At 56.4% G+C, this 69370-nt stretch overlaps 5 protein-coding genes across 5 annotated transcripts in view; 3 read left to right on the forward strand and 2 right to left on the reverse strand.

The window, feature by feature from the left end:
* LOC119098328 (F-box/LRR-repeat protein 20-like) overlaps window positions 1-97 on the reverse strand; it is a 5517-nt gene extending 5420 nt beyond the window's left edge. Inside the window, exon 1 of the mRNA XM_037221250.1 lies at window positions 20-97. The gene's annotated coding sequence lies outside the window, so the exon portion shown is untranslated. The remainder of the gene's footprint in view (window positions 1-19) is intronic.
* A 10714-nt stretch (window positions 98-10811) lies between these two features.
* On the forward strand, window positions 10812-15119 carry LOC119099461 (integrator complex subunit 5). Its single transcript, XM_037222614.1, has 5 exons — window positions 10812-10915; window positions 11587-11751; window positions 12220-12354; window positions 12770-12955; window positions 15043-15119. The coding sequence occupies exons 1-5, from the start codon at window positions 10874-10876 to the stop codon at window positions 15073-15075; spliced, it is 561 nt and encodes a 186-aa protein (XP_037078509.1). The 5' UTR covers window positions 10812-10873; the 3' UTR covers window positions 15076-15119.
* Window positions 15120-34904: 19785 nt separating this feature from the next.
* Window positions 34905-38532, reverse strand: LOC119098329 (protein rhomboid-like). The gene is made up of 2 exons (XM_037221251.1): window positions 38494-38532; window positions 34905-36739 (listed from the first exon to the last, which is right to left on the reverse strand). The coding sequence occupies exons 1-2, from the start codon at window positions 38530-38532 to the stop codon at window positions 35996-35998; spliced, it is 783 nt and encodes a 260-aa protein (XP_037077146.1). The 3' UTR covers window positions 34905-35995.
* Window positions 38533-41012: 2480 nt separating this feature from the next.
* Window positions 41013-44728, forward strand: LOC119098330 (protein aurora borealis). The gene is made up of 7 exons (XM_037221252.1): window positions 41013-41133; window positions 41417-41550; window positions 41921-42131; window positions 42924-43085; window positions 43435-43609; window positions 43876-44140; window positions 44716-44728. The coding sequence occupies exons 1-7, from the start codon at window positions 41059-41061 to the stop codon at window positions 44726-44728; spliced, it is 1035 nt and encodes a 344-aa protein (XP_037077147.1). The 5' UTR covers window positions 41013-41058.
* A 1333-nt stretch (window positions 44729-46061) lies between these two features.
* LOC119099345 (SWI/SNF-related matrix-associated actin-dependent regulator of chromatin subfamily B member 1) lies at window positions 46062-52706 on the forward strand. Its single transcript, XM_037222474.1, has 9 exons — window positions 46062-46301; window positions 47580-47685; window positions 47877-48018; window positions 48394-48531; window positions 48822-48949; window positions 49340-49506; window positions 50691-50836; window positions 51434-51607; window positions 51995-52706. The coding sequence occupies exons 1-9, from the start codon at window positions 46221-46223 to the stop codon at window positions 52032-52034; spliced, it is 1122 nt and encodes a 373-aa protein (XP_037078369.1). The 5' UTR covers window positions 46062-46220; the 3' UTR covers window positions 52035-52706.
* The last annotated feature ends 16664 nt before the right edge of the window (window positions 52707-69370 follow it).

Here is a 69370-nt window from a genome sequence, read left to right on the forward strand (position 1 = left end):
GCAGCCGCCCGTCCCGTACCGGCGCGCACGCGGATCCTGTCGCGCACGTTCAGGTGCGCCAGCAGGTAGAGCAGCACCTCCTCGGGCAGGCCGTTGATGTGCGGTGCCGCCGGCGGCCGGGGCTCGGCGGCCGGCGGCGCGCGCCGCCGCTCGCTGCGCCGCCGGCCGCCGCTGGCCGGCCGGCGGCGCTTGGCCGGCGCCGCGGTGGCCCATCCGGCCGCCGACGGCGGCGTCGCATGCTGCGTGCGCTTCCGCAGCCGCTGCGACCCGCTGTCGGCGTCCATGGAGGCGACGCGGCCGGCACTGCGGGCGGCGGGTTACGGACGGGCAGCGTGAAGGTGCGGTGGTCCGCTGGTCAGGGCCGTGGACCGTGACCACGGACGGCACGACGGCACGGCACTGCTGAAGACGGCACGGCACGGAGAGCGCGGGCTGAAGACGGCACGGCACGGAGAGCGCGCCATTACTCGACCACCGACCACGCGAGATGATTAACTATCTAGCTTCCAAGACTGTGAATACATATGAGTGCTGAATTGCTTGCTAGGCAGTGCAAACTGCCATTGGTCTGATATGTGTGTTAAAAGTTGTCCTGGCTTGAGTAACTATTTGAGCAAATAACATTTATGTTGACTACAAGCAAGGCCAACAGTCAAGTGTGTTATCCCATAACTGGCACTTTTTAAGCTTTAACAGCCTTCATAGTTGTCACTTGTCATATCAGTAAGCACTGTTCAGTAAAAGGAGTTTAAGTATTGAACTGCAATAATGCCATATTTGCATGCATGCTATGGCAGCAGTAGGCATTTTCCTGCAACACTGCAGGATGCCAGAACTTCCCTCCCCCATCCTATCCAGATGGGAACAGGTCTAGGCATAAGCAAACCTGTAGGCCAGGCTGTGCAGCTGGTCATGTCCACCTTGGTGCCACCCTGGGATCCACACCTTTCAATGCAGTTAGGGATTCACAATCTTTGAACATTTAAATGATTGCTGTCTGACAAGCAAATGCAAATGGGTTTGATAAAGATCTGTCACTAACTGCCTGATGAGGTGGAATATAATGCCTCAAAATCAATGGGCAATCTTATCACTGGGCAACTCAAAGGTGTGTCAGTGGCTGCCCAGGAAGTGATCACTGCTGCTTTTCAATCAGCTCTTGAATGCCCACATGGGATGTGGCTTAACTCAGGGCTGGGCAATGGAAATGGCACAGGCATGATATCCAGCTCCATGCTGTCAATATTCACCCAAAATATAAATGTTATGTTGTGACTTCTTTGACTATGCTAAAAGAAAATGTGCATTAATCAAACCCATCAAAGCCTTATCCAGAACATGTTTGAACTTGTCTGCTGCCAGGTCATCACCAAGTCATGTTTGTTGTGAATAGGTGCCCAACTGTACCTTGGCAAACATTTCTTTCTTCTAAAAGAAATGAAAAAAGAAATGCCCCAGTACAATGATCAGAGCCATTACCATGAGTTCCCACAGCTTATTTTCCTCTCAAAACAAATATCATAGGCTAAAACACGTTTTGCCCCAAACTACCATTGGTTTGGTTCATGCCTGCATAACTGCTTTTTTAAATACCAGCCATGTCCCTTCCAGTGCACTCCAGTCACCTGATCTCAAAATTATTCATGCAAATGGCATCTAACTATTGGAGAATTCATGCTGATCCTGATTTTCTCATTGAGTTCAGACATGTCCCAGCATTGACATAAATATTTGAATTAGTCCTGCATTTGTTCCATCATGAAAACTGCTATTGATCCAAATGTTGCTGGTTTGTACAATGCCATATGCATAAAATACTTTAAGCATATGAAATATGAAGTTTTTAATATAAATCTATAAGTAGGCATGGTAATATAACTATCTAAAGCATCTACCATATCTATAAGAGACAATACACATGGAAAAACTATGATATGCTTCATATGCATCTTTCATACATAAACTAGGTAGCTACCCTTAAGCTGTCTTTCAAAACCAGTTGTGAATTATAAGACATGTTGTTCAGTGGTATTTTGAAAGTATTTATAACTGAACATCAATTTTTGTTCACATGTGAACAACTCTTAAAATCACTGCTATCTTTAAGCATAGCTGTTCAAGTTTCAGTGTGCCTAGATTGTCAGGTTTCCTCTTGTTACATATTATCATACATTTGAAGATATTGGCCCAGAAATAGCATAATATATATGCAAAATATAAAGGAGATTATAAATGCAAAACTTAGTTTCTTCATACACATCTAAATTTTCTTTTGACTGTTTTATAACCAAGCCAGTTTTCACCATGTCTTACACCAGCCTAGTGACCGATCACTACCACCTGGTACTGGTTTTTCATGGTGATGATTTGTTCCATAGCATAAAAAACAGCTTGCACAAGTGGCAATGCCCTAGGTCTCCATGGTTTGAAGGGATTACAATACCATCTCCTGGACTGGAGCTGTTTCTTGTTCTAAGGCAACTCAAATTGTAGGATATGAGCAAGCCTCATCTCTTTAACACAAGGCTCAAGTCACTGATAGGCTCAAGTCCCTCACAGAAGAAAAAGCAAGTCATTATCATAAAGAATATTCAGCAGGCTGCATAGTAAACTTCTGCCTCACCATCTCCTCCAGCTGAGTGGAGTTGAACACAAAAGAGCTAATCTTCAACACCCTTACATGGCATTCATACCTGAGATGACAAAGCAAGACACCATTTGGCGATCGTCATACGACCACGGCATAATATATATTTTCCTGATTTGTTGAGAGAAATACTGGCGCATTCGTCACGTGCTACGGACGCTTCATCCGGTTCTCCACTCATAGAGCCACCAAAGTAATGCTGGAGCTGCTCGATATAGACCAGCAGCCATCAGGGAGAACTGTTGAATCTGAAAAGGCCTTGTTACCGATACATAGGCATATTCTGGCAGCCACAATGGGGACTTACGAACGGCAGTAGGCAATGATCCCCACTCACTCCTTTGCTCTAGGACGTAAACACAATTTAATGCAAGGTAAGCTCAGAGTGCATTGCGAACTGTTCGCTAAAACGCTGCAAAGAGAAATACTGTTGTATATTCACGGTTGTTATTTATTACCTTGGTTGGTAACTTCTCAATGACCACGGATGGAATAAATACTTGAGCTATCATATTAGTTTCGTGTATAAGTGGACACACAGTATTTCAGCAAGTTAACTCTCCGGTCGTCGTCAGGTGTTATTGAGCGCTGAGAGGGGTTGGATAATGGGCTATTAGCCATCAGGCGTCAAAACCCGAATTCTCTCCTTGGAATTGCCGGGATCTTTTAATTGCAGGTCTTCAGTGTTTTGCAAATTGGTGCTCTACCAAATGAACTACCGGGACAGGACCTGGACGAGCACGGCAGCCCGAACAGCATTTTCATCCGTGATTATTTTACTTCGTCTCAATCCCCCCTAAAACTGTGGCCGCAAGGAAATTTGACAACATCGACGAGGCTTTATGTTGAAGTTCAGCATATTGCATGGGCGTTCATCGAATTATTCATGATTAACATGTCATATGATGTGATTTTATGGTTCGTCATATGTCATAAGGTGTGCAAACTGGGAAACATTCATTTCCATCCAACTGGTCTTGGTGCTCAAACTCGTGAAATATTGTTGCTCCGGCGAATTAGCAGCCAGATTTTTAGTATATTTATATATAGAACAGCATGTCAATGCAAATTTAGAGCTCAAAATAGCTGCGGTGGCTAAATTCGATGTTTTGTGATAGCTAATCTAAAGCATTTATTTCTTTAGAAATTGTAAATGCTAACAAGCTAACACAAAAAATAATAAATATTACGCAAATAATTGCCAGTTACATTCTGGTACATTTATGGCGCATCTACTCCATTTATGATTTCTCCACCCGCCAAGATTTACTGACGTTTTAGGTTTGGGGGATTGGTTGAGTCGGGGGCAGGCGTTGTATTTGCTGTGCGGTTTAGTAGTGTAATGCAAACTGGTATTTGCGTGCAAGAGCTGGTGATGGATGATTAGGGGTTGTTCGACGCGTTGAGTGTGAAACAGAGTGAGTTAATACACGTGGCACGCACCATTTTGTGACTTTGGTGTTCAGTGCATGCTCATTACGGGATGTGTGACATACTTGTTGGTTTCTTATTATAATGGGATTGAGTCTCACCTTTATCTAGCTTTAAAGCAACACCCAAGTCACATTCTGACCATTCTGAAACCATGGTGTCTGCTCCTCCAGCCACTATCAGGATGAGAGGTGATGTCAGATAGTCTTGGCATCTGAATGTGGGATTAAACCTCAATGACACAGTCTGGACATTTTACGGCATCTGGATTCATTATTTGGGATGTTTTTCACCGTTCAATCCCAGTTTCAACATACAGGAACATTTATTTTATTGTGAAAGAGGATAAATGGTTATTTGTGTGCAACTGTGCCGAATTCATCTTTCTATACACACATTCAAATATATACCTGCCAAAATATTTTGAATAATCAAATGAAAAGATATTTCTAACAATAAATGGTGAATAGGAAACAATTCATGAAAAGCCCTGTAGCATAACAGCAATACTTTTGGTACAAAAGGAACTATGTCTGATCAATAGAGCATACCTATGGTAACAGGCACTGAGGTGAAGGGTGTGGGATGGGTTTGCAAAAGTCTAACAGCAAAGAATAAATGCTGTCAGTGCTGCTCATGATATCCTAGCCCACAGATTACACTACTTTTGATTTGTGCAGTACCTCAGTGATAAGATGCAGACTGGATCAAAGTGAGCCAGAAATGATGCAAAAGGTTTACTTATAAAGTGACCAGTTTTCATGCCAAGGAGCAATGGTGGGTGAGGTAAATGTGTCCTTTATGTTTCAAACAGAGTAATTTTCAGTTTCTATCATTGGGGTAGACATCATATGTGTGGACATAAATCCTGGTGTCTCACATGCAGTTATCATGAGAGTTACTTATGAACAGAAGGTATGCTGTTCTGCTAACACATCCAGCTAGGATTCTTTGTGACATCACATACATTGGTTATGATCATGGCACTTGCATTCAGATTGTTTGAGACAGCTGTGATTGCATGTTTAAAATGACATGAACAATTTTCACTTAAATTATATCTATGGATAAAGCAAGTTGAGAATACATATGGCATGACAAGTTGTTGACAATTTCACTAGCGCTATGTGAGGCACGGAGCAGTATCAGTGCACACTGAGCATCATGGGTGTGTTTGCAAATGCACATTAATGTCTATGATTTTGCAGTGTTCTGTTTAAGTTGTATGAAAGGAAAGCTTTTCTTGCAAATGTAGGGATCTTCCATGTCTCTCACTGATGGCTGTGTTCATACCCCTTGACCTTTCCATTATCAAAATTCCCCTTCTGTTATAAAAAAAATCAATAAAGACATGTTGTGGGTTGGTCCAGAAAGCTCCAAAATCAAGAATAAAGAGCAGCAACTCATACTTGGTTGTAACAGGTATCAACATGCGATGTTATGTGTGTTATATCAACACACAATGTATGTTTTGACCACATTGCCACCCTCAGATCAGCGCGCGCCACACTGCCGTACCTGTGACGTCGTGGGATCGCGCGACGCCGCCTGCCGCCGAGCGGAAGACGATGGCGGCCGCGGCCACGGCGGCCGAGCGGCCGGATGGCCTGCGCGACGAGCTGCGCCGCTTCCTGAAGGCAGCCACCAACGAGACGCGCCTTAGCCAGCCGGAGCTGACGCACATCGCGCTCCGGCTGCTGAAGAGCCTGCCGGCCTGCGCGCGACGCCGGCCTTGAGTACCTCAGCTCGGTGCTGGACGGCTGCACGGCTCAGTTCGTCGCCAAACTGGAGGTAGGTGCTGGCCAGCGGACGTGGTGGTATTCCGCGTCTGATGATGGGAACAAGCGTGGCGCGCGTCTGGCTGTGTCCGTTGGGGTCCGTTTTGACACCGACTAGGCCTCTGACTATGGACATTGAGCTTCCTTTGTTTCGTAAGCCATGCGTTAGTAACGAACTCGTAACACCGGATTTGCTCCTAGCTTGCATCCGCATGGCTCAAGCTTGAACACGTGCCTAGTCATTGGATAAGAAGTTGCTGTGTTCGGCGTCTCCATCAGCGACGATTACGTCGCTGCCGTCGCTGCCGCCACTGCCGACTGTGTCGCCATCACGAGAGTCGGGCGCGTGCTTTGCGGCAGGAGGGTGACGTGCCGGAGAGCGCGGCGGCGGCCGGCGAGGACGAGTTGGTGGGCGAGATCAGTCAGGCGCTGTCCGGCCTGCTGGAGGCCAACCCGCACACCTGGGCGCCTGTCATCTCGGCCTGGTCGCTCGAACTGCTCGGTACGGCACGTGTGCGGACGCCGCCCCTCCGCCCGCGAAGCGCACCGACGACAGCGGCTGGCCGGCGCTAGGCGGGCCAGTAGACCGCGCTGGCCGCTGGGCCGCTCGGGTAGCAGCAGCTGGTGAATATGCCTGGAGGTAGCAGGTAACCTGGCCGGTGGGCGCAGCTCGAAGGTGGCGTGTTGAATATGCCTGGAGGTAGCAGGTAACCTGGCCGGTGGGCTCAGCTCGAACGTGGCGAACTGGATCGCTGGCGTGATTCTGGGGCCTCTTGGACACATCGCCGTCCAGAAGCCCGGTACTGCGTATCCGAGCCCGGAGTCCCTGTCTGTTGGTATAATCCTGCCACGCCGACGGACGTCTGTTGTTGACGTGCGCCGGTGGCCTGCCGCTCCGGTCCCGACGTGGCGTGGGCCGTCTCGGCTGCTTCCACGTGTGAGCGGCGCCGTCGAGCCCGCACTGACGCCCGACTCGCGGCCAGGTCGCCTGTCGTCCCGGTACTCGGCGCGCGCGCACGTGCCGCACTCGGCCGGCCTGAACGACCTGGTGCAGCTGTGGCTGTGCTGCCCGGCCACGCGCGCGCTCATCCACGTGACCGTGCTGTGCGTGCGTCACGACACGGACGTCTGCATCAAGCCGCTGCTCGGTCAGTCCCGGCCAGCGCCGCGCCGTCGGCGGGGATGTGCCCCCCCCCCCCCCCACACACACACTCCACACAGACCCCCCCCCCTCCCCCCACTCTACACATGTCCTCCTCCCCAGGGGACACGTGTGCGGCTGGTGGCTAGAAACGTACTCTGGAGAAGTTACGTGGCCGCCTGAGGGCGCCTGTGTGTTTAATAAAGTGTTGTTAAATATATATTATGGGTTAAGTTGAGGGTTGACTAAGTTACCTTGCCGGCGGTCGTGGTTTGTTCAGCAGTGATGTTCGTCAGCCATTTGATGCCTCTCCGTCATGGTGTTTACAATATCACAGCCAGATTTCATGGGTCATACCCAAAGCAAAACCTGGGCCGCGTGTTCAGTGTAATGAGCGCGGCTGGTGTGTTCGACTGAGTCTGGTCATGTGTGCGTACTTACACTCGATGCCGCCTCCACCCCCCCCCCCTCCCCCCCCCTTCCCCGCGGCCTGAACAGGCGACTGACCGCGCCGCGTCCGCCGCAGACACGTCGGCAGCGTACACGCCGCACTTCGACTGGGTGGTGGCGCACATCGGCTCTTGCTTCCCCAGCACCATCATCGAGCGCGTGCTGAGCGTGGGACTGCGCGAGTTCTGCGCCCAGCAGGCGGCGGCGCCCGGTGAGCAGACGCCGCCCGCGCTGGGCGGCCCCGGCGCCGGCCAGTCTCGCCAGGCTCTGCCGGGGCCTCGGCAGCGGCCGGCGGCGGCGCTGTCGCGGTCAGCGGCCGTGTTGTGCAGCGGGAGACGGCGCCGCGTGAGCAGCCTCGCTCCCGCTGCGCTTCAGCGTAGCGGCGAAGACGTATTGTATTTAGCTTGTGGGTGCTGGGCGTAGCAAAAGCCAGTGTGAAGGCTACAGGACGTGCAGCAGGCGCTGCTTCCATCAGCAGCTGGTGGCAGGGCGACGTCACGGGGATCAGCGTGATGTCACTGCGATCTGCGTGACTGTCCTGGTCGTGACCTCGCTGTCCGGGCAGCGGGCCTGGGATGTGAGACACTCTGGCTCACGCCAGCTCTAGCTGAGCTGACCTGCTGCACGCTGCCTCAGGGGGCACTCCGGGAAAGCGGAGCTCGGTCGTGCAGATCCTGGGGCATCTCGCCGCCAGAAACTCGGCTGAAATCTGCGACGCCCTCAAGGCCTTGATCCAGGTAGAAATGCCGGGGACCGCGCGTGTGTAGCACCGCACTCCGCGTTCGCCCGATTGTCGCACCATACCGCGTTCAGAGGCACCGTTAAGTTATCGACTGCCGATGCACACCCTGTGTATGTTGTCAGGCTGCAGTGTTTGCGAATGTAGTTGTTAGCGTCGGCCGCAAAATGCTTCAACAGATCTTTTAACTGTTAGTTGATAAGAATGACGGTAGTAAGATCGCGGCAGCGTTGTGAAAGCCCGTTCCTGTTCGCGCTGGCCATCACTTTGCGTTAGTCCGTGTCGCAGTGTGATGAGCTCTGTGAAGCCGTGTGGGCCCGTGTCGCGATGAGTCTGCCCCGTGGCGCGGCGTCAGCAGTGGCCCAGTGTGGTGTGCCGTCGCCGCCGCCACCGCCGTCGCCGCTGCTGCGCCGTCCGCCGCTGACGCCGCGTCCCCCGCGTCCGGCAGCAGAGCTTGGGCCCGTCGCCGTCGGCCGCGCCGGCTGGCCCGCCGGACGAGGTGCGGCTGGCCACGGTGCCGTTCCTCCTGCAGCTGGCCGGGCTGTCGCCGCTGCTGCTGGACACGCTCTCCACGGAGATCCTCCGCACGGGTGAGGCCCGCCGCCGTGTCGGTGAACGGCACCCTCGCGGCTGTCGCCTTGGTTACGGGATGTCCTTCGGCTCACTAACTTCGGTCGGCTCTCTGTGGGAGCATTGCCTCCTTCCTGGGGGTGCTCATGTTATATGTCGTATCATCCCATCTTATATGTCCATTATGTTATAGCTTTCTTGGCGTAGATCTGATCAAACATCCAGCGACGAGCGTCTTGATCGTTTCCCGCCCGCGACGTCACCGTCGGCGGCCGGTGACGCGGCCTCGTGACGGGTGACGTAACGGTGACGTGACGGCCTGCCTGCCGCAGTGACGGTGGCGCAGCTGGCCGCGGTCGCCGCCCAGGTGCCCGGCTGGATCCCGCGCTACTTCGCCACCGCCGAGGCACTGCTCTCGCTCACCGTCCACCTGGTGCTGCGCTGCGAGCGAGGCGCGCTCGCCGCGCTCCAGCTGCTGCTGCGCGCCGCCGATCCGGACTCGACGCACGGCGACGACGTGCGCCGCGCCGCCGAACACCTGCTTGGTGAGTCTGACCGACGCGACCCTGCCTCAGAGCAGGCATCCACCAAACTGGAGGGATCGCATACCTGCGATGTGTGAGGTTGCAGTGACATTGAGGTGCCGTGGAGGCAGAGATGTGACTCATGATGACTTGGGGCACCCATTTCTTGTTTGTAGATCGTTGTTGCAACTTGTAACCAACCTGCGCCGTGGAAGCCCTGCCCGTCCACCTTAGTATGCTTTAGGCAAGTCTGTGGTCGGGGCTTTGTTAGTCTGCGTGTTTGCTCTCACCCGTACCATGTTTAAAACTTGTGCTGTCGTGCGTGTCTGCTGTCTCGCACGGCGGTGCGTAACGGCGGTAGTGACGATGTCCGTGCTGTGGTGTGGGGCCGACAGTGCGTGACAGCGTTGCTGACAGTGTCCATGCAGTGGTGTGGGGCCGACAGTGCGTGACAGCGGTACTGACGGTGTCCATACAGTGGTGTAGGGCCGACAGTGCGCCGCCTCCTACACTCACTGTCTGCCCCCGCTGTGTGCGTGCGTGCCGACAGAGCGGGTGCTCTCGGAGCTGCAGCGGCTGGTGCTCGGCTGTCAGCCGGGCTCGGCGCCGGACGTGCCGCTGCTGGTCGCCCTGCCGGACGCGCTGCCCCAGCTGGCCGCCCATCTGGGCGCCGACGACCAGCGCGCGCGCCGCTGCGTCCAGTTGCTGGCCACGGCGGCCACGAGTCGCGGCGCGTCGGCGGCGGCGCACACACTGGGCCGCCTGCTGGAGCGGCCCCAGCTGCGGCTGGCCACCCTGCTGCGCCTGCTGCGCGCGCTCGAGAGCAACTTCGCGTCGGTGCTGGAGGAGGCGATCCGGCACGCGTCCGCCGAGAGCGCGGCGCCCGAGCAGGTGCTGCGCTCGGTGGTGCGGCTGCTGCGCTGGGAGCGACGCCGGCCGCCGGCCGCCGCCGCCGGCCTGCAGACGCCGCTGTCGCAAGCCGTCGCCGCCTGCGCGCCGCTGCTGGCCGAGCGGATGACCGAGCTGCGCACCGCCGACGCCGCCGTCGAGGCGCTGGCGCTGCTGGAGCTGCCCGATTCGCTGGCCGGCAGCCGGCAGCTGGCGCTGGCCGACAGCGTGGTCGGCTATCTCTTTTACTGCATGCGTCGCGGCGACCGGCCGGCGGTGATGCTGCGACGCGCGCGGCTGGCGCAGCAGCTGCTGGCGCGGCTGGCGGCGCAGCCCGTCTGCCTGCCGGCCGTGCTGCGTGCGTTGCTGCACGCGGCGCTGCAGCCGCACCAGGCGTCGTACTTGGGGGCGGCGGGCGGCCGGCCGGCGCCTGGGCCAGCCGCCCGCCCCCTGCTGCAGGAGAACCGGCGTCTCTCGCGGCTGGTGACCGTGCCGCAGGCGCACACCACGGTCTTCCACGCGGGTGTGATCGGCGCCGGGCGCCGGCCCGGGCCGGCTGCCGCCCTGCTGCCGCCGGCCGCCGCCCGGCTCAACTGCGAGCTGCTGGTGGAGACGGTGGCGCGCTGTGTGGCGGCGGCGCGCGCGCCCGAGGACGGCGCGCGCACGCTCGCGCTGCTGCTTGTGGAGTTCATCTCCCCTGACGTCATGTTCAACGGCCTTCCCTGGCCAGATGAGGAGTTTATGAAGGTGGGCGAGCCGCGGTCCCTGTGTGTGTCATTGGGGCTTTACGACGCACTCAGCTGCTGAGGCTATCTGGCGTTGCCTACCTCTCACTCTGGCAGGAAGGGCGGGAACCGCGGGGTGCCAAACCCCATACCTCTGGTTTCCCAGACGCGCAGTGGTTAACGCAGACGAGTGAACCACTACACCACCGGCGCCCCGAGCCGCGGGCCCGGGCCACATATCAGCATCACTGGCGTGGCAGTCGGTAGCAGGGCTGCCAGCAGCAGCACGTTACCGCCGGTCATCCCATACTCTCCTCGGCGCGCCATTGCTGGCTTGGGTTGTGGGTGGTGAAACCGTGTTTGAAGTCGATGGAGGCAGCCGCTGGGCATCTGCCTTGAGTTATATGTCCGAGCATGAATTGCATTGTCTTAACGATGGCTTACCGCCCCGTGTCGTCTCCATCCCTGTTCGTCACCATGCCCCTACCTTCCTCTGAGCGGTGAACGCGAAACCCACTCGTTCCCCACATACTGCGGCGCGTAGTGTAGCCTGGCCTTTTGCATGTGGCTCCGACTGGCGGCGCGGGAGTCGAGTTCATCCCCCTTGATTATGAGCCGCGTCCCGCACGTGTTCCAACGGCCGGCCGTCCGCCGCGGGCGGCGCCTCTGACGAGTGGCCGGGTCGCGCGCCAGGTGACCATGGAGCGGGACCTGGAGATGCGCCGCTTCTTCGATCACCACCCGGTCAGCTGGTGCCTGCTGGAGCTGGTGGCGCGCCGGCCGCCCGCCATCTGCTACTGCTCCGTGCTGCTGCGCGCGCTTGCCGCCACGCTCATCCAACATTGGTCCTCCACTACGGTTAGTCACGTAAACGGGGGTCTCCTGCAAAGTAAGCCTGCATTTCTGGCGATATGGTCAAGCTGCAAGCTATCACCAGCATGCTCACATTGTCGTCCTAGCGGGCAGATTAATTTGTCGTTGGATGACTTCTGCTCGCCCTGTCAGCCACTTCGTTCATAGTTACTGAAACCGCTACAAGTAATGCAAAATGTTCGTACAACACGTTTGCGCCATTCGTCCGCACCAGTCCCAGTCCGACACGGACATCTTCACTTGTAAACGCGTGCTGCGACGTCACTAACGTGTGCAGTGACGTCACGACGGTGTGCGCGTGACGTCACGAACGTGTGCGTGTGGCGTTACGAACGTGTGCGTATGACGTCACGACTGTGTGCATGTGACGTCACGACTGTGTATGTACGTGACCTGATTCTGCGGCGAGAGGAGCAGCGCGGTGCTGAGACGGCCGGTGTGGGCCGGTTGCAGGAGACGCAGGCCTGCAACAGCGCCGGCCCGCTGGACGTGACCGAGCGGCTGCTGCACGTGATGGCGCTGGGCCAGCTGCTGCCTCCGCCGCTCACGCTCATCCCCGAGATGCTGGCCACGCTGACCTCGCACGAGGTGGGTCTGACGTCACACGGGGCCGGCGTAACCCACGGCGAGGGGTGTGACGTCATGGCAGGTGGATATGACGTCCGCGATCGCTCGCCAGTCTTCCCGCACTCGGGACTCATTGGCATTTTAATCGTGTATGGGTGAAGCCTTTTCTGGTTAGGTCCACAGTCTGGTTTATCAGCCTCCGACGGGTTGACCTGATGATAGAAGCCATAAGCCTCGTGGTAGATATTGAGATGGGACCCGGTCTGATGTGTCCTCCACCGGCCTCTTCTGACGTGCCCTCCACCAGTCTCCTCTGACGCGCCTCCACCGGCCTCCTCTGACGCGTACCTCCACCAGTCTCCTCTGACGCGTCCTCCACCAGTCCCTCTGACGCGTACTGCCACCTCTGACGCGTGCCTCCCTGGGCCGCCGCCAGGTGTACCTGCTGCTGACAGACGTCTGGGCGTACATGCGCGAGACGGTGCCGTCGCCGGCGGCCTTCACGCACGACGCGGCCGGCGTGGCGAGCCGCTCGTTCCCGCCGCTGGAGGCGCGCTTCACGGCCCGCCTGCTGCTCGTGCTGCAGAACAACATGGCCACGCTCGGCCACCTGTTCCCGCAGGTACGGGCCGCCATCGCGCCGGCCGACTGACGGACGCGCGCCCGCTCGCCGACCGGACGCTAGCCACCTGTTCCCGCAGGTACGGGCCGCCATCGCGCCGGCCGACTGACGGGCGCCCGCGCGCCCGCCGACCGGACGCCAGCCGCCGCGCCCGCCCGACTTCGCGGCGTTCTGAGGTGGTGTGCGTGCAGACCCCGGATGGGCAGCGCGGTGTTGGGCGCCCGGTGGCGGCGCCGCACGCCGCTCGCAAACAGCCGATACAAACGGGATTTATTCGCGGACATTCGGAACAAAGCAAGGATTAATTAATAATTTGCGGCGGCGCGGATGTGCTACACATGTTCCGCCGCAGGTAAAACAGACTTCGTCTGAAGGACGCTTGCGTCCACTGTTCATGTCACTGGCCGTATCACTAAAACCAAGCCGATAGGGGAGGTCGCGCATTTTATGCTAATAAATAAAGCTATACACCAGCACGCAACCATCAGCCTGTTGCTGCGCCTCGCCGACCAATCAACGGCGAAGGCGGGCGTCGGAAATAGCTTCCCACAGCGGTCGGGGCGGCGCCCTCATAACGGCACGGACCCCTCGGTAAACTGACTGGCCTTTGGGTAAACGGAGCGGACAGACGCTGATCACTGGACATTCCTTCGACGGCTCCGGGCACTGTCCGGGTACGGTCGACAAACGAAGCCGGCACGGGGCCCGAGACCGGCTCTACAGCAATGACAAGTTTTGTACTGGTTATCCCTACCGAAGACAGACGTTCGTTTCTCGCGCGCCAGCGGCGGGCCCCAGGCGGGGGCCTGCGTGAAGTCTTGCGCTACTGGACCGGACGGCGCGGCCGCCTCCGCTGACTGCACAGCGGGCGTGACGACCGACCGCAGCTGCGGAGACGGACGGAGACAGCGGTTAGATGGCTGTCGGAGAGATGGCGCCACCGCCGCTCGGTCTGGCGGAGGCCGGCGGCTTAGGCGCCATGCTTGGCTGCACCACGTGTGCAGACGCGACTCCAGCTTCCACGCCGGTTCGAGGCGGGTGGCCACGCCGCGGACGGCGGCGGTGCCGCCCGGCCCAGCCGCGCGGGCTGCGGAGGGACCGGCGCTGGCGGCCCCAGCTCTGTCAGGCGGGCCAACGGCAGGACCGCAGCCAGCAGCTCACTGCTCGGTAGTGGGTGCCAAGGCCCGACGGGCGGCATATGCAGCCAATGACAGCACCGCATTCGAGATAACATTCAGGGAAGACGTCATCTGACCCACAAAGGGATTTCAAAGCTCCCCTCCACCGCCTCTCCAGTGCATTGCCCTTCCCCGCACGGAGGTCCATAGCCAGAGCGGAACGTGAACACGCACCTAGGCTTGCATTGGCTCACAGTTGGCCTGTGCGTGCATGCCACCGATGCCGAGGAACTCCAGCGTGTTGAAGGTCATATGGGCGGCGCCGACCGCCCCACTGGCCGCTTCGCTGTTGATGACCTCCAGCCCGTCTGCGGCAGGTCGGCGGCTCAGGTCAACTCCAGCCCGTCTGGCAGAGGTCACGTGACGCGACAGACCGCGTGCCCTCAGCCACAGCTGTCAGTCTTCACGACGACCTGGGTTTGAGGGCCGCGCGCCCGCTGCGTGGCTATGCGGTGCTCAGCGTCCGTCGTTTGCAGGGGAACAAGCCACGTACCCTGGCACCGTCTAAAACCGGCCTACCTGATGAGGCAGGTCCACCGAAACAGACGTACCGACCGCAAAGTACCATCCACATCCACATCACCCGCAGCCAGAGACGCCACAAACAACACCGGCACGACTCGGCAGCTACTCTAAACACACGCGGCGCCACACGACGGCGGACATACCGGAGTCGCACGACTCGCCGGATGACTCATCAGGGTGGTGCAGCTCGTCCGCTGACTCACCGGAGTCGGGCGACTCGGCCGACTCGGAGAGCTCGGAGGCTGAGTAGCCGGAAGACGAGATGCTGGGTTGGCGCGGCGGCTCGACCGGCCGCCGCCGGTCCAGCAGCTGGCTGGCCAGCCGCCGCTGCTGCCGGCGCAGCTGCCGCTTGCAGCGGTGGTTCATCCGGTCCTTGTCCTCCAGGGACTGCCGGATGCATACACGGCCGTCAGCTGAAGCTCAGCACCGCGGACCGGTGGCCAACCCACACACACCGCGAGACTGCGACGGCGACGGACCGACTGCCAACCGGTGTCAATCGCACAGCGCGGTCACCGCGCCGCCGAGCGAGTTAGCTCCGGCCGCTGAGTGAGGTCGGCGCTCCGATGCGTGGGACCCGGCTCGCCACAGAGTGGGGCCAGCCGGGGGCGACGCCAGCCCAATCCCAGTGTCGTGTTTGTCGCCCACTGTTTGCCCTCCAGATCAACGCCAGCTGGCCGGTACGGTCGGTCGACGGCGCCGGTAGACTACGCTAGAATCCGAATACACATGGTTCTGGTGCAGAGATAGGGGCCCGTACAGAGACAAGGTCCTGGTACAGAAACAAGGGCCTGATACAGAGACAGGGGCCTAGTACAGAGACAGGGGCCTGGCACAGAGACAAGGTCCTGGTACAGTGACAGGGGCCTGGTACAGAGGCCGGGATTCGCGGACATTGGCCAGGCACAGGGAGGGGCCCGTGAAGAGCCAGGGGTCTGGTACAGAGACAGGTGTCCGGTACGGAGACGGGGGTATGGTACAGGGACAAGAGCCTGGTACGGAGACGAGGGACTGGTACAGAGACAGGGACCTGGTACAGAGGCAGGGGCCTGGTACAGAAACAGAAGTCTGGTGCAGAGACGGGTTTGCAAGGAGAAAGAGGTCCGGTACAGCAACAGGGGGTATGTAATGAGACATAAGTCTGGTACAGAGAGGAGGTCCGTAAAGCGCCAGACGGCCGGTACAGAGACAATGGTCCAGTACAGAGTAAAGAGACATGGGTCTGGGACAAAGCAGTGATCTGAAAAAAGAGGTCCAGTTCAGAGACACAGCTACAGCTGTGGGTCCGTCAGCGGCAGTGGACCGGCCCAGAGGCGGCCATCCCAGCCACTGCCCTGCGGCGGCGGGCCCCTCGCCGAGCCCGGCGTCGGGCGAGGCTGAGCGGGCGGCGGCGCCGACGTACCCGGATGTAGTCCCTGGCGCGCGTGAGCAGGCCAAGCGTGGTGTGGCGGCTGGCGTCGGGGCCGGGCGGTACCTGGTCCCGCAGCCGCTCCAGGCACCGCCGCAGGTGCGCTCGCCTGCCGGAGAGCACAGAGACCGGCCGACCTCAGGAGCCGGTGCCGGTGCGCGGGAACGCGCCGCGCGCGACCGCCCGGGGCCACGACGGCCCGCCGGGGCTCGCCGACGTGTGCCAGCTGTGTACGGTTTGACACGGCGTGGTGGGACTGCGCGGCAAAGTCACGCTGCCGATTCGATTAAGTCTTAACGTGACTGGGATCACATTACGCGCATACGACGCAAACATTCCACGCAAAACGCAAACGGGACCAACCATGAGCACGCACAAAAACACCGGTCATCCCACGCATACGGCTTCCCTGGTAAAGCAGGTACTTTCGCTCGTGCACGGTACTGAGTCGGAAGACCGCACAGACCACACAAACCAGTTTGGAGCAGCTGATTGATTAACTCGCCTTTAAACCCTACGTTAAACCAACGGTTGAAAGCTGTCACTGGCGCGGCAAAGCAATCAGCTCCTTATTCAAATCTCACAACACGCCACCATAGCCGCGACCACATGAATGACACAAAAACCGCCTCCACGCCAAATCGCCGCGCACAAATTCCAGCTCTCGCCGACGCCGTTCGCGCACCAGAGCCCCGAGCCCGACGAAATCCGCGAGATGCCTCTCGGGTGGGGAAGGGGGGGGGGGGGTCAGCCGCGCGGCGCTGGTGTCGGCCCAGGCTGCCGGGGTCGGACCGCCCCCGTGCAGAGCGCCCGCTCCGCGAGCAGCAACTCATCGCAGCCCGCAGAGTGGCCGCCGCAATCCTATTATTACGATCAGCCAATGGAAAGCGCCGCCCGCCCGTGATGGATCGCGCGTCCAGTAACTAATAGCGCTTGAGCGGTGATGGATGGGCAGAGGCGGCGGCCGGGTGGGGCGCCGGGCCGGCGCTGGGGAGGCCGCCGCAGGGCTGCTGCGGGCGCCGCCACTGCTGCCGCCGCCGGACCGGGGTCGGCGCGGCGCGGCGGCCTCTGCAATCCGCTCGCGTTGGACACTGGGCGGCCCGACGCTCCGCGGGCCTGTCTGGCTAAAAACGCCGCACGCGTCACTACACGCCCCGGCAGAACCGCGCTGCCTCGGCGGTGGGTCCAAGGTACACGTAACCAGCTCTACTTACCACGAACCCCGCCCCCAGAGGTCATGCATGCAACCCGTTCGATCAGCAAGGGCACGCGGATCAAATAAGCACTGGCCAGACGCAGCGATGCAACGGACACGGCGTGGTATGGCCATGGCACCGCTGCCGGGCCGGCACCATGCCGGCGCAGGCCCGGTCGGAGTCGGCACGTCCCGGCCGAGCCGGCCGTCGGTGCTGTCCCCGGGGTCAGGACATGACCGGGTCACAGCGAGCCTCGCCGTCCGCTCATGACCAACGCGAAGCTCGTGCTGACTGCTTCCCCCCTTCTCCGCGGCTCGGCGCGGCATCCGTCGACGAACGACCGAACACGTCGGCGCCGCCGGCAACCGACGCCAACTCCCGCCGACGACCTCGTTTTTTGCTGCAGACCGTGTGCGTCACACTATATGGGCAGGTGGTTATTTTCGCTGGACCGTGGCGGGAACGAACCGTTTTTAGTGCTGCTTCGAGCTCTGGGTCGGCAGAGGGCAAAACAAAGCCATGAAAAACGAAAACGGTTGGCACTAGATTCGTCCTCTGCCCGGCGGCTTTCCATCACTCCACCGCACCTGGCAACGCCGAACACGAAATAGACCGGGCGCTAATTAGCAACACTATGTCCCAGCATAGCAACTCGCAGCGAACGCGTCACCGATCAGTGCGCGTCCGCGCCGGCGCGGTCGAAGGGCGGTGCGCTCTTCGCCGCTTCGACACCACCCTCGTCAGGTGATTCATGTCCCGCCCGGCCGCCTTTGTCTACGGCCAGCCGCCGTTTGATGATCCTCGACCGGGTTGTCGCGGTCCGGCCGCGTCAGTCGCGGTATCAGCGCTCAGTGACGCGGCCCGGCGGCGGTAAGGGCACCCGGCCCGGCCCGGCCCCGGCGGCGGCTGAGGGCACCCGGCCCGGCCCGGCCCCGGCGGCGGCTGAGGGCACCCGGCCGGCCCCGGCCCCGGCGGCGGCTGAGGGCACCCACCCGGCCCGGCCCCGGCGGCGGCTGAGGGCCGGCCGGCCCGGCCCCGGCCCCGGCGGCGGCTGAGGGCACCCGGACCGGCCCCGGCCCCGGCGGGGCTGAGGGCACCCGGCCCGGCCCCGGCCCCGGCCCCGGCGGCGGCTGAGGGCACGGCCCGGCCCCGGCCCCGGCCCCGGCGGCGGCTGAGGGCACCCGGCCCGGCCCCGGCCCGGGACAGCACACCAGACCACGCCGTGTCGCGAGGCCGCCCGCGGCCGATGCGGAAGGCCGAACTCTCCGGGTGCGGAAGGCCGAACTCTCCGGGTGCGCTCACTGTATTTGGGATGAGGTGCACCTCTCCCAACGGAGTTCGCTACAGCGGCGTCCTGGTATACGTACACTGCACGCCAAGACACGCTACTCTGTGTCTGGGTCACACAGCAGAAACTGTCACGGATACTGCTCTGTGTCTCAGCCCTCGTGGTCTGCACCCCGCAACAGGCGGTGTGGCCACGAGAAGCGACATGGCCCGCCCTGCAGGCATCGCTGGTGCGTGGGGCGCGTGCGGCGTGACACGGCCGGCGGTGGCGTGCTGATCGGATGGCAGTGGCGTACTGACCTGACCGCGGTGCAGTGCGGTGCGGTGTGGTGTGCCCGGGAACGGCCGTCTCCGCTCACGCCCGACTGGCACCAGTCAGCTGTTGACACCGCTGGGCTGAGGCGAGGCCACCCCCGGTCGGTACACGACGTGCAGCCCCGGGGGCCCCTCGCCATAACTGAGACGCAAACCCGCGACAGCTGAGCATTTCCACAGGGGTAAGCCTGTTCTCGTGAACTGTAGGTGCCACCGCATGCCCTGACGATGCAATTAGGGCTTTTCAGAAAGTGAGACCATCGCTTCCGGAATTTCCCAACCATGCATCCCGAAAAGTCATTATGGGTTATATGCCCATACAAGTGGTCATTTGGGCAACACCAGACTTGGGAAGTTTGCTGCATGCCGGTTACGGCGTCAAAAATCATCTCAACAACAACCCACTGCAGTTATTTTTCGTCATTACGCTCCGTCACTGCTTTTACGACGGCCTCTCCACACGGTCTGCGTTGGAGCGTCAGTTCAGTCCGCCCGGCGGTTCGTTCCTTCACCCGTACACGGCCGCGTGAGGCTGGCCAGCGAGAGGAGCGGCGGAACCCGGGTGTTTCCTCTCTCGCCCGGTACACGGCCGGCCAGCGAGAAGAGCGGCGTGACCAGGGTGTTTCCTCTCTCCCCCGGTACACGGCCGGCCAGCGAGAAGAGCGGCGTGACCAGGGTGTTTCCTCTCTCGCCCGGTACACGGCCGGCCAGCGAGAGGAGCGGCGTGACCCGGTGGTCCGAGCGGCGGCCGACGCCCAGTTTTTGTGGCGCCATCCAACTGCGGTTGTTCAGAGTTTATCGCCGATAAATCACCTGACAGACCCGCCCTAATGGCCTCGCGCACAAAACACGCCGCCCGGCGGCGAGCGAGCAACAGTCCTGCTGACGTCACACGTCTATGACGTCACGGATCTGTCCATGTCCTCCGCACGCCCAGCTGGGCCACAGGCCCGCCGGTCACTGGCCTGTGACGTCCCTCACACGATCAGCCGGCCAGGCCTGCTCGGGTCGCGGCCGTGTCAGCTGATATCGCCGCTCGTTAGCCGACCCTGCCGGGCTCCACAATGCTCCCGTCAGCATACCTCTGGATGTTGGCTGACTGTACAGAATGCGAGCTTCCCCTGGTCAGCACTACACACAACGCCGGGCATCCTGTTATTCGCTGCAGGTAGAGGCTAACGTGTTCACCACAAGCCAATCAACAAAGCCGACTTTACAAACGCTAATTACAGAGTACACCAGCACAAAAGACTATTGGCCCGCTAGGTCCAACCATATACGGTGTGGCTGACGCCAGGTCGCTTCCTGGACGCTCACAACCGCGTTGCTTCCCTGTTTTTGCACTCGTTTGCCCATGAACTTTTCTCCCATGTATGCACATGTACACATTACACATCTCAGCACCAGTCCGCGTTGTGACGCACTAACGCAGTGGGGAACGGCACGCCATCAGCTCCGTAGCCGCGTATTTCGTCTCAAATGCACACTTCTGGGGTATTATTATCACTATTTGTGAAGGGGACATGACGCTATTAGCAACTCTTGCCAGCCTCCTTTACGATACAAATCCCATAACAAACACCACGTGATCAGTCATGCCTGCGGCTTGTCACATCGGCCGCCGCATGACGATTCAGCTCATAATCCGGGAACAAACAGGACGGCGCGGGCGCCAACAAAGCCGCCACGGGCCCGCATGATTACTGACGCACGCCTCGTATCAAGCAGCCGCGATAGCTGGGGATCGCGGCGCGGCGAGTCACGAGCTGGCGGTCAACAGTTCGGTTTACGACCGCTCCGACGCGATCGGTCCCGTCGGCTGACGCATCGTCCATCGCACGACAAGGAAAACGGACCGTCATTGCAACCGCACTCGGCCGGATCGTCTCCCGCTCGGAGACAATGGGCGCCCGGCTCGGCCGCTCTCCCTCCTGCCGCGTCCATCAGACCGGATTGTGGGAAATTACGACTGACGCAGCCCGGCTGAGAGTGGTGCGTGCAGCAGCCGGCAGCGGGCCGCCGCCGCCGAGAGCGAGGTCGGTCACCTCCGACCGCCGCCGCTGCACAACACGCCGGCCGGCCCCACGGCCGCCCGTAATGGCCACTTGGCATGATCCAATCCAAACGGGGGCCGCTCCGGGGTCGGAACTGGCCAGCGTCTGGATACGCGTCCGTTCAGGCAGCTTCTATTGGGGCAATTCACAATTCAGCACCATAATGTTGCAAAAGCAGGGTAATTCTGTCGTGCGATTTGCAACACGCGATCCAGAGCCTGTTGCGGCCGTTCGCGGAGGCACCTCCCAGCCAGGTTCCGTTGAGGAGAATGTCCGACGCATGGGGTGACCCATTCCACGCTAGAAGAGATCTCGCCAACACCACACCAATCGAAGGCAAGCAAGGCGGGGGCAGTCTGATCGCGAATGACGGCGACCCGATACGACGGCGACGACCGCGACCTGACAACAGATTTACAGCGTTGCCATCTGCGTCAGCGCCGGTCGTCGCCCGCCGGTGGCTGTCACGAGCGCGGTGGAGGGACGGCGGCCGCGACCGTGACCTTCGCCGTGCAGGCTCGGCGCGACTGCCAGCTGGCCGCCCCGCTCACCGCGCCCTGCACCGCCGCCAATTGACACCGACCGACCGGCCGAGCGCGACGCGCCGCGCCGCGGCCGACCCGCCCCAGGCGGCGGAGACGGCCCTGGTCCAGCCGGGCCTCTGCCGAGCCGAGCTGGCCCGTCCCCAAGGGGCAGAGACGGCCCTGGTCCAGCCGGGCCTCTGCCGAGCCGAGCCGGCCCGTCCCCAAGGGGCAGAGACGGCCCTGGTCCAGGGCCTGCCGAGCCGAGCTGGCCCGTCCCCAAGGGGCAGAGACGGCCCTGGTCCAGCCGGGCCTCTGCCGAGCCGAGCCGGCCCGTCCCCAAGGGGCAGAGACGGCCCTGGTCCATCCGGGCCTCTGCCGAGCCGAGCTGGTCCGTCCCCAAGGGGCAGAGACGGCCCTGGTCCAGCCAGGCCTGTGCCGAGCCGAGCTGGCCCGTCCCCAGGGGGCGGAAACGGCCCTGGTCCAGCCGGGCCTCTGACGAGCAGAGCCGTCCCGTCCCCAGACGCTACGGACGGCACTGGTCCTGCCGGGCCTCTGCCGAGCCGAGCCGTCCCGCTCCCCAGACGCTACGGACGGCCACTGGTCCTGCCGGGCCTCTGCCGAGCCGAGCCGTCCCGTCCCCAGACGCTACGGACGGCACTGGTCCTGCCGGGCCTCTGCCGAGCCGAGCCCGTCCCGCCGGACGACGGCTGGCCGCGGCCGCCCAGTCCGGCTCAGCCCGTCCCGCACCGGCCGACTTCGCCGCCACGACCGTGTGTGTACAGACTCCTGCACCAGCTGTCCCTGCACCGACACCTGCGCCGGCAGGCGGTGTTTATGCGACAGGCGGCGCGTTTCGTGCCGCCGCCTGCAGCGCCGCCGCCCGGCAATTACCCCGCGGATGAGCCGCTTTCGCAATCGGCCGACAAACACCAGGTTGGCACACGGCCCGCGATCGCGTCGCGCGACGGCGATCGACGCGCGGGTCAGGTCGGCGTGACGTGGCGCGTCGCGGGGCCGGCCGGCACGCCAGCGTCGCTGCGCAGTACGCGGGAGCAACGGCCTGCAGCTGGCGCCGGCCCCGACCGGACTTCACCGCAACGGGTCGCTCTGGGCGGCTACGGCAATGGCGCGCGCACGCCGTCACCCGGGCCACGCGAGCCGCTAACGGGACAATGTGTGCCGGCCGAGCACGCGCTAGCGACGGGAGACGCAACCGGTTTGGCGCCAACGCGCCCACGCGGCGACGCAGCGGGCGTGCTCGGCCATTGTCGCCGGCGTCGCCGCGTCACCATCAGCGTGCAGTCCATTACAACGTGATGGCGTCGGTGGCTCAGCCCAGGTGTGCCTGAGCCGGTCGGGGCGGGCGAGGTGGGCCTCACACGACACACACCGCCGGCCGGTCGGCGCCGGCCCCTGACCCGACGACCCGCCGCGTGAAGGGCCCGCCGTCCATCAGCGACTGCGACAGCGTCAGCTCACGACGGCTGTACGCCGTCGCCCCGCCACCCTCGTCCTCGATCTACATCCACGCTCTCGCAGAACCTGAGGCTAGGACTGGACTGGACTGGACTGGACTGGAGCTGGCGTTGGACCCGCGCGTTGGTGTGGGCCGTGCACCCGGCTCCTCTCGGTGCGCCATCTACCGTGAAGCGTCAACCTCCGGTCCGGCAGGGCGCCGACAGCCCGGCCTCGGGCGGCCGGCAGCCAGCCCAGCTGCCGCCGGGCGGCCAGCGCTGTCGCCGCCGCGCCGCTCCGACCGCGGCCGGCTGGCAGCGGGCCCTCGGCGGCACGGCCCGCCGCATGCGGCGGGCCACGGGGTCAGCACGCGCGCCACCGCTGACACGGGCCGCCGCGATAAGCCGGCTGGCAGCGGTGCGCGCCCGAATGTGGGCCGCGGGCGCGGGCGCCGCCGCTGCAGCAGCGGCGGCAGCGGCGCGGCTCCGCGGGCGGATGGAGCCGAGCCGGCGGGCATGCCGCGATGAGCCCGGCCGGTCCCAGCCGCCCGCCGGCCGTGTCACTGAACTGGGGGCCAGCCTGTCATTAGCCGGTCAGGCAGCGTCTGCCGCTCACGGCCGCAAACCGCACGGCCGGTGGGCGCGAGGCCGCATGGGCACACATGACCTCGCGAACCGGTGCATGACCTCACACACCGACGCCCAGAGAGGAGATGTACGGGGCACGCGCGTGTCTGGTGCCGGGCAGCGTGATTTCCGATCGTGGAGTCGTGCGCCGCCTGCTACTCTGTGTCCATGACCGCGCAGGGACAGCAGACACTGGCCTCCGAGACGGACCGAGAGACCGGACGGCTACTGAGTCCGGACATGCGTCAGCCCGTTTGAGCTTTCCAGTGTGCCGAGCGACATCGACAGCCAGTCACGAAACACAGCTGGCGGCCCGGAGATGACGTCACTCAGTTACACCCGCCCAACGCTCTGCCAATCTCAAGCGAAACACAGGGCTCTGACCTACGTGCCTGTTTGAAGCCTCTCCACGCGCGATGATTTTGGGAGGCCGTCCGCCCTGACCTCAGTCACGTCAGGGCGCATGGGCTCGCGGGCAGCACAATTATCAGACATTCATAGCCACCAATTATCTGCCAGTTTGTTCACCCGAGAGTCGGGTGAGAGCCGCCGCCGTGTCACTCCCACGTGGGCGGGAGTGGGTGTAAACCACTCTGTTGTTGTGAGCGCCTTCTATACGGCTTGGTTGAAGCTGTGGGAATTCCGGATGCTCTAGCGTTGGTACTATTGAGTAAAGGTTCAAAAATTAGCCAATGAAATCCTTCAAGCCTGGTCATAACCTCCTCTCACTAATGCCAGTGCCGTGCCCGTGACCAAGCATGGCTCCGGTAGCGCTACTGAGCTGTATTGGCTGGTGTTGTGGTGGCAGTCATACCGGCTGCGGTAGACGTCCGTAGTTTCCGACATTGTTTCAAAAATAGAAAACACCTGTCTCACAGATATGTGGGTCATTCTGCGCTAAAGATATGACGAAAGTCATTGGCGACCTCCGAAATACAGCACAAACTAGATTTTTGCGATCCGGATGCCTTCAAACTAGCGTTAGTAGTGATACTGAAAGTGAGGGAGCCCGGGCAGTGGGGTAAATAGAAGTCGGAACGCTGACATGTGTTTCTGAAGATGAATGTTTTCAGCCTCGGTCAGCTGAGCGTCTCTTGTGACTCCGCGTCTCCTGACGCGGGAGCGGAACTTCCTAAGAAGCGCTCTGGGGAGGGTAATGGGGACGAAACTCGTATTACATGGGCAGAAAGCTCTAGGATTTCTGCTATCGATTTTCCAACGCTTTTGGCATCGGGGTTTAGGTACGTGTCACGGGGGAGGCTCAATATTGAGACGGCACAGCCCTCCGACACGTGAGGTTCCATTCATGTCCGCCTGCGTGTGCTAAAGGAAGGAAGGACCGAAGAACGCGGCCAGCTGGCGATACGTTTGTTAATGCTGAACCGGGCACAGAACAGCGCCCCTGGAGTCCGCACACGCGGCGGACAGCACTACGCTCGTGAAAACTGGCACCCGGGCAGCGGCCTCTGTCGCTGGTGTCTGCAGGGTCAAAGTGTGGTCCAGTCTCCTAAGATCCGTAGCCCATCGTTGTCATACTCTCAAAATGTGTCAAGGCCTTACTGCACAGGATTGCAGCAAGGCCTAAGGCCTGAATGTGACATTCGGTGTGGGACAAAAACACGATACCGGACGCAGGGCTCGTGGAAGGTTCATTCCCGACGTCAACGGCGGCATATGTTTAGCAACACACCGATCCGCCCATTGTGAGACGCACAAGCAGCCAGACAGTAATGCGGAGCAGACGTGAACCTAGGCACAATGGAGAAATGGTACTCTTTCGTTTGGCAATCGCCAAGGTCAGCTGTTTGTTTTTCACGTGGTTCTAGGAAAACGTCTCACGCTGCAGGCGTTGCCACAAACATTCGTCAGCTAGTGTGGTATCCATTATGGGCTAGGGTCTGGTGGTCGAAAGGGAAGCAATGCAAAGGGCATCCCTCGAAGCAACTATCAACTGGCAAAAAATTGCAGATACGTAGTTTTTCCGGCCCGCCGTCAAGGTTATTCAGCGCCCACAACAGCAACGCTCCACTTCTCGTTGCAAGAACAACAGCCCGCCGTTATCAGACCCATCCCGCCGTGCCGCCGAGCCTTCGCGACTCGCCAGCGGGAGCACGTGCGTGCCGAGGCGGCGGAGGGCGGGGCGCATGCGTTGCCGGTCGGGCCCGGCCGAAAACAAAGAGGCGGGCCCGGTCGGCCGGCCGACCGCCTCCAGTCAGCTGACTGGCCATGTGGTGCCGATCAATAGCGGCGGCGGAGGCGGCCGCTCCGTCAACAAAGGAGCGCGGCGTCAGGCCGACGGAGCCGTCGCCGCGGTCCGCCGTCACCTGGACGGGGGGGGGGGGGGGGAGGCGCAGACGAGATCGACCAGGCGCACCGCCGGCCCCCGCAGCAGCCGTCACAGCCGCCGGACACTCACACCACCGACTCGTCAACAGCAGCCGTCACAGCCGCCGGACACTCACACCACCGACTCGTCAACAGCAGCCGTCACAACCGCCGGACGCTGTTACACCACTGACCCGTCAACAGGAGCCGTCACAACCGCCGGACGCTGTCACACCATCGACCTGTCAACAGCAGCCGTCACAACTGCCGGACACTGTCACACCACCTGCCCGTCAACAACGGCCGTCACAACCGCCCGACAGTGTCACACCACCGACCCGTCAACAGTAGCTGTCACAACCGCCAGATGCTGTCACACCACTGACCCATCAACAGTAGCTGTCACAACTGCCAGACACTATCATACCATTGGGCTGTTCACAGCAGTCTGGTTTTGTTACTATCTGTACTGTTGTCAGTGTCACAAACATCTGGGGTCTGGTCTCAAAGCATGATGCATGCCACTCACCTATTTTTCTCCAGCTCATTGTGGGTTGACCTGAAAAGAAGAACAAGTTAGACACTGACCCAGTTCATGCATTTGTAGGCTGCATTCAGACTGCAGAACATTTCAAACATGGTTCCCAAAGCAATCACCTGTCAAAATTTGTGTATTTGCCATTGCTGATAGCCTCTGGTCATGTTGATGCAACATGTGTGCCATTTACATCCCTGACATGCTAAGGACATTTCATGTGAATGACTGTGGTGACATTAGGCATAAGGTACTCTTTAATCAGGTTGTGACATAAATGTTGGCTCATCAGCACGATAAAGCACCACTTTTTAATGTTACTTCTCTTTGTCATGAAAAACCACACAAAGGAAACTTTGGAACATGTCTTACTACAAGAAGTTTCATTTTAACAGCGCAATGTGGGCAATAACCACCCATGATTGAGTCACATCAGTTTGGTGCTAACTGGGACATGGGACCCAGGCTGACCTTAAGAGAGATCAGGACACCAACTCTGACATATCAATATGAAGTCCTGCCTAAGTTTCTTTTCATTTTTTCTTGGAAACAAACTAGCCATAATAAAATTGGGAGCCCAAATTGTGAAAGTTAGTCTCCTTGTGACATGGAGATGTTCCCTGCCATGATCTGGTGTTTGAAAAAAAAAACACCAGAGCTTCATATGACTTGTTGGTTGCCTAAGTGATGCCATTTTGAACCCATCTATGGTAAATGTCAATACAAAGTGTCCTGGTCATATTTTGAGCTGTTACTAGCAAATTATAATTAAAAGATAGAAAATGTCTGTATACTCTGAAGCTGTGATTAAAAAGTTAGAACGGCAACCTAATCTAAATCCTCCTCAAGAAAAAGCTGGCTAAACAAAAAATACTTGCAATGCTATCTTAGGAGTTATACTTCACCTGCTGCCTAGACCCCTCCGAGTTTTGAGATGTCTCTTGTTCAACAGCCTAGATGTGTCGATTTGAAGAGGCACAGTAGATGCATATCCATGTTCCGCTTCTGGAAGAATAAAGCAATCTTAAAGACAGGCCATGACAGGCATTCTGGCACTCAACTAAAATGGCAACACAATGGTATAAGGGGGAGGGGAACAAGGAATTTGTCCTGGTGTACATATTTTTTGTTGAGGCTTCAACCTGATAATGCATTGACCAGAGGAAACACATTTCACTTCATTGGTTTCACATTCTCATTAACTTCCTCCAGTGATTCATAGGACCTTATTCAAATTTAATCTTGCTATAACTTAATAACTTAACATTCCTATTAGGAACAGTAGTAAATGTGTTTCTTGAATTATGGGCCTATAAAACAAATTATTATATGTGTCATCATGTCTTGTTTTAGGGAAAAAAGGCCAGAAAATTACATGTATCTTAAACTAGTGCTAAACAAAGCAACCTGCAAAAAATGAATAGGCAGCATATAGCCCTGACATGTCAGGTTTTGGTAATGCTGATTTAGTGTTTAGACATGAAAAGTTAGACTACAAGTCAATATCTCCAAATCTTTGAGGTTACTTCAATGTCTGTAAAATAGCATGCCAATACTGACATGCCTCATAAAAGATGCAGCTATCATAAAAATTGTCGCTTATACCACACATCACACATCACAAAACTTATACCAGCCATCAGCACCAGTAAGCATTATTACTGGGCTTGCTGTATCATATAGGGTGATTTTGACCAAAGGAGTGATGAGGATTTCTTCTGGAATTATAAATTTAAGTTATCAGACCTTTTCAACAGTAAGGAGCTAGGCAAAGGCAGTGTTTGCCTGTCATCAATGACCTCATGAAAAAATGCTGTACCGTGCACTGCATGACAAAACCCAGGAAACAACTTAAGATCAACCTTCCATAATAGGACCATAAAATAATATAACACAGGATGAAGCATACTCCACCACAGTCCAGCAATGCACTGTGTTGGCCTTCCTACAAAGGCTATGACAAATATGCACTGAATAGGAAGCATTGTTATTGGGCATGTATCAGGGCCAGGATACATCCCATAACCACCACAGAACTTCCATGCATGCACCATATGAATTTCCAACTGATTTGATTGGCCATGCAGCATAAGGTCTGGGGTTGGTACATACATAAGTCAATCGTTGACACTTTGAGACAAAAATGACTTCAGACAAAGGACGAAATACCAACCTCTTTCTCTTCGCTCAAGGTACTCCGCTGCTTCAATGAGAGCCTCAATTGACATATTTGTTATTCTTCTACCAATAACAACAAGTTTCGCCTACTACAACGGACGAAATAACAAACGGCGGACCAGATTCACGCCCCCTCCACCCAGCTGCAAACCAAGCCAGAGATCAACAATGCACAGAAGGCGTTCAAGGTCTCACAGCCAAATGTACGGAGGAGGGCTACCAGATCCATTTGGGGAAAATCACCAAATACATTCTAGACAACCACCAAATACTTTTCCTAATTCTTAGACGGTTAGCTGTCAGCTGCACTTTAAAAAAGAAGACCAAAGTGTTTGGCCTTTAATGGGTCCATAGTCCAGCTGTAATCTATATTCCCCATATATTCTTAACAGAACTTTGAGTATTTTTCTTAGTTATTTATAATGGCTCAACACCACAATCAGCAAATTGCATCCAGTTCTATGGAACTCTCGTCAGGCTGGTTGGATCGAGAATCCCGCAGGGATCAATACTTATGGGATCCTGTGATCGGATAATGAGATCAGATCCTGGGATCGAATCCTGGGATCGGTTTCTGGGGTTGCTTCGAGCTCCAGGCTCACGTCCGATCGTGGTGCGCCGAAAATATTGTGAAAAACTTGTGCTCGATAGAGCATTGAACACCGTAACAGGCAATGACAAGTTAAATATCAAAGCATTAGGACAACAGAAACGGATCCGGATTTCGAACTCATTTATTGCATTGTTTCGCATGGATCTATCATTCAACACGTGGAATTCAAGAACACGTCTGATATTGTGGTGGTGGGAGTAGGTGGTCATGTCCGGAATCTTGCATCTTGGAGTTAATCGTCTAGATTAAATTTATTATGGTCAGAAATGAGCCTGAATCCAAGGGGTGGATTCAGGATTTCATGTTTATGGGATCCTAGTGCGGGATTCTGCCATGTTCAGGGGTTCCGGGCACATGTCTGATCATGGTGTGTCGAGAAATAAATATGCAAAACCTGTATTCGATAAAACATGGAATGCCATGTGGTATCATTATATATCCTGCAGTGTTGAAAATATATATTATATTGAAAGTCTCAGTTTACCTACGATTCATAGCTATAACCTTTGTCTATCAAAGTCAAAAATATGTGAGCATATGATACGGCAGGCATATGCACATTATTCCAATGATCCTGAATCGGTCGCGGCCCATAATTTTGAGGCATGGACTCAAGCGAAGTACGGCGACTGTAATTCGATACCCCAGGCAAACAATGCCCGGCAAGTTTCAGCCAGACCTTGATATATATATATATATATATATATATATATATATATATATATATATCGGTGATGCCGTTGTCAGACTACGTTCCAGACTTCGACTGTGGATGTTTGAATGATGGGGGCGACCGATCTGCCCGCAGCAATGATTCCATTGCTTGCCATTAGGTTAGGTTGCCATTGTCATTTTACTGACATTTGGTTACCATAATAGTATTGTTCGTTGAACCATAGCCAGCTTCGGTGGTTTTACTGCCTTAGACAGCGGTCGAGCTCACAGTCGATAGACGCTTTGGGTGTTGACGTCTCCAGAGGCAGATGCAAAACTTCGCCAAGGCGGGATCATCTTGAATTCGGTGTCCCTACGAGACAGGGCTCACTACAAGTAATGATATGTTATAGTTTGCTTGATTTACGATACAGAACCATAAGTGTTAGAGAATAAAAGTTTTCTACCGTTCGGTGTATTGTAACGGAGGCATGCATCCGCCGTTATCTTGACATATTTGTTTCTCATTGAATACGAGCGACATTTGAAGAGGTTCGCACGGCATTTGACGAATCCAACTTATGGTGCCGTATACCAAAATGGGGAAACGGACATGTTCATGAGAAACGTCTTTGGTAGATCCAAATACATCAATAGAATAGAGACAGATAAGGAATGACGGAGGTTTCAGCAGGATGCAGTGATATCAAACCGACTTTATCACAAACGGACACAATTTCTGGTCCCTACCGGCGTGGGGTAAGCCCGGGAAGTATGTCGCCGGAGCTCCACCGTTGTGCGTATGATATTCAGAGTGCTCTTCCTTTTTCAAATGTTTGTTAGGACTTTTGATGATTTCATTTCGTGGTTTTTGTACACGGTTGGTACAATAGCTGTTCGTCGCGCGTGCATGGTAATTTCGGGTCTTAAACGGTACTTTAACAACGAAAAGGGCGCGTTTATCATCGAATTAATGACGCTGTTTCGGCGGCTTGGTACGTTGTCTGGCTGTTTATGATGATTGATAATAATGGAAGGCGTTGTCTGGCAGCACCTCTGGTGTCTGGTAATGCTCGCTATACTTAATCACTTCTTGCACTGCTTGCAATGTACCGTTATCAATCGCAGCTCACTGGTGCCAAGTAAGACGCAACGAGCTAGATGCGCTATATCATACACAAAAGATGTCAAGCATCAACGGAGAAAATCCTGATTGGGTGTAATGGGCTGAAGATTGCTGAATTATTCAATAATTCAGGAGCAATCAAGAGGAGAATGATCATGAGTTGGATCGAGCAATTCGAACACGAAACGCGGTCGTGAAAACGATCTCAAAAGATTCAAAATGGATCGTACAGTGCACAAAAACAGATCGATTGTCTGCATGTACAACATACGTGGCATGCAGACCGGGAGGCATTAAATCAGATATTAAATAGATGCGGTCCGTTAGTTGCAAAACATTGGAAAGTGGTTCACGCAAATGTAAAAAATATGATTCAGTCACAAATCGCATTTAGATATGGAATGTGGTTATAGTGCAATCGAATCACGGAGCCTCTCAAGCCAGTGGTATTGCACAACAGTAATGCTGTTCATCTGCTATCGCTGCATGCCGTGCACTTCGTTCAGGGTTCGACAGTTGAATCATTAAAAGTGATGGGTGTTGCGCGCTAGAACTGCTGTTGTCATTTGTTCGGTTGCAAAAAGATGATGTAATAAGCATTCCGTTGCCATACTTCGTAAGGTGTGGAGAGTTTTAAGGTCTCATTGCGAATCTCTTCTTTTTTGCAAGACCTAAACATGCGATGCCAAAGGTCATGCCGATGCCAAATCAACACCAAACACCCGAGCCAATGCAATGAACGACACCAGAGGCCTAAGGTGTGCCTTGTCGCTCGTAACCGGTCCTCCCCGGGGAGATGTCCGAAGGGCCGCTGTTTTTACCGAGTCTGAGCTCATTTTCAACTCAAATCAGTAAAATCAAATCAGCCGCACGATAATAACAGCACCCACTCTGAGCACCATCAGGAGCGTAATCACATGAATCCTCCGCCATCAGATCCATTGGTGATAATGCTCCACCGGCAGGCATTCTCTCAATCTTGGTTTAGTTTATTTACCACGCAATTCCACACATTCTGTGTAGGACTGTATATAAAGTCCTGGGCGCATTCTGAGTCACGGCCTTTTTTGAGTGGTAGAAACTTTAACAAGGTCCGACTTTGTTGTCTAGGCCACCCTATTATGGCGCCGACATGAAGAACAGCAGACAAAATGCGGCGAAATGGCTGCGATATGTGACGGGGCTGCAGCGGGGCTGGGCCAAAGTGCAACAGCTGTGGGTGCGGAATGTTGGTTCCGTGAGCGGGGCCTTTGTATCAGTGCGAGGACATTCTGTATTACTAAGTGCGTTAAAATAGCGTGTTATAATGAAATAAAACTTATAACGCAACAACAACAAAAGTTACTGGCGCTTGGGGAACGGACGGACGGTACATGTACTGTCGCCACCGCTGCCGCTGTCAGATGTGCAAGGATTTCTTGTCCATAACATGGTTCCTTATTGGTCCGAAAGCTTCCCAGCGGACTTACAACCACTGTGTCTTACGATCTCTGTCGACGCACGTGTCTTCCCCTGGCTTCCCGAAAAAGCTTTCACGGAGATTCGGGGATCAATGGAAACGGTGCTGCCCTCATCTTTACTGACACTTTGCATGCCATTCAGTGGCTGGCCCCGTTCCCAGCCGGTGGTTTGGTCTCACTTGACTGCAACATGACACGGCCGTTTTAGTCAAGATATGCTGAGCAGCACCGTGACTCGCTGCGGCGTGTCGGCGCCGCTCCTAATCATGTATGTACGTATCATGCTGTCACAGTTCCTCTTCCGCTCCTCTCCTTTATAATCGGTTTCAAACCGGCGGATGTAGTCGTCACCAGCAAGGCCTCAAGTTCCCTCATCAAACAAGCCGACCAGCAGTTCCAGCGGTGACGAGATTGCCGGGGATGCTGGGGTGGAGCACTTCCGTCATGCACTGGATGCTATCATGCTGCTCCCTGTCCTGCCGATCCAAGGGAAGCTGGCACCGGATTCCCTCTGTCACGTGACAGCTGTCCCTGAGCCTCGGCCGCTTCACGTTGGACCGCGTGTTAGGAACGTCGTGTGGCCAACAGAGTATGTCGAGCTGGTGCTGAGAATGCCTGGCCCGGGTTCCGGCACGGGGTTCTTCCCTCCCTGCCCGCATACATCCGCCACTATTTACGATTGCTGCAATGTGAAGCTGTGCGATAAATCATCATACGCTATGCTTTGAAATTGGCAGAAGTAAATGCATGTAGTTTATGATAGTTTTGGCCACAACTATTTCATTGGAATAAGGTGACGATAATTACTTATCCGTGTACACATCGCCTGAGCTGTGCAACGATTGTTAACAAAACAGAGGGAATTTTGGTCCCGATTGAGCAGAGGGTTTCGCAAGTACGGGGTTTCCAGCACGGCGGGAGGCAAAAAATTATTGCAATTCCCACACAAGTCAAAGCATTAGTCTCGCGGCCCATCATCGGCTCGTGTAATTAGTAGGCGCTTTCGTCCGGCAGAAATTTGGAAGCTCTCTAGCGAGATCCTGGCAATTTAAAGAGCTTCTGGTTACATCTCTCCAGAACCTGCCTTGTGCTGGAGAAATATAAACACTGTGAGGAATATCATCCTGTTTCGAGGTTCTTCTGTAGACATGGCCTTCTCCCCGTCCTTGTGCTCTCCTTGAGATTGCGTGCATGCCATTGGTAATGAAGCCGTCATGCATGAATGCGTTTTACTCTGGCTTGAGCCAACTGGTGGTTGGAGCTCCTACGTACGTTAGGGACGTCAAACCCGGTGTTTTTATCAACACCGGGATTACAATAAAATCGTTTTGCCATACATTTTAATGACTTGTCTGCATCAAAGCCACACTTGTTTCAAATAAGACGAGCTAGCCATTAAGTCAGTCCAAACCGTCTAAAGTCATACCGGAAACCCTAAGTCCTCGTATAGCTACCGCGTGATGTACGGTGTCATGCCATCAGGAACGCTAAACAATCCGGTAATTTTAAGAACAACATTTGAAATAGGAGGTCCTTGAAGTTGTTTGTACGTGCCGTTTTGCCCATGAGTGCACTTTTGGATAACTAACATCTCACAATCCCATCTGACCAGCAGTTATATTTTGGCGTCCTGTCCAGCTCTGCCAGCCCGTGTTGGCACTGCCAAGCGCCTACTTCCGGCGTTCGAGTTCGGACTCATGAACACCTATCCAACGCGTACCACCACTTATGCACGTTACACGCAGAGCAACTTAAATTTGTGTCGTGCATATCGCCTTGGTATGTGCTATGAGCTTAGCAAAGGTAGTGCCTTGTTCGCCAGAAGTTCAGGGCTCACTAAGCCGTTCTAGGTCTCAATCACTATTTTCAAATAATAGTTTCCATATGATTAAGGTTACGTGCAAGGGTATGACTTTCTATAATCGCTCGCGGGGCTGGGCCAACAGTTAGCCTAACTTGCCCCAAAAATCTGACCTCCCGGATTTCAACTGTTTCGATTTGCGTCCCCAAAGAATCGGCTGACCGTTCTTCATATACATGTGATGGATAATTGCATAGCTATTTCAATGTTGGGAACACCGGATCAGAAATTCCCCCCCCCCCATGTCGGGATTGATTGCAAAACGGAATCAGGAGACTGCGAACTGTTATTCCGAACGGACCTTCCTAGGTGCATCTCTAATGTGCACCAAATGCGGGAGACGATAGATAAAGATCGCACGCGGCTTACCCACGATATTGTGTGTGTATATATATATATATATATATATATATATATATATATATATATACATGTGTGTGTGTGTGTGTGTGTGTGTGTGTGTGTGTGTGTGTGTATGTGTGTGTGTGTGTGTGTGTGTGTGTGTGTGTGTGTGTGTGTGTGTGTGTGTGTGTGTGTGTGTGTGTGTGTGTGTGTTTGTGTGTGTGTTTGCGTGTGTGTGCCTTTAGGTGTTGTAAAACGAATGCTAGAAAAATCACAAAAACCAGATATATTTTATTTGTGTCGCAGCACCAGACAACTGTAACACAAAGAACAGGCCAACATTCAGGTGCGCACGCATGACATAACAACAGCTGGTGTTTGCTGAGAGCACCAGGGCGCTTCTGCCGCATTCGTGTCTGGGGCTTGGATCATCTGCCGCTCAGAAAATCGACGAGTTGTGATTGTTCCAGTTCATTATTTGCCGTGTACTTATCCATGATCTGCTTTGCAGTATATAGCAACAGACAAACGCGTGTCTGCTATATGATGACAAACCACTAATATGCCTGTGAAGGAGCCAGCTAACCCTGCATTTTAAATCGTATAATAATTTCGGTTAAGGATCGCACCAATTCTGTCTGCCGTTGCAGTGCTTTACTGTCTCGTACGGATCCCACTTAGGCACTTGCTCGTCCTCAGACATTTTGCCAGCGATACAGCAATAAGCATCACACATGCTATGGTTCGTGATTGCGCGATATTATGCTGATACATCGTTCCCTTATAGCAAATTATATTGTAATGATGTCTTGCAGTGTCCAGACATGTCGGCGCGGTGGCTGCACAAGCTCGAGCTGGGTCCAAACTGAAGTCACAATCCGGAGAACTGATGCTTCGTCCAGCGGCCAGCGTTTGGCATGGACCGGGCGGCTGACGCGTTGAGGAGCTACCCTCGCGGTGAATACGGCCGCTTTCTTTCACAGAATACGTGGGCTGGTGTCTTGCATCAGCATGTTTCCTTGTAGTCGGAGACGTTACCGCGCACGGACCGGTGTTTGCTTCACACATGGCGCTGCTGTGTCGAAAGGACGCGATGTTGCCCGCCGGCGAAGCGGCGTGAGGCCCAGGCGGTGCTTTCGCTGGAGGCGTGTTGTCTCTCAGGGAGGAGATCGACGCTGCACTAGTGTCACGCTCAGACACGGGAGTCACAGAGTCTAAGGCTAAGTGATCCGGCTTGACGGTGTGCGAGTCCTCTTTCCTCCGTGCCTCCTCATGATCTGACGATGTCGTTGACCTGACGGTGTCGTTGACCTGACGGTGTCGTTGACCTGACGGTGTCGTTGACCGGACGGTGCCGTTGACCTGGCGTCCAGGCGGCTCAAACTTCCTGCTCCGGGTAGTAGCCATCGGGCGCGGCGGCGTTGAACACGGCCATGATGAGCACCAGCAGCAGGAAGGTGACGAGCGAGATCCACCAGAGCACGCGCTCCCAGCGCAGCAGGCGCAGGTTGCGCAGCGCCACGTGGCCGATAAGCAGGCCGGCGACGGCGCCAGCCAGGTGCGCCGTATACGCCACCTTCTGGTCGGGACCGGTGGCGTACCGGTTGTAGATGGCGACGCCGATGTCGGTGGAGGCGAGCAACAGCAGGAGGCCGAGTCGCACCAGCGCCAGCTCCATCTGAGCCCAGTTCAGCACGAGGTCGGCCAGGTGGGCGGCCAGCAGAGCGTACACACCTCCAGACGCGCCGGCCAGGTAGACGCGCGGGTCCAGCACGGACGTGGCCAGCGAGCCGAGCAGCACGCCGCACAGGTACACCACGCCCACGCGCCACCACTTGTGTACCAGCTCGAGCGGCAGGCCGACCAGCAGCTGCACCACCATGTTGGTGGTCAGGTGCACCCAGCCGACGTGCACCAGCATGTAGGAGAGCAGACGCCAGACCTCGCGGCGGCGGTACGGGCTGTAGATGAGCGGCGAGTGCGGGTCCACCGGACCGCTGCTGGTGATGGAGCCCAGACGCACACCGTCGTACACAAACACCGCCAGCTGCACGACGGTGAGCAGCGGCAAGAGCAGCGGCGGCGGCCGGCAGTTGTATTGCTGCAGGTAGCTGGGCGGCCGCTGCGCGCGCGGCACCACGCTGCACGCGGCGGCGTTCAGCAGGCCGCGCTCGCCGGCGGCCGGCTCCGACCGGTGCTCGCCGCCCATCTCGACGCCGCCCTGCACCATCGGCCTGCGTCCGTGGCGGCAGCGGTCGCTGCCGACTCGGACGTGGAGGCGACGGCGGCTGCGGCGCACCCACGCAAGCAGCGGCCTGGCTGGCTCCCGTCGTCGGGCGGAGCGCGCAGACCGCAGGTCCGTGGCGGTCCGGCACGACTCGGTCAGTGGAGCGTGGCTGGACGGACGCTCGCCGCGAGAGCGGTGCGTGGCCGGACTCACAGGAGGGCGGCCTGCAGTCCTCGTCTGGTCTCACACGAAGACGCAGGCAGTCCAGGCGCGCCAGACACTGACGGACCTCGCGACAGCGCGGCCCCGGACCGGTGAATACTGGCGCTGTCGCGGCCGGGTTACCAAGGTGACGTGCGACGCTGAATTCCTGCCGCGCTCAATGGATCGATGGTCTGGTCGCTGGACCATGTCGCGCACCTGCCTCGGCGTAGTACAGCCACTGGTGGATCGTGCCAGTCGTAACTATATGAGCTCTTCGATTGCGCACGCGACGCAGACTCGTGCGGACCTCCTCCACACGAAACGAGTCCAGTGTTGGGCAGGGGCAGCAGACACTAAGTTTAAAAGGGATGCTGCCTCATTTCTGGGCAAATGGCACCGTCTTGCTGCGTCGCACGGAAAAAATACATCGAGTCAACTCTATCGAAACTAACCCTACCGGCCACCTGTGTATGAAAGGCAAGTAAACTTGCTGACCCTGCGATGAATAAACCATAAGCAAATGCTACCAAGCGAGCCGTTTGGCCACAGGCCGAACAGACTTATTGGTCACCAGTAAATGGTACCAACTGATGTGCCAATGCAACGTTCGAACGTTCACCAATCGGCTGCCCTGCACAGTGCCAGTTGGTTTCAACTGGTCTGTCCAAGTGGAGCAGGTTTGTCCCATTCCAACTGAGACCCACTAGCGCATACCTTCCGAATTTGAAACAATTTTTTCCAGCTAATTTATGTGTATTTGAATAGTAACACGCCACCGAAGACAATCACAGGGCGCCTATCCGTGCCAAAGCATGTACGAGCTTACACAGGATTTCGCATGGGGGAGGGGTGCACAACTGACATTGAAACTAACATCTAAAACTCTGAAAACTGGCTTTAGCGCGCTGCCTGGCCGCTCCAATGCGCCATCGCGCACACTGGAGGACACGTGTTCGTGTGGTGCTCGGTAACGTCCGATAGTCGCCAACGTTTTCTTGGAACTCGTCAACGGCGCCTGTTTGACAAAGCTTGTCACCAATCCCCGTGAGCAATACCTTAGGTATGTTTGGCGGCTGTTTCTATGGAGCGTGGATAACAGAAAGAACGATCAGGTATTATGTATAAAAGATAAGTTAGCTTTCTTAAAAGGATAATTTGCAGCATACAACCTACCGCTTAAATAATTGCTTCAGGTGATCATTCTTAAAACATGCCGCGACAAATTATCTCGTCAGGACTTAGCAAAATATATTTGGAGGGTGTGGGAGAAAAGGTAAAATGTTTAATCGTCAAAAGGACTAAATGCATTTAAAATTAGTCTCGCTTTGTGTTGGCTTTTTCCTACGTAACGACAAATCAAGAGCCGTCCGAGCATTAATCTGCTTTGTTGAAGTCGATTGAGCTGACATAATCATAAATGTCCATCTTCTGCGTACGTAACTCACCACTTTACTGGGACTTTGGTGCGACACATTTTGGGCCATTAGGCTCGGAGCATGGGGTTGTCTGCAGCCAACTTTGTTGGTTTTGGCCATTTTTGGTAACTTTTGACTTGACCCAGGGTCACCGTGTTCTGGAAAGGATTGGATGTCGGCTAGGCGCATCGATTGGGGACGGTTTTATGATGACATGTGCGATAGGCTCGGAGCATCGGGTTGTCTACAACCGTGTTTCCCCCCTTTTTTGTATATGTGGTGGTCTTTGGCCTCACCCAAGGTCACCATATTCTGGAGATGATAGGTTATCAACTTAGCGGCATTGAATGAAGAAGATTTCATGTCGAAAGGTGCAATAGGCTCAGAGCACGGGGCTGCCAATGAGTTTGGTCGGCCGTTTAGCCCTTTCCTTTCTACCTTCTTCCGAGCATGTTGTGTCGGAATTAATGTAGATAGAAATGAAGCGTATAATCGGTTAAACGTTCATTCCCACAAAAACAATGCGACAAAGAGACTGTGCGCCAAACAACATACGCAGTCGTTGCGCCCTAAAACCCCAATAAACAACAGGACAGCACAGGCCTAGCAATACATTGAAACATTATGCAGTAGTTTAGTACAGTTCCTGATGCCACTTATGTTTGCGGCGCTTGTAGCGCGTAGTTTAAAAGTCCATAGACGTCTGACGAGCGGAATGCGGCGAGCATTTAAAGGCCAGCCGCCGATTGATGCAATTTAAAAAGGTCATTTTCAGTCCTAGGATGCTTCGTTTAAGCTAGTTCGTGCAATAGGCTGTACTTTACTTGCTAAGGTATTTCTGTTTGATGTGTTGGGATGCCCAAGCTCTGTGAATTGTCTGACTTACACTCATTGCGCTCAGCATTCCTGTGCATCTGTGCCTTTGTACACCAGGTATATGATTCAAGCAGTATATCTTAGTCTGGACCATTTTGACACATAAATAGACTTGTGGAAGCTGATTGAGCTCACTGTGCAATGTTGTCAAATTGAAGCTCATGTTTTGGTTGATATAAGCTTTCATTGATTGATTAACAGGAATGGACATGATTTTGCATTTGTTTTCTGTTCTTAATTGGCGACCTCTCCTTCGCTTACTTTTGATTTTGATATGCCTGTGCTCATTACAGCAATTTGAAACATAAATTTTGGAGTGACCAAGCCTTTTCAAACACCAAATAACAAAAAGTATTTGAGTGTGAAGTAGTGTACATTGGCACACCCTGAACCCCAGTCATTGTCAGAACATGTAAGTATTGGGACTTAGAATATTATCTCAACTCATTAAGATTCCTTGCATTCTTTGTGCCATAATTTTCCAAGCTTCGGAAGTGGTGCAGGTTTGGTGGAAATTGAGCAATATGTGGTCATGCTTCCATTATGCTGTCACTTTGTCCTAAGGCATTATCAGGGTCTGAAGCTTGGATATTTTCAAGGTCATGAGAACTTGTGCAATAAGTATGTGCAGCACAGCCTTATTTCATTCCAGGAGGTGATCCTTTATCAGTTAGTTGTGGTCACTACCACTAACTACCAACATCAGAATCCATGCACATATTGCTGAGTGTCTATGTTGCTTTCATTTCTAAATACTGGGTTTAGGCTCCTTGGAGGTTAAATTTTTCTATGTCTATGAGTATGTGTCCTTTATTTTGGTCTGAGAATGGCCTGCACTTGTTTGTAGAAATTCTGGAATGTGGATTGATGCCAGGTTCTCACCATTTGCTGCTCACCTTATTCACTGCTTGGTGAAGCATAATACCATATGCTTGTTTCAGCAAAATGTTCAAAGCTTGATGTTTGCCCTTATGCTGGTACAACTGTGCATTGTTTGGCATTGCAATTTAATTAAAAAGGCAATTAAAAGGTTGTCTTATGTGGCCTGTACCATCTCTAATCATGCACTATGCATTAACTTTGATTGGAATTGGTGAAAATGGCACAGGTCATTGAATGGTGTTTAAATTTACCTGAGTAGACAACATGTCAGGAAAACAGATGGGAAGAAGTACAAAGACATTATGCTGTGATTTGAAAAATGATGTTGGATGTGTGAGGTTGATTCTTTCATGCATAACATGTCTTCCACACAGATGTGATGCAAATAGTGAAGCTCATGTGGCTTGTTTAGTGCTGTGGTTATCTCCATCCTGCCTTTGATAAGTTTTTGTTTACTGAACAGTACCAGAGGTGTTCAGCTCTCATTCTGAAGCTCTGCTATCTGAATCAGAGCAGTGGGTATGTTCACTCTACACCCACCATCTACTCCATGGCCACTACTTGCTCCTGCCATGTCAGCAGTGCAGGCCGTCCCTCCGCCAGACATGAGCCAGCCGTTGGCCGACTCCGCGCCGGCCGGTGCCCCCTTCCGCCACCCGGACACGCCGAAGCGCGCCGGCGGCGGCGACTCGTGGCGGCGGGCGGCGCCGGAGGTGGCCGGCGCGGCGGCGGGCGCCCTCCTGGGACGGCCAGTCGCCGGCGCTGCGTGACGCATTGGCCCGTCACCGCGCCGCCGCCGCCGCCGCCACGCCCGACAACCCGTTCGAGTGTGACGACATGATGACGTCACTCTCGCTGCCCGCCTCCAGCCCGTCTCTGTTCCAGCATGTGCAGAGCCCCAACGACAAGGAGGTGCGTGCCAGTAATGGGGTCGCCTGTCGAAATGATGACGGTGTACTGCACAGCGTCCAGCATGGGCATGTGGCGCGTGCAACACCGCAGTACATAGCACAGTGGTACCAGTAACTTGGTACCGGTACCGAGGCGGCAGTAGGACAGGTCAGCTGCGGGCGATCGTCATGTTTGTCTTCCACCGGCCCAGCCGTGTGCTGAGACGATGCTGCCGGGTGGGGCGTGCGGCGCCCTGTCCCCCAGTGAGGCCGCTCACCGTCTGACGGTGCTGCACCGCTCCCAGGAGCCGGGCTGGGCCATCGAGCAGATGGCGCAGCTGCACCCGGCCCATATAGACGTCACGCCCTACCACAAACAGCTGCTCGGCCAGAAGTACGACCCGCACAAGGAGATGCAAGTCCAGACGGCCATTGATCGGTCAGTCTGACGGAGTCTGACTTGCCTCAGCTGTCGTAGCCAGACGTTCCTCGTCGTGTTGCTGTCAGGTTCTAGCCTGCTAGTGGTCTCCTGCCCTAAACGTTAGACGACTTTTTATGTGCGGACATTCAACGCGAGCCACCCACCTTCCCACGCGTTGTTTCTGAAATTATGAAAGGTGATGTCTAGACGTGGTTTGCGTGATGTTTGCCGCCGCCATATTCGCCACCGATATTGTGCTTCCTCTCGGTTCCCTCCCAAAGCAGATGACGCTGTTTGTGAAGTGCTGCCGGACTTTGCTCAATACGCACGCCACGGCCGGAGTCGCTGCCGCGGCGTTTGAACGCCGTTCTCTGTGCGCTGTCGGCAGCTTCTTCAGCTCGGAGAAGATCGTGCCGTCGCCGTGGAGCGCCGGCGGGCCGCGGACGGTGGCGTTGGCCAGCTGCCTGGAGAGCCCACTGACGGCCAGCGCGCCGCCGGCCGTCCGCCACTGCGGCACGCAGACGGCGCTCACCCTGCCTGCGCAGCTGCCGGCCGAGCTGGAGCGTGCGCTGGCGCCCTACCTCTGTTGCGCCGCTGCCGTAGGTCACCTCCACGCGCAGTCGTTATCCGTCAGACGCTGCTCTCAGCTCTGCCTGTGTCGCGCCGCTGCGGTGTTTCTCGCCGCCCCTTGCCCCTGCCTTTGAGGTGTGGTCTTCTCTCCGTCCTCTGCTACGACGCCGCGGTAGGCTCCATCCTCACACTGTCGTCGCCCTGTAGTCACTGTCCTCTCTATATGTGCCATCCCACTGCGGTACTTGCCAACGCCCTCATCTTGCGCCATGGTGTTCTTTCCTGCCTGCGACTCGTGGCGGCGGGCGGCGCCGGAGGTGGCCGGTGCGGTGGCGGCGTCCTCCTGGGACGGCCAGTCGCCGACGCTGCGTGACGCATTGGCCCGTCACCGCGCCGCCGCCGCCGCCGCCGCCGCGCCAGGCAACCCGTTCGAGTAGTCACTGTCGTCATAGCCCGTTGTAGTCACTGTCGTTTCCTCTGTATATGCCGCTCCGCTGGGGTTCTTGCCACCGCCCCCTCATAATGTGCCTATGGTGTTCACTCCTGCTTCTGCTGCGCCACCTGCGCTTCGCCCCCGCTTTCGTCACCTTCTATGCACGATTCGCATGTGCCCCTCTCCCACATCACACACCAACCAATAGCTTCTGTTGTTTATTGTGATGAACGTTAGCGGCTAGTCTGGCCTGGTTCGTGACTTTCTATCCCGGTCGTGCCGTGGCGATGTGCGCCCTTGTGTCGGCTGCGAAGTCGAGCCGCTGCTGCCCGCCGCCGTTCAGCTGATCACAGGCCGTGGAGCCCCTGAGCGCCGTCCGCCGCCGCAGGACCAGAGCCAGAGCCGCGACGACGACTCGGTGATGAGCACCTCGACGCTGCGTAGGAAGCTGCTGTTCCACAATACCAACGGTGACGAGCCGACCAGCAACGACGTGTCCATGGCGGACCCGAACGGCAGCGTCTACCACTTCCCCGGCACCCCGGACAAGGTTGGCAGCGCTGCGCGTTCTCTGTCCCCCGCTCTTATGGATCGCTCTTCCCGTCGCCAGCTCCACCTGTCGTGTATGTAGCGCTCCATCGTGCCTTGATGTCAGCCATCGAGAGGTGACCGAATCGCCCCGTCGGGCAGCTCTGACAGTCATTCGGGGCGTCGTTTGGGTGTAGCGGCCAGTGCTGTCCTTCCGCATGCATGTTGTGCTGCCATTCCACGGTACAATGCGTGTGTGTGTTCGAGAATGTGTCGGCTGTCGGCCACGGCGTCGGGAGTCGTGGGTGTGTGTTTATCGCCCGTCTGACCCTGGGAACTGCGAAGGATGAGCGTGCCGTCCTGAACCCCAGGGTCATCTGCTGCCGACGTCGCCGCCGTCTCCCGGTCGCTCGCGCACCTCCGTCCCCCACCGACCTGACGTGGACTCTCCCGCGGTCTCCCCCATCTGCAAGTCGATGATGGCCTCGCCCAGCACGAGCAGCATCAAGTCGCAGGGTTTGGCCAAGATCCGGTACCCCAGCTCAGGTGAGCGTCGCCCCGCGGCAGGTAGGCGGAGGCTGGGACCTCCCGCAATGAGATCTTTCCAGATATGGAAAGGAAAACATTGTGCTACACTGGAGCATAACAGCTCTCGTGTCCAGGTTTCACCATGTAGCCTGATGCATGAGATGGATTCATGCTTTAAATGAATGTTGGAGCTCCTGTTGCTCTGACGGGCCCGACTTGGGGTGTTTTTGGCCTACACCACACCCGTCCACCTCAGCGTTTCACGGGGGTCACCCGTTCCGCAGACATCTCCGACCCAAGCGACGACGACGACGACGATGTGGGAGGAGCGTCGGCGGTGGCTGCGGCCGAGCTGCCGAGCTCGCTGGCCGAGGACTCGGTGCCGCAGGACACCGGCTACCATTCGACGCTCGCCTCGCTGCCGTCGCTGTCGGCGCGCCACCTGGCCGTCGCCGAGAACAGCCAGCTGGCGCGCCTCCTGGGCTCGGGCTCGGCCTCGATGCTGCATTCGACGCGGCTCGAGTCGCGCCTCGAGGCGTCCGAGCTGCCGTCGGATGCGGCGCCGCAGCCGGCAGCTCCGCTGGAGGCGGCGCTGCACGCGCTGCGTGACGGCCGCGCCGAGGAGCCGCCCGTGCCGATCGGCTCCTCCACGCCGAGCCGCGCCAACAGGCGGTAACGGCCGACCGGCTGCTACCGGCCGCCAACCCGTATTGGTCCGGCTGCGGTCCGCAAATGGTCCAGCCGTGGACTCGTATTGGTCCAGGTCCGGGCCGCCTCCAGCGCCGAGCGGCGCCTTTGGCTGCTCGTCGGTGCCGTCAGCCCGTCCGATTTACCGTCGCGATACGCAACGTTCACCTTCCGATGCCATAATGCCGCCGCGCCCTGCCGCTCGATACGGCGTGCCGTGCGGTCCTCCTGTCCGGCTGATGTCGACCCCCGTCGACTTCATCTGCTCTGCTATCTGGTGCATGCCTCGGGGTGTGTGAAGCCCTCTTGCGTACCGTGCCGGGACGCCTTGTGTCGGGAAGGTCAATCTGTCAGGTGGTTGGCCCGAAATGGTCGCATCCCTCCCGTATCTTCCCAGATTGCTCAGTCTTGACTCGTGATACCGGGTGCTGCGGCAGGTGCTATCTATGACGGTGCCCCGGACCAGACAGCGGCGCCAATCGATCTCGTCTCAACAGGGACGTGGACATCATGTGTTCAGTAGGCGAATCAGTACTCGGGTAGATGAAAAACGGATTAGTTAGACAATATCGGGGTCATTGGCTTGTACCGCATGGGCACTCCTCGCCTTGTGATGGGACTGAGGACCATGGACATGTCGATATCTGTACAACTGCCAGCCAGCTCCAAATGGCATCGAGGCCTCGGCTTATCTTGTAAGTCACGGAGTGGGTAGGGTGCGGATGCAACTGCACTGCGTTCAAACTCTGGGCCAACCGGTCTGGCATGCACGCCAGCCGAGCGGGCGGTCCTTACAACAGGCTGTTCCGTTCCCTGAGGGGCTAACGACACTAATTCCAGCAGCGCCGCGAAGCTGGAGGCACGTGCTAAGGTGAGCAACAGCGCTCGGCACGGAGACGTGCGTTGCAGTGGTTGATGCTGCCTGCCGGCTGGTATGGCCGTTTTGGAGCTGAGCCGATATTCGGTGCATTTAGGCTATCTCGCCGGGCTTTACGCTGCGAGCCGCTGGGCGACCGTGCCAATAAAGACGAGATATTAGCTGGCCGGTGTTTGCTGGTGGCTGCGTGGTACGCGTGGCTCGTGCCGCTCCGCTTCCGGCAGCGAGCAGTGACACGCCAATACAACGCGAACGCAATAACACCGCACGAAGTGGGGTCCAGTGGGGGGCTTCTGGTTGTTTTCGTCGTGATGGCTATCTAGCGGCCATGAATAAGTTACGGAACGGTGTATGGAAGAGAACCACGTCTGGCGCTGTGCCAGTGATCCAGAAACGGGCGAGCACTAAAACTGCTCCACGAGGTGATGGAATTAGCATAAAGTGCATTACGCAAGCTTTGGATTGTTCACTGGGATTTTGGATAGATTGTATGCCGTTTGTATAGAAATGGAGCATGTGCCAGGCTCACTGAACATTTTTTCTTCTTTATTATACCGTCCACCAGGCAAGCATGGCACAGGATCAGGGATATGCGTGTGCGACCCGCTGAGGTGGGAAGCCAAACGGTTACGAACTGCGTGCTGCCGTTGACAGTGCGCATTCGAGATCTAGTTGACACATTTTGAATACAGTGCTAAGGAAACAAAAATTAATTGATTGTTCCATACCTATCCCTTTTGCGTCATTGATGCTAGTTTCAGGCCCTGGCTCGAAACATTAGAGAGGGCATGCTGCGGTATCATCATTATGCAGTAGATAAGTGTTCCCGACAGACAACGATCCTCCCTTTGTCGACGTAAATCGCGCATATTTTACAAATATGAAGTAAAGCTTTAACTGTGTAAACAAGCGTGAAGGGAACGCTACAACGCATTAGTGGGGGTACATTTATGGACATGTATGCATGGTCGATTTTGATGTTTCACACTATTTGTCAATCTGTAAGCACAGTTCGTGGCCTCAAGCAGAGCTCAAAATATTGAAAATCACAGCAAAGTCCACAAAATGGCTATGAAAACGTATGGAGACAAGCCCATTAGCTTCCAACTGGAGGAAGGTGGCGAATTTTACTGTATTGGCTCAGAGGTGAGTAGGCTAGTAATAGGGTTGATTCCCATTCCAAGAGCTGTAATTTTACATACCTACAGATCATGGCTGCAGTCGGTGTGTTCTAAAATGTCATCGAACAAAAAATTGTCAGCGACAACTTGTTTAGAGATTTAAAGCAATGTTCATGCTTTGTTTGCTGTTTGTTTTTTTTTTAAATCAAGGGAACTGGCTTAAAATGGTGCCCCTTTAATGTGCATCATGCTGATCATGTGGAGTGTGTGATATAGATCTTTTTCATGTAGTATTTTTTTAGTGTTGACAGCATAGGGTACAAATTGTGTGGGGATGCAAACCAGGTATTTCTCAACTTCAAATTGGCCAGCAAGTACTGTGACAAATGCAGTTTCTGAATATCCTAGAACAGCAGTGTCACCAAATAGGACCATGAGTCAAAATGCATCAAGCACACACTATCCAGAACATGTCAGACATGGCAACAACATCAGGTCTGCAATTTAAGAATACATGGATCATAAAGCCGAGCATTGAGTTTGGTGCACACTGACCATGAATCTTGGCACATCAAGAGCCAATGTTTCAAGAGAAATAATACAAAGGTGGCTTCAGGTTAAACCACTCAGAATACACATTTCACAACTAAATAATTTGAAAATGCAGAGCAGTTTTACCTGGCCTGAGTTTAGTATACACAAGTGCAAGATGCTGCACACTGATCTCATGTAGGGATCCAGAGGACCAGCAGGATTATACTAGTGACAGCATTTTCTGTGTCATGGAGTACTTAGGCACACAAAATATAAAAAGTTCATTTTTGGGATGTTGGTTATGTTGCTTGCATGTAATTGCTTTGTAGAATGCTGCACTGGACCTATCATGAGCTGTTCATATGACCCTGTTCAAAAGAAGGCTGCAGAATATATATGGCTTATGTTAACTTTGTTGCATGCTTTGTGAAAAATATGATTGGATCCAAAATAAAAGAAAAAGGGTATAAAAATGTTTGAGCATGCTGTTCTAGATCATTGGTTGCACCTACATGGCACTAATTCCTGAAGAAGGATCTTATGGACTGTACAATATCTGATGTGAAAAAAACATGGCATCATTCCTGGACTGAACTTCTCTGTTTGATAATTATATATAGAGGTAAATAGTGTGTCAATGTTTTCTAAGAGAACATCTTTAAGCATCATAGGTGCTGAGTTTCAATGGCTACACTTGACTGCAACAGTATTATGGCAAAAATATATTTTGCTCACATCATGTCACTCAGTATTTCTTCATTGCTTTCAGGTTGGCAACTACCTCCGGCTGTTCCGAGGATCACTATACAAGAAGTTCCCTGGTCTCTTCCGAAAGTTCATCAATGTCGAAGAACGCAAGAAGCTCATGGATATGGGTAAGAGATGGATTGATCTCAAATACTTTTCATTGTTTCAAATGTCTTCTGGTATGCTTTAATGTGTATCTGCATGTATCTTCACTTTTCGTCTTCACAAAGCATTGATATGGCTCTGAATCTGTTTGGGAGAGTCCTGATAAGGGCCTTTGCATTTACTGACATCACCTCCTTTCCACCCGGCCATGCAGGGCTCAGCCAGCACATCCTGGCTTCGAACGTCTCGCTGCTGCGAGCGGCTGAGATCGAGAACCTCATATCGGGCAAAGACGACCAGTACCGCTCCTCTGGCCTGCAGAGCGTACTGCCCAGCGAGGTTGTGGCCACGCCCAAGTGAGTCAGCCACGCCTCCAGACGGCTAGTCCAGCGTGTGGTTCGTGTGTGTTGAACGCTGGCTCTAGAGAGTTCATCTGGAATTCGTCAGCGCTGCCGTATACTGTCCGGGCAGGGTCCGGTTACCTTTGGACCCGTCTTAATCCCCGAAACGTCGTTTGTGAGTATGACGATCCAGGGATATCTGGGAGCTAGAAGCCACCAGATCTGTGACAGCAGTGTGTAAGCCGTCTCGGAGGGCGTGGCCGCGAGCAGCGTAGCGGCGGGCCTCAAAGCCGACGGACAGTGACCTGGTGGACCCTCTGACCGCCCGGCCGCCTCTGACCGGCGCCGGTGTCGGCCTCCGCCGCTGATGGCCGCGCCGGACCGCCGCAGGGAGATCAAGCCGCCGAGGAAGAGCGCGGTGCACGTGCCGACTCTGCCCAACAGTTCACACATGGACCCTGTGCCGCAGTCCACCCCCATCAACCGCAACCGCGTGGTCACCAAGCGTGTGCGCACCTTCCCGCTGTGGTGAGTGAACGCCGCTGCCGCTGGGGCGGTGCACGACTCCCGGTTGGCGTTGATGGACTGTGGCCTGCCGTGATGATGGGAGAATTCGGTCCCCCACTCAGATGAGGTATTACAGACACTGTTGTCAGCGTATGAATGCGTGGATATGAATTAGGTCATGCCAGTGGTATGTTCAATCGCCGGACTACAGTGCTCTTCTAGCGCGGGGCATTTGCCAGTAAAACGAATACCAGCACGGACGACAGCCATACGTGAATGACCGGGTCACGCGTGTCGTCCGCGTCGAGCAGTTTCGACGACACGGATCCGGAGACGTTCCACGACAACGCCATGCAGGAGGAGCAGCTGGTGCCGATCCGACTCGACATGGAGGTGGACGGCCAGAAGCTGCGCGACATGTTCACGTGGAACAAAAACGGTACGAGCTCGGCCTGCCGGCGACTCCGTCTACCGTTGCGTGGGCGAGGGACAAAGACGAAGCAGCTGCAGTTTGCGAGATACTGTGTGCGTTAAAGTCACAAAAGTTTGGGATGAAGCGCGCATGGGATGTCGATATCCAATCTCCAACCTGTCATACGTAATGCAAGTGTGCTGTACATCCCGGTAGCATACGTCTCGGTGTCTTCCTCGCAAAAACTATCCGTTATAGCAAATACGTTCATCTCGTTGCGTCTCGGTTGTCTCCCGGCCGGTGTGTCTGTGTTTCCTGCGTTGTCGCGAGTCCTCGTACCGACTGATCTGCCGTGCGGTGCCTGCCCGTCACCCTGCCCGTCCTCCGTCCCGTCTCCATGCCTCGGCGCGCCTGCAGAGACGCTCATCACACCGGAGCAGTTCGCCGAGGTCCTGTGCGACGACCTGGACCTGAACCCGCTGTCGTTCGTGCCGGCTGTGGCGCAGAGCATCCGCCAGCAGCTGGACACGTGCCCGGCCGACGTCGGCTACCACGACACCACCGACCAGCGGGTCATCATCAAGGTGGGCGTCCCTGCGCCGCCGCTGCTCCGCCGCCGCCCGGCCCCCAGAGGTCAGGCGAGGTGTGGACGCCGGGGCGGTCCGCGCCGCCGGATCGGTGGTCAAGGCTTGTTCACAAGTAGCCTTCTCCGCGGTGTGCGTGGTTTTGACCGGGTGGTGGGGCGTGACCGGGCATCACCGCCACGTTTTCCCGTGTATCCGCTCGTGCCACAAGCTTAATAAATAGCGTGTTATCATTAATCTGGCGCATTTTAAAGGGGATGTTTTAAAGTTCCAGAGCGCATTTATTATTCCTCATTTTGACCGTCCTCCTCAGCAGCCAGTTAAAATCACGTGTGTCGTCTTCGACCTATTGCAACAAGAAACAGATCAGCGCCCATTTCGTGCGCGTGATTTTGCACTGTTGATGTTGTGGCGCACGACTTTTCCTCATATACCGCGGCGGAGAAAGTCACACACTTGCCGCTGCAGGTGCCGCGGTGCATCACCCGACACAGAGTATGCTGTGTGGGAACTAGAGATCACACGTTTTATGCGATCATTCCGCCATTTTGTCGATGTAGGCACTTCGGCATGTAGGCATGTAGGCACAGGATCCTTGGATGCTGATGTCCATATGGTCCGCTTCAGGTTTTTCTCGCACGTGGTCTGCCTCCTTTGTGGTATTTGAAGTGATCTGAACCTCTTGGCGCACCAATGCAGCGAACTGTTTGTCGTGAAGCACGACATAGATCTCTTGACCAGGGGTGCAGGGCTGGCCATCTCTTGACCAGGGGTGCAGGGCTGGCCATCTCTTGACCAGGGTGCAGGGCTGGCCATCTCCTTGACCAGAGGTGCAGGGCTGGCCATCTCTTGACCAGGGATGCAGGGCTGGCCATCTCCTGACCAGAGGTGCAGGGCTGCCATCTCTTGACCAGGGTGCAGGGCTGGCCCATTTCTTGACCAGAGGTGCAGGCTGGCCATCTCTCTGACCAGAGGTGCAGGGCTGGCCATCTCCTTGACACGAGTCTATTGACCAGGGATGCAGGGCTGGCCATCTCTTGACCAGGGGTGCAGGGCTGGCCATTTCTTGACCAGAGGTGCAGGGCTGGCCATCTCTTGACCAGGGGCGCAGGGGTGGCCACCGGGCGGTCCGTCCCCGCCACCTCACCCGTGAGCAGCCCGTGACGCCCTGTCCGCCGCCGCAGCTCAACATCCACGTGGGCAACATCTCGCTGGTGGACCGGTTCGAGTGGGATGTGTCTGACCCGAGCAACAGTCCCGAGGCGTTCGCGCAGAAGCTGTGCGCCGAGCTCGGCCTGGGCGGCGAGTTCGTCACGGCCATCGCGTACAGGTGAGACGCGCTGAGTGTGTAGCGCCGCTGTGGTACAGTGACTCGTTTGCACTGTCTCAGATGGGGCATGTCTTGTGTGGATTTTTTGTGTGTGCTCGCTCAAGCTGAGCCCTGGGAATTTCTGTCTCGTGTTTTTGCTTAAGTTTGCATGCATGTTTTTTAAAGCCGCCCAATTCGCTCATCGAAATGTAGCCTTCGTCAGGCTTACAACTTGAAGGGATTTGAACATATTCTTTCTTGCTTACCTACGAGGTTTACAGAGCTTAGAGGGCACTGGAGGCTTGGTTGATACGGTATATTACCACCATTTTGTTTTATGTTGGTAGCCCACGTGACTTGTGCATGCATCTAAGGAAATAATTAAAGTATGGCCTTTTTTTCGTTCCTTGGGGTGAAGTTTGGCGTGGTAGCGTTCTGTAAAATATTTTTGTTTTGGTATCTAGCTCTCAAACATAAGGTTTTACTTGACCGGTTCCAGCTAACCTCCGCCTTCGCGGTCGGCCAGTTGGTGTATGAGGTATTGCGCCCTAAACTGACCCTCTTCTGACAATGACACTAACCGACACCCGTGCCCGTGCGGCGTCTGCGCCACTGCAGCATCCGCGGCCAGATCAGCTGGCACCAGAAGTTCGCCTTTAGCGAGCACAGTCTGACGACGATCGAGCGGCCGTTCCGGCAACAGCCGGAGGCCGACAACTGGGGGCCGTTCCTCGAGTCGCTCACCGACGCCGAGATGGAGAAGAAGATCCGCGACCAGGACAGGAACACCAGGTCAGTGGGGGCCACGGACGCCAGGTCACTGGGAGCCGGGACAGAACCGCCAGGTCAGTTGGGGCCGCGAAGTTCAGGTCAGACGAGACCTGGGCAGGAACACCAGGTCGGTGAGGCGGGACAGAGGTGTCAGGTTGTCACGGTCTTGACATGGTCTCCAGGCGAGCGGGCCAGGGCGGCAGCATTCGCTCAGCGGGCGCCGATCGGACGGGTGTGCGGGGATGCTCTGTGGACGCATGTCATGTTACCAAGCGCTCCCCCCGTCGTCGAGCTGGCCGTCTGGGGTTCTGTGCGGCACGCCCCGGCGCGGGTGTTCTGGCGGGCCGCTCTGTGTCCAGCTGCGGCGTCAGTCAGCGGCTGGGACTGATCTCGTCTCGCTTTCTGCAGGCGGATGCGGCGACTGGCGAACACGGCTCCTGGCTGGTAGGCGGCCCGGTCCCCGCCTCTCCCCGCCGCCGCCGCACTCTCTCCCGCTCCCGGCTGCGGCGCCGTGCTGCGACATGGCCCGACGCCGACGCCTGCGAGCCGGACCTGGACTCACCCGAGGCGTCCGAGGCGGAGTCCGCAATCCAGGGGAGGCCGGAGTCGTGGGTGTTCAGTCTGGAGCCGCAGGCTGGCGCGGGGAGGCCAGAGCGCTATGGGACCAGGAGGGCTGTTGACGTGGCCTTGCGTGCGGCGGTCTCCTGCCAAACTTGATGCACGCCTTTTCTATTCATCCCGCCGCTGAAGCTGCCTTATGTGCGTGTGAGTGCGTGAATGCGACCAGGTCGTGTTAGGGCGTCAAGACACCAGTTCAAAGTACCATTGCTGTTAGAGAAGAACGGCTTAATTTCCATCCTTCCCACGAGTGGAACTGGGTGAGCCGGATCACAATACTTACAAGGTGACACATGTGCTTGTGACACAAGGTCACGTTGAGTGGCACTGTTTTACTGAGTGAAACCTTTTCCGTCGTGCGGAGTTGGCTTCGGCTGGCGTTGCTAATTGAAAACATTCAACGCGCAACAGTTTTGAGAACAGTTTCAGCACATAACTGAAAACTACCATATTCATAGCGCACCTGTCATTGGAAATGATTATTGAGAAATATATTGATTGGCATGCCTTAGTTTGCTGTATCTTGAGATGCATCGATTTCTCGTTACCATGCTGACTGCAACTGTGTGCAGGTGAATATTATGTTCTTGCGGTAAAATGACAGACATTGCAGCCTTCGGTTTGCGTGGAGAATTTTTCCACAGTACGCGTAACCAAGGGTTTAGATCACTCTGTATTCCCTCCAGTGCGAGATTGGTTATCCAACAAGCCTTGAACACGTGTGCGATAATGCCCATGCGGGGGGACGGGACGCCGGTGCCGTCCCAGCCGGCCGGGCGTCCGACCGTCGTCTGTGGTGCCGCCACTGTGGTCCGGTGAGAGGCCGGCCGGGTGCCGTCAGCCGCCTAGGAGGGGGGCAGCACCGGCTCGTGGATCAGATGCCGGAAGTTGAGGCCCGAGCGCCGGAACGAGGCGTACTGGCGCGCGTCTAGCAGGTCAATCACTGCAACAGGTCACGCCGAGGTCACACCTCGACCGGCAGTCGCTCAGCAGTCAGATCACTGTGACAGGTCACAGAGGTCACACCCCGACCGGCAGCAATCTCGTCATAAGTTTTGGTCATAAGCCTTGAAATGCATGCTATTTAACTTAATTAGGTGCAGTTGCATTTAAGTGAGTCGGTGGTGTTGCAAGGCACAAAAGAACTCGCAGCCTTGGCAAATCACAACAAAAACATTCTAAGGAGCCAAAAATAGCCCATCGTCGCACAGATGCGTGTGATGCTCGTGGCACCACCTATTTTTGTTAGTCTATATTGGACGCCCAAGATGAAAGCGTTGTTTTCTTTTCTCGACAAGTTCCAGCTGACAGCCTCCAATTCTAGCCCTGTTTTCTGGTAACCTATTCCATGAGCTCTGATGCTGGTGCTCCAGTGCGGCCCCAGTGTGGTGCGAACGAGTCACCTCGATGGCTCCTGACGAGAACCGGCCCAGAAGCTAGAAAACTAGTACACCTCTGTGTGAACTGGTGAAGCATCCATTTATATTGGATGTGTGGTGTGGGTGTTTATGGTTGCATATTCTTTCATTATATTTTGTCCTACAGCAGGTGCAATGAATGGCGATGATGATCACGATAAACCTGTCTTTGCTGCTGTTGCTCGCTTACTCCTGCTCTAACAGCAACGGCTCGTTTCCTTAACATCTTCCTAGGGGTACGGCATCTGCGTGGGGTGGGGCGGGGCTGAGGTGAAAGTCAATTATCTTCCCATTCTGACAGTTGAGTGAAGGTCCCCATGTTTGGGAGCCTGGCGTCCGGCGTCCATGCCTGTGAGCGCTGCTAAAACCGCCCCCCGCTTCCGTCGTCGGCGCCAGAGTTGCGGCCGTGCCCCACGGAGGCTGCGCTCCCGCCCTGTGCGCGCCCGCGCTGCCACCTCGTCCTACCTTCCACCTCGGCATCGAAACCGGTGGGCAGGCTGCCGGGCTGCGCGGCGCCGTCGCTGTGCACGGCGATGCGTACCTCGCCGCGCGCGAACACCAGGTGCGGCCGCGTGCCGCTCTGGAAGGTTGGCCGCCGTCAGAGGGCGCGGTGACGTCACGAGTGGGCCGAGGAGGCGACTCACGCCCGACCTCGGTGTAGCTTCACATGCGGACATGATGGTTCAGTGCAAGTCCATGTCAAATTCGCATGAACCTACTGACAATTGGGAACGGAAGCATAACCAAGCTGTAGATTGTTAGCGTTTATTTTGCTTATGCAAATTGGTGGCCGTTATCACACTGTTACAGCATCTACTCAGCTGCACTAGCGACCCACACTGGCCCACGCTGAACCAGCTCTGACCTTTCTGGATCCTCGTGCTGACCTGCTAAACCGGGTCTCGACGCGTGAACCCCAGCCTGACCTGCCTGAAGCCCTGCTCCGACCTGCCTCACCGGACTCTGGTCCGCCTGCAGGCCCGTTCTGACCTGTCTGACCGGACTCTGATCCCCCTGAAGCCCGCGCTCTGACCTGTCTTACCGGGCTCTGGTTCGCCTGAGCCCCGCTCTGACCTGTCTTAACCGGGCTCTAGTTCGCCTGAAGTCCCCGATCTGACCTGTTCTGACCGACTCTGATCCCCCTGAAGCCCCGTTCTGACCTGTCGGACCGGACTCTGATCCCCCTGAAGCCCCGCTCTGACCTGTCTACCGGGCTTCTAGTTCGCCTGGAGCCCCGCTCGACCTTACTTACCGGGCTCTAGTTCGCCTGGAAGCCCGCTCTGACCTGTCTGACCGGTCTGATCCCTGAAGCCCTGTTCTGACCGTCTTACCGGCTCTAGTTCGCCTGAGCCCCGCTCTGACCTGTCTTACCGGGCTCTAGTTCGCCTGGAGCCCCCGCTCTGACCTGTCTTACCGGGCTCTAGTTCGCCTGGAGCCCCGTTCTGACCTGTCTTACCGGGCTCTGTCGCCTGAGCCCCGCTGACCTTCTTACGGGCTCTAGTTCGCCTGGAGCCCCGCTCTGACCTGTCTTATCGGCTCTGGTTCGCCTGAAGCCCCGCTCTGACCTGTCTTACGGGCTCTAGTTCGCCTGAAGCCCGCTCTGACCTGTCTTACCGGGCTCTGGTTCCCTGAAGCCCCGCTCTGACCTGTCTTACCGGGCTCTAGTTCGCCTGGAGCCCCGCTCTGACCTGTCTTACGGGCTCTAGTTCGCCTGAAGCCCCGCTCGACCTGTTGACCGGGCTCTGGTTCGCCTGAGCCCCGCTCTGACCTGTCTACCGGTCTGTCGCCTGGAGCCCCGCTCTGACCTTCTTACCGGGCTCTAGTTCGCCTGAGCCCCGCTCTGACCTGTCTTACCGGGCTCTGGTTCGCCTGGAGCCCCGCTCTGACCTGTCTTACCGGGCTCTAGTTCGCCTGGAGCCCCGTTCTGACCTGTCTTACCGGGCTCTGGTTCGCCTGGAGCCCCGCTCTGACCTGTCTTACCGGGCTCTAGTTCGCCTGAAGCCCCGCTCTGACCTGTCCTACCGGGCTCTGGTCCGCCCCGCTCTGACCTGTCTTACCGGGCTCTGGTCTGCCCCGCTCTGACCTGCCTGACCAGGCTCTGGTCCGCCCCGCTCTGACCTGTCTTACCGGGCTCCGGTCCGGCCCGCTCTGACCTGCCTGACCAGGCTCTGGTCCGCCCCCCTTCGACCTGCCTGGCCGGGCTCTGGTCCGCGTGAGTCCCCGCCCTGACCTGTCTGACCCTGTTGCCGCACCAGCGCGCCTCGAAGCCGTCGTTCTCGCGCTCCACCTCGATGTAGGCGTCCGCGCAGTCGCTGGTCAGTGGGGCGCTCAGGTTGTGCAGTGTCACCAGTAGGTACAGGTGCGGCTCCGTCTGCCGGCGCCGCCAGCCGTTACGGGCGTAGTATCACACGGCGTCCGCTGCTGGCGGTGGGAGCGGGCGGGCGCGACACGGCAGTGACGCACGTGCGTGGAAACAGACGTGCCGTATGTTACGGTTCCGTTCATGAGATCGCGCTCGGACATTCGCTCATGCGGCATGGTGTGGTGTTATCGCAGATCTGCACGGGATCATACGTGCACACCTACGGCTGTCATGGAAAGGCTACGTGGCATTTGTAGAGCGCACGTTTGTAGAGAATACTACCACGTCATACACCTGATACGGGACTCGGCTACGTTGCAATCGCATACACCTGACAGCTAAAACATCGTCTGAAACTGGCGCTGACAGTCACAAGAGATGAGCCCTCAATCTACCACAGACGGCCGAGGTATGACTACCTAAATTCACATGCGACAGTTTGGGAATTCTCACCTCAAGCTAATATCGACAGTCGAGAGACCGCTCACCTGGATCCGCCACAGTCGAAAGACTGTTCACCTGGATCTGACACCGACGGTCGAGAGACTGCTCACCTGGATCCGCCACAGACAGTCGAAAGACTGTTCACCTGGATCTGACACCGACAGTTGAGAGACTGTTCACCTGGATCTGACACCGACGGTCGGCAGACTGCTCACCTGAATCTGCCACTGGCAGTCGGTCTGGGCCGACCTCGGGTCCCGTACGCTCCTCGGCTGCAGTCGCTGGTAGCTCAGCTCCGGCTGTTCGGGCCACAGCAGCGACGGTCGGAATCTGAGGACGCGCGCGGAAGAGCTCAGGCGCCGTGTCGTTGTCCTGCTGTGTTTCTCCTCGGACAGCTGTTTGTGAATTGACATGGCAAACATTTTGGAACGGTTTCTTATGGCGCCCGTATTGCGCTAGGAGGTCCTGGTTCCAGGTGTAGTCACCAAAGGGGTTGTCCTCAGCTTAAAATTGGGATGTCATTGCAAGTAAGGATGGATTCAGAACACCGCCTTGGTGAGGGACAACATGGCTTGAGGAGCGTGTTAAAAAAACGCGTCCTGCTTTTCGAAGCTCATCTGATTTTGTTTCTCTGTAGCCCACGGAGTAGTTTGAAACAAACTTTCCTCAGCAAAGTTTGCTTAGATTGTCTTCAGCTTCAAGAAATGTGCGATTTTTGCCGACTGGCCATTTCGAGCGTGAGGCGTGGTCCGGTTGCCCCCCCCCCCCCGCCGCATACACCCTTGATTGCAAAAATTGTCGTGGATCGCCGTTCTTCTAACGTGAGAGCTTCAACACTGCGGGTCTCACATCCCTTGACGTCCCCTTGAGGTCGATTTCTCACCGGAATAGCCTGTCGTCGGGCTCCCTGAAGCCCTCCGCTGCGTCGGTCTGGCCCAGCCAGGGCGGTGGAACCTCACCCGGCGCGAGCAAGTCGCGCTCCGCCGGGGCGGCCGCTTGGAACGCGTCTCCACGCGACGGCCGGTAGGTGGCGCTCCGTCGGCCGAAGGCGGGCCGCAGTCGTCCGCCGCGCCCGAACTGGCCTGGGAAGTACACGTGGCCGGGCCGCGGACGCGCGCCGGGCCTGTGTGAGCTGAGGGACCGCTGGGGGTCCCAGTACGGGGCCCACACGGGAGGTGGCGCTGGGAGGCTCCCTCCGATGCGATACCAGGGGCGCAAATGGGCTCCGATGCGACGGTGCGCCCCGCCACCTCCGCCGTACCTCGTGGCCGGGCTGGTTCCTTTCCCCGCATCCTGGGGCCTTGCCTTGTGCTCCTCCACGCCGATGTCCTGGCCGGTCTCCTTGGCCGCCTCCTGCTCCTTCCGTTCCGCTTCACCCCAGCCGGATCCCTCGATCTCGGCCGAGTCCGCGGCAGCCTCCTCCGCGTCCTTCAGGCCCCAGCCACTGCCGGCGACACGTTCCGCCAGTCGCTCTGCCAACACGGCGCGCCGCTCGCTTCCGCTGGTCGCCAGGTCGCCGCCGCTGGTCACCAGGTCACCGCCTCTGGCCTCCCGGTCGCCGCCGCCAGCATCGGGCCGTAGCGCCGACAGCAGCTGCTGGATGGAGCCGGACGTTTGCACCAGCGGCAGCAGCTCGTCGCGCTCCAGACCGTCGGCCGCCTGGTGGTCGTCGAGCACCAGTGTCTGAACCTGTTGCACCACGCTGCCCACGTCCCCCTGACGCTCTGGCGCCGCTGGCTCGCCGCTGAGAGGGCCGAACCCGCTGCCCAGCGGCAAGCCGTCCTGCGTCGGAGCGCCCGAGCCATCGACACTCAGCCTGGTCAGGCTTAGCAGCGTGCTGGAGCCGCTATCAAAGGAGATCTCCGGGAAGATGACCGTGTTGCCGGGCTCGGCGTCTCCCGAGCCGTCCATGTCGTGTTCCCCGTCGGCGAGCGCAGCCGCCGCGTGCTGGCTGGTGGTGACCTCAGCGCCGTTTCCCGTCTCCAGCTGGTCAAGACCGTGCGCTCCTGATCCCATGTCAATGCCGTCTGGGAGCCACCCAGCCTCCAGTCCTGCGCTGCCCTGCCACGCCGCTCCGAGCGTCGTCTGTTGAGAGCCGGCCGGTGAGTCCTCGCTGCCGCCGCCCAGCAGCAGACCCGCCTCTGCGCCGTCCCCCGGCAGCAGCAGCTCCGGCGAGTCGGGCAGTACAATGTGCGGCTGTTGGTCGTACAGCGGCGGCGGCGGGCCCGGTCTGCTGGGCGTCACGATCAGGGGCCGGCCCGGTTCGCCGGCCGCCGCCTCCTGCTCCTGCTCCGGCTCCGGCGGCGGCCGCGGCGTGGCGGCGTCACTCCAGAAGCTGACGCGGCGCTTCTCGCCTTTCTGTACCAGCACGACGGTGGGCCGCGGGCCGCACTCGGCCGCCGCCGGGTCTGAAACACAGCGCCGCGGTCGTCAGGACGGCAGCGGGCGGACGCGGCGGTCGCGGCCCGCAGGCGACGTCTGGCAGACGAGCTCCACACCCACACACCCAGCTCCCGTCTGCTCCCGAGTGATCCGGCTTGGCGGGGAACGACCGGATACACTCCGCCTCATGCATAGCGGGGATAGCGGGGGGGGGGGGGAGGGGGACAGCAGCTGCAACCTTATAGTAAATGTTACACTTTTGAAAATAGGTGCTGCGCGAAGACGCGGTCTGTGGCTTAGAGTCTAACTGTCTAAGAATTTAGCGAACATTTATTTGATGTTGCGGGAACTCTGAAGTACCGCTGGGCCCCGCACTTTCCGCGGTACATGACTGGGGGGGGGGGGGGGGGATATAAGAGCCGAAGGGCAAATTATCTTTTTCAATTGGACACCTGATGCCGATAAGAACAATATTTCAAAGACACGGTGATGGCCCATATATGATCCACGTAGACCACGCCATTTTTAACCTGCCTTACATCCTGACGTAGTTGTACTTGTGTCGGCAGGGTTAATCTAGTGTAGATAAAAGATGTCGCCATTAGCTTCTTAGAGGTAATAAGAGGTCATTACCACTCATTTCTGATGTCATTCCTTGACATCCAGTTGCCCTGATTCAGCTTGGACGAACTTTCCTGCATGATCGTCATATACGACAATGATATAGGTGCGTTGCGAAATGCTTCGGTTGCCTTATGTTTTAAATGCTTTAGACGGTTATGAAGGCAACTTCTCACTAGACTTAACTAAGTCTTGCGTGGTCTTCATAGTACACCTGACGCACCTCAGTCTCTTTGGCTCGTCACAGAGCGCGCGGGGGCAAGTTTGAAAGTAGCCTGTGCTCAAGATAAGACTTGTAGTTACCTGGCATTCAAATGGCCTCGAAAATTGCAACGAGCACCGATGACGTGGACGACCTAATCTGTTTGCACGTTCGGAACCGTCGGAGAAGAATACTTGGTCCTCACAGAGCTAAGAAAGCTTTGCGGAGTAGCGCCGTTCCTCCAAGTTTTCACCGTTGAGAGCCTCGAGGACGCGTGCATGGGTGACCTGATCAGGTCACATGGAGGATGACTAGTGACTTCACAAACACGGCATAGGCTTGACACATGCTAGTCAGGTGTGCCAACATGCAAACACACCCGACCAACGCTTCGCTGCGACGCGTCGCGCGGTTGCCACGGCTGCGCAGTGCGCCGCGTTGCCCCTCCGAAGAGCCGACAGGACGTCACCAATCTGTACCAACGTTTCATGCGCCCTGTACTCACGCTCTCTGGTCCTGGTAAGGCTGGAGTGGTTTTCAGCTTGGAGCGGGGCATAATAACTCGCGAGAAGGTATGAAATGATAGCTTTAGGGTGATCATTCAAACTAAATAGTTCTTTTGAATTAGTAAATGTTTAACCGCGGCGTTAATAAACACATCAGCATCCACCTGTGCCGACAAAGACGGCGTTCGTCTGCCACGTGTGTACTAAGTTGCCGTGGTTGGGCATGTTTGATATGTTTGCAAGAAATGCTTGTGTTTCCGTGCCCTTTTGTAGTTGATGGCTGAAGAACTGCAACTAATCCGCCGTGGCAGAGCCTAAACCTTACAGCTTATTCTTGGAGAAGTTAGGAATGCGTCGCTTCTTCAATTTCACTAAAGCAAGACAACCTGGGCCCGTGAGAACGCACTGATCACTCGGCTGATGGGGACAGTGGCCTCTGGTCAGGTTTAGATCTGGGCTCGAGGCGGCGCTGGTGTCCATTTGCCAGCCCGGTAGTTTCACTGTCATCCAGTGACAAGACAACCTAATCCCAGCGAATAGAGGCGACTGTATAACAGGACACCGTATGGAGGCCTTAACGACAGGTTATGGATTTCCCACTTATGACGGCATCATAGCAGAAGGCAGCATTGCTGCGCAGTTTGAGTAGTTTGAGCAGCGACATCATGGGTGGCACTGCGCAGTGCGCCGGGCGTGCCGCGTGGAGACGGTCCCTCTTGGCTCCAGCTTCCCAGACGTGAATAATCTAGTCGCAGGTGACGAGCTGAGAACAGTTAATGAATCCAACCATACCGCCAACTTTTCATTACGATCCTGCGATCAAACCTTTCTTACCGACGAATGGTCACAACTTCATTTTCTAATCGGACCCACAGTTTCTCTCCTCGAGCCCAAGTGTGTCCGTCCCAGCGTCGCCCGCGCCGCACCGGGCACTCCCAGCCGCCAGTAGTTGTCCCCGTCTCGGCGGCCGCCAGCGCCGGGACGTATGCGGCGCCGCCTGCGCCGGTGCATTGACACCGGTCGGCGGGCCGCACCGGCGATCGGTATGAGGTCCGGCCGCGGTGCCGCGCCGCGCCAGGGTCAAGGTCCGACCTCGTCTGGGGCGGCCGCCGACCGGCGTCAGCCGCGTGCACCCTGCACCCTGCACACACCTCCCGGACGGGGGCGCGACGGTCGCACAAGAGGCCGTCGCACAGGCGGGGCCGGGAGGGAGGGCTAAGGTGCCGCTGGAAGGACACCATAAGGTCACCCCATCGGCAGTGTAGGTCCGGAGTGAGCACGCTATCGCTACGAGGTTTTAGAGATCATAAGTATTCTGTGGGACCAGTGAAACCCTGTTGGACGGATGGGACCGGTATCGAATCCTGATAACTGTCCTGTTAGACTCGGAAGGTCACTGCATCGCTTCCGGACGTACCGCCGCATGGCCACTCGCTCCCAACGCTCCTCCTCTAGCTCCTCCTGCCAGCCGTCGCTCCCCGTCTCCCCCATGCCGTTTCGCAGAAGCGCAGAAGACCCAGTTCATAACGGGCCCAGAGTCTGCGCTCCCGGGAGCGTTCCTGGGAGTCGGCTGGATGGGGTGGCGCCGACAGGTGCGCTCCGCCCGGCACGCGGCCCCAGGCGGGCGCCGTGCGCTGCCGCTGCGGGACGGCGCGGGGCTGGTCTCCAATCTGGTGTAGAGAAGCCAACGACGCCTGACGCCCGGCCCGTATTACGGCGTCGCTTGGTGTTATGTTCCTGCGCGTGACGGCAGCTAAAAAATGTTCTGCTGTTTACATTGTCCATTATAATATATTATCTCTTATTGCACGCGACACTACATATGTGGGCCCTCCACTTCAGTCCTTACAGAACACCTTTTGCAGCCGAATGCGAGCCAGACACCGACTCGATGATGAGTGCATAACCGGCCGACACATATAGCGAGGCACCATCAGTAGCCAGCCCCAGCTGGCCCAGAGGGGATGGTCGGCAGTTAGTGATGAGCGGCCGGCGACGGACCTGACGTGGGGAGAGAATGCCAGCCACTGAGACAGACAACTAAAGTAAGCCCTTTAGTGCACAACAATGGATGGATTGAATTGAGCCGCCTAAGGTTACGCCAACGGCCAGAATATCACTCGACGTGAGCGTGCTTATTCCCGCACGTAAGGCGTACCTCGCTGACACGAGGCGGAAGTGTGGGGGGCCGACTGGCGTTGCAGACGAACCCGATATGTGTGCAACGTGACTAGTACACATCTCACCGTGGGTGACTGTAGACGGCCGGCTCGACTGTTCTCACTGAGAGCGGAAACGGGACCCATTTCTCACCGGACACCGGTCACCGGAGGATGTCGGCAGAAGATCATACGGACCTCAGCCCACGTGCTTTAAGAGGAATTGGAGCCCCGCTAGCACGCCGTACTCCGTGCATCCTGTAGTTGATCTCACGCCTCCGAATCTCACCGCGGCAGATCAACTGCGATGACGCTCGTGGAAGTTGTGCGAATCATCACTGAACAGAGTTCATCCAGTTCCACTGAATGATTCCGTCCAATCATCCGTTGAGGACCCACACCCACGCGATGAGGCCACCTGCGCGGCCCGCTTCGGTGTGTGTGCAGGCTCCGGGCGCCTCAGACTGCGCTCCACAAGGCCGCCCGAAGGCGGCGCACATTCCAGCCCGCCACTGCACACAAACCATTGACCCGCGTGGCCGTCGATTTATGAACCCACTTGGCTCCACGTGGGCCCACGCACAAAAACGGCAGGCACGCAGGGACGAGCAGGGCGGCGCCAGGGGGGCAGCGAACTCCGGTGGCCCCGTCAGGCCCCCAGCTTACCCCGAGCTGGTCGCAGACCCCTGAAAGCGTGCTTGCTCAGCGCGTTTGCGCCCTGCATCGCATGAGGCCGGCGTCACGCCATTCACACCGCACCGCGCAGGACCTGCGTACGCCCGCCAACTCCCAAACATGACCACCAGCATGCAGTTGCGCGCCGACATGGGTCTGCGCTGCGCGCGCGTTACGCGCGGTGAGGTTGTGCGACTGGACACCTGCTGAAAGACCCCTCTTTGCGCGGACGGCGGCCGTCTTCGGCCGGTCGTTGCTCTCCCGGTAATCGGCGCCGCCCTCTGCCGGCGCTTCCTCTGGCCTTGTCGGACATTCCTGGCCGCGGCACAGGTTCTCACGGCGCCGACCGATGCTCGGCCGGCGCCGGTGCGGGGCCCGCCAGGCCGTCACGGGCTCGGCTGGCGTCACGCTCCAGCTGCTGCCGGCCGGGCACAATGGCCGGCCGCGCCCCGGCGCCCCCGGCGCCGACGGGCGCAGAGAGGTCACTCGTCAGGTGACGGCCGACTCAGAGGTCACTAGTCCAGTCGAGCCCACTCGTAGGTCCCGGTCCGCCTGAGCGGACTCGGAAGTCCCGGAGGTCAGGTGGCGAACCGGCCGACTCTGAGGTCACCAGTCAGCAGACCCGACCCGACGCAGGGGTCACGAACCGTGGGCCCGGCCCGGGCCGGTCGCGCGGCCGGTCATGGACAATTACGAATGCCTGCGGTGTCCCCTGACCTTGGCGTTTTCAGTTGATGACCGTTGGCTCCAGTAATCGGCCACTCCAGTCTGCGTCACAGAGTGGCGCCGACACCACCGGACGCAGTACATCCTCCTTGGTGTCGTCTGTCGGTCACGCATCACTCAATGCAAAAAGTTGGCTCCATCCACCCAGATGCCAGACAATGGTACGACGTTCGTGCCGGTAGCCCTCGCTAACCGACCGGTGATTTCGAGCAACCGCGTAGCGAGGCTGCTTGTCACTGCATTACCTTATTAGCTGCGGGGCCAATGCTGCGTGGCTGGAGGAGACTGCGATGCCGCATGTCGCTGGTGCAGTCTTCTGAAGACTGCGAGCGCGCATACTCAACGTTATTGTGCACCTTTTTCACTTATCAACTCTGAGCAAAGGATGAACATGTCCGTCCCGATGACTCGCTTGGCTAAAACGACTGTTTCCCCATTCACCCGCCCCTGGCGTGGCGGGTTCCAAACTCTGTATGTGTCCGCCCTTCGCCCCTGAAGCTCGAGGCCGGTGGCAGCGGCCACGTTAAAGGCCAGGTAACGTCCCGAGCAGTACGGGCCGTGACGAGCACTGCGGCACGTTTAAGTCCCGCCACAATTTTCCGCCATCGACCTGGAATTTCACGATTGGATGATGGGGTCGGGGACTACTATTAAAGCAACAACAACTCCTCAGCGTGGTCCGCATTTCAGGACTTCCGCCCCTCAAAAGGGTCGCGGACTATATCCTTTCAAAACCAACACCAGTGGTATTGGGCCGGTGCGTTGAGCTGGGATGGGTTGACTGAGTTGAATGCTTTGAAAGCTCGTATCGGTGCCGATGCCCGTCCAGCACTACCGTCTCCAGGTTCCCAGTTACGAATCTAAATTGGTGTCGGCTCGGTGACAGTGCTGGGCTTTGAAATGGCATTGCATGCCTACTGCAGTGCCCTGGTATTTTTCACATTTAAAGATATTAAAGCAAGCATCAGATAGGATGAAACAGGCTCACGTACGACTGTTGGTATATTTTTAAGTGGAAAAGACTGCTCTAGGCAACACAACTTCCCTGTTGAGTAAATATGCTCCTCCATATGTCTTTTTTAGATTACGTCATCGTACCCTGCACAGCATTGATTGGAACCCGATTCACAGCAGTTATATTCCAATATCGTACTTACGAACCCCAAATATGAACGGCTCTACCATTATAGTTTTCTTGGAGTTGATCAGATTTGCTTATTTACGTCATCGTACCCTGCACAGCATTGATTGGAACCCGATTCACAGCAGTTATATTCCAATATCGTACTTACGAACCCCAAATATGAACGGCTCTACCATTATAGTTTTCTTGGAGTTGATCAGATTTGCTTATGGCTCATGGCTCACGGAATGACAGAATTTTGATGACGTTATTATGCCATCAAATATGTCAAGGTGACCTTGAAAAACTTCCAGAAATAGTCCTCGTTTTCGCGGGAGTGTACCTCAGAAACTGAATGGGTTTAGGTCTCAAGCAGGGCAGAGCTGTGAACTTTCCCAAATGATCTTCAAGATGGCTATTTTAGTTCAAAACCCACGCAAATGTGGAACAATTCCTTAAAAGTCTGCTCAGCAGTAGGTGTCGGCAGCGACTGACCGACATCATCGGGCGATAGCATTACTACCATTGCTATTACTACTCCCACTACTAGGTGATACTTTCTACGTCACCGGCGTAGGCAGCAATCTAACTACACAGCAAACAAGCTTATCCGACATCGGTTCTCAGACTGCATTTGCTTTAGAAAGGTTATCAATCGCAACACCTGTGTACTGCGTGGAAAGTATCAATTCGGATTTCTTAGTAGCCGTCTTGACATCCACAGCTTTCAGTCTCACTGACAACGTTTGTACGAGTCTCTGCATGGTCATACCGGGCCCAGGATCTTACTAACCTGGGTCCCGTGCGTACAGCCACAGCATAATCAAATCGGCCTGGCGCGTTTGAGGCAGCCGGGACCACACCGCCCTGGGGTCACCTGCTGAGAGTCCAGGGCCTGCACTCACCTGAGTCCTGCGCGCCGGCAGCCGCCACCAGGGCGAGCAGCAGCAGTGCGCGACTGGCCATGTCCTCCCGCAGTCGCCGACCCCTCCTCACTGGCTAGAACAGCCTCCTTCAGAGCCGGCCGACGTCGGTCACGTGACGCCCGGCCGGCGGCGCCGCGGCGTCACGTGACGCGAGCGGGTGGCGGCAACGGCGCCTGCAGGTCGGCGAAGGGTGGCCCGAAGCGGCGGGTCCGGCCAGGCCTTCCTCACACGGCGGTGACTCACACGTCACACGACGTCACACGGCTGCTGACACGCAGCTGTGTGACGTCGTTTGACGCGAGCTCCGCTGAAACAGTCGGCTTTGCGTCCAACGAGCAGAATGTCAAAACACAGGGCGAATAAAATGTCGGGTACATTCGAAACAATAAGAAAGTCCGAAAGGGTCACGGGATCGTATTGGTTTGGCCATGTGTCTGGAAAACCAGAGCTGCGGAGTTCGATTTTCCGCGTCACCCGCCTTTCCCGTCAGGGTGAGAGGCGGGCAACGCCACATAGCCTCAGCGGCTGAGTGCGTCGTTAAGTCCCAATGGCAACGAAAAAGCCCAGAGCTCAGTGGGTGTGTACGGGTAGTGGCCAAAAATCTTGCCCCAAACTTTCCGCGCGCCACAAATGTACGGAAGCCTATACAAACTCTGATCATTTATCAAACACTGCCAAAACGATATGATGACCCACTATTTCATCTTCAAAGTGAAGCAGGATGATGTCTTTTTTGGAATTCACATTGTACGAGACGGATCGGTATAATTGACAAAGTATCCGTCGAGTCGCCTATATGGAGCCACTGAAAACTTTTAGAATACAGTATCGCCTCAACATTTGAATCCTGATATTATTAGACGTACGCGCATTCAGTGGCGTAGGATCGGAATCGGGCCGTAGCGTCTTCCCTCACCCTCTCTTCCAATTTTGCCGCGTTGGGCTTAGTTGGTTGCCTGGGGCTACATGCGATTCCTGCAGGAACGAAGGTGCGCCTCTTCTCCCTGAACTGTTAGGTTCTACGACATTATTTGAGTGCTTCCTGGAAGGGTGTGGTATTGCAGTCACAACCAGGCATAAAAGTAAGTAAAAGTAAGCACATAAAGGTCGGATGTACCTGGTCGTCGCACACGCTCATCTACGACGCTTACGCTGTACTCTTGACTTGCTTTTTTAATGTGCTTTGATTGGCAGTGCAACGGAATGTTTATAGGATGCTATGGGCCCTACGACGTGAAATTATGGTGTTGGCGTGTAACTGACAAACTCAAGGCAAGCTCCAGAGCTTTTAAAAGGTAAGTGTGCATTGGTGGTGATTGTGCATAGTAATTGTATGTGGTGCTCTGACCAGAGTTACTGGGAATAGTAGCCTGTAAGACTTTTAAACAAAAAATTTTCATATTTCTCCGAGCGTTCAGAGCCAACTGGTTACGGTCACCAACAAGCAAGTCTCGTGTAGTGAGTTCCTGGAGGCTTTCGGTTTTCCGCCAATGCTGAATAACGCATTTCGTCGCAGTCGATACGGAGCTTCTATATACTCGGCGACACACTGCCAACTGCGCCATAAAAGTCAACGGTGTAGAAATTAAAATTATAAGACCAACACAAAATGCCTCCCAACATTCAGTACTTTTAGGAATATCACACAAATCAACCATCAGTGTTGCACGTGCAAATCAAGGTCATCATTTAACAACCAGGCTCAGATCTCACGGGCAGCACGGATTTGAACTTTGACCTTTGTAAACAGCCTTGATCCCATCCCAAACCCGGAGGCCCAGCGTTGGAGTGCCATCAAATCGCGTGCATTGGGCTCTGCCTCCAAATCCTGCCGAAGGGCCCCGCCAGAACATGCCGCCTCACGCACGCGTTATAGCAGATACCGGCATTTGATGGGCGTGAATTTATGTTGTGGATGGTCACGAGGGTTTGACCCGTCGGAAGTGCCAATCTCACGGTATTCTGCGCAGATGTCTGTGTTGTAGGTCCGGCAAGAGAATTGCGCACAGACGGGCACACGTAGAGCCGGGCATACCCTCGGAAATGAGTGAATTAAAAACCAATTCACCTTAAAATCGGCTTGGCCAGCACTGAAATTTAAAGAGTTGCAGGCCGCGGTTGCCCGTGTCTGCGTGTCTGGCGCCCTTCGTCGGGGTTTAGCAGTACAGTGGGCGAGGACGTTCGACGCGGATAGCAGGTCCCTGCAACTAATAATATCATGCATAATAGCCGTTAACTGCATGTCGTATAACAGTAGCATAGTGGTAGAAATATTTGCGCTGTAAGTCACCCGCAATCAACATGCCGAAGGAAGTTGCTCGAATGACGTTATCAGGCAAATGACGAGTTTCTCAACAACATATGCTTGGTCGTTAACGTGACTTGAACAGCACCTCCTGGCTTATCGAAGATTGACTTTCTGCAGCAGAACAGCTTGTGAATGTTTCTTGTTCAAGTCAAGTCCCAGCTCAGAGCCACATACACTGCACTCCGATGTTGTTGAGAAAACGCGCAATGAAGGGACCATCAGATGAGCTCAGTAATCCCGATGACCGTATCGATGTCACTTATCGCCGGCCCACCGAAAACAGGTGCGGGTTTGGTGATGGGAATGACGTCAATCCTATCTTTCGGTGAGTGTTAAACGTGTCGACGTTTCGTGTTCAGGATGTTGCACGACATTTCCCGGTAGTCAGTTTAGTCATACCGCAATGATGTCGACAAAACACATCGCTGTTGTGTAAATTAATGCAAATCGACATCATTCAACGTATCTATGTGTAAATTAATGCACATCAGCCATATCACCGGCCAAAATATCATATCACAAAATATGTTCACCAAACCCTTCCACCATTTGACCAGGTCATTGAGGTCAGCCTGGGGAGGAAAAGCGGCCGGAGCCTCGGTACACAACAGTGTAGCTCAGAATCATCTGATCAGTGTAGCTCAGAATCATAGCTGATGTGCATTAATTTACACATAGATACGCAATGATGTCGACAAAACACATCGCTGCTGTTTATAATTTATTCTAGAAGCTAATATTTTCAACACGTGATTGCAGCTTGATAAGTGTTTCAGCAGCCATAGACACAATTGTTAAAGGCTGTGCGGTATAAATGTTTTGTCATTTGTGTCCGCAGACTCAATTAAGCAAAACTTATTCAAGCAAATTTTTCAAGCAACACTCCATTGAGGCACCATGATATCACCTCGAAATTCAATTAAAATGGAAAACTTAAAATTTTCAGCTTGCAAAAAGTTGATGGATGCCTATGAAGGTCGGGGCGGCACGGTATCCCAGCGACACGGGGCGGGCTATCACAATGACGGAGAGTGACGGACATCGATGCCGGAGGAGAAAACGGACAGCCATATTGGCAACAGCGCAGGTAGATACGTGGGGACGGTCACGCCGCCCCTCGTGCGATGAGGTTCGCACATTTTGAGTTTTTTCAAGTATTGGTTTGAGATCACAGACTCTGATGTTTGGGTGTGAGAGAGTCTGGGTGAGAGTCCAAGCCTCTTCGGATAGGGTCGGTGCCTTACTTCTCGGATGAGACGGCGTAGCTCGTCATTGGACCCACTCCAGCCGCTCCTGATCCAGCTTGCCGTGCGG

This window comes from Pollicipes pollicipes, unplaced genomic scaffold (genome assembly GCF_011947565.3).
Source record: "Pollicipes pollicipes isolate AB1234 unplaced genomic scaffold, Ppol_2.1 Scaffold_4740;HRSCAF=5597_pilon_pilon_pilon, whole genome shotgun sequence".
Taxonomy (NCBI): Eukaryota; Metazoa; Arthropoda; class Thecostraca; order Pollicipedomorpha; family Pollicipedidae; genus Pollicipes; species Pollicipes pollicipes.

What these genes read in the sequence shown, in the direction of transcription:
- LOC119099461 (XM_037222614.1), top strand. Translation starts at nt 10,874, where the DNA reads ATGTTCAACGGCCTTCCCTGGCCAGATGAGGAGTTTATGAAG. An exon ending in CAGATGAGGAGTTTATGAAG is followed by an intron (nt 10,916 to 11,586) that starts GTGGGCGAGCCG and finishes GTCGCGCGCCAG; the next exon opens with GTGACCATGGAGCGGGACCT. An exon ending in CCACGCTGACCTCGCACGAG is followed by an intron (nt 12,355 to 12,769) that starts GTGGGTCTGACG and finishes GGCCGCCGCCAG; the next exon opens with GTGTACCTGCTGCTGACAGA.
- LOC119098329 (XM_037221251.1), bottom strand. Translation starts at nt 38,532, where the DNA reads ATGGCCCAAAATGTGTCGCACCAAAGTCCCAGTAAAGTG. An exon ending in ACCAAAGTCCCAGTAAAGTG is followed by an intron (nt 36,740 to 38,493) that starts GTGAGTTACGTA and finishes CCGCGCGCGCAG; the next exon opens with CGGCCGCCCAGCTACCTGCA.
- LOC119098330 (XM_037221252.1), top strand. Translation starts at nt 41,059, where the DNA reads ATGATGACGTCACTCTCGCTGCCCGCCTCCAGCCCGTCTCTGTTCCAG. An exon ending in AGAGCCCCAACGACAAGGAG is followed by an intron (nt 41,134 to 41,416) that starts GTGCGTGCCAGT and finishes CACCGCTCCCAG; the next exon opens with GAGCCGGGCTGGGCCATCGA. An exon ending in TCCCCGGCACCCCGGACAAG is followed by an intron (nt 43,086 to 43,434) that starts GTTGGCAGCGCT and finishes CCTGAACCCCAG; the next exon opens with GGTCATCTGCTGCCGACGTC.
- LOC119099345 (XM_037222474.1), top strand. Translation starts at nt 46,221, where the DNA reads ATGGCTATGAAAACGTATGGAGACAAGCCCATTAGCTTCCAACTGGAG. An exon ending in TTTACTGTATTGGCTCAGAG is followed by an intron (nt 46,302 to 47,579) that starts GTGAGTAGGCTA and finishes CATTGCTTTCAG; the next exon opens with GTTGGCAACTACCTCCGGCT. An exon ending in GTTCACGTGGAACAAAAACG is followed by an intron (nt 48,950 to 49,339) that starts GTACGAGCTCGG and finishes GCGCGCCTGCAG; the next exon opens with AGACGCTCATCACACCGGAG.